Below are 69,051 nucleotides of genomic sequence, written 5' to 3'. Positions count from 1 at the left end.
AAACCTCAGGGAGCAAGATTCATGGCGGGGAGGGGAAGACTTTACATGGTGCAGAGCACTGAAGTACAGAATGGGTGGGAGTACAGAAGAGGAACAGGGTGGCATGCAAGAGAAACATAGAAACATAGGTATTAATAAAGATCAGGAAAAAGGGGAGTAGGAAGAGTAAATAGAGACAACTGGGATAACTGGAAGAAGTGAGGGAGGAGAGAGGAGGAGACCACCCCAATTACCACAAAACAGCAAGAAGGATTGAAGCCTTAGGGGGAAAAAAAGGGAAAGAAGTCTGCAGGGGATGGAAAATAAAGCATCAAGAGAACTTGCAGCATAGTAAATTCAGTGTAGGGATTCAGCATAAAATAGCAAAACCAGAGAGATCGCTGAAGGACAATAGGAGATTGCAGGCTTCTACCAGCTGTCCTGGAAATGATGGCTAAGGGAAAAATCAGAGAGCCCTGCCTGCTATTCTCCCTCTCTACAAACTCTAAAAACTACTACGTGGCGTCTAGTCTCCATGATCCTATCTAAATCGGTCCAGCAAATGAGGGAGGAAGCCCTGGCTGCTCAGCTCTAACACAGGAGCTGTTCCATGCACGGAGTGTGCCCAGCACCACACCAGCCCAGCCCAGGTGCCACCTCTCTGCGGCAGCCTGCAAAGGATCCCCCCTCCCCAAAGAGGAGCTGGAAACATTTTCATTTCCCAATATATATTTTTTTAAATCAAAGCTTTAAATCCAAAAATTGCATATGAAGTGACAGAAAGCAACAACAGATTTGAAAAATGAGACCTCCTCGAAAGTGCCCTGAGCTCCCCCTTCCCTCTAACCTCTTAGTTACCATTTGTCCCAGTCACTGCTTTCTGGTCCTTTCTCCTACCTAACATCTTCTCAGTCTTCACTTCCTATGGAAAAGGGGCCTTTCTTAGAGCATCCACGGTTAAGAGGCTCTTCCCCAGCTGAGAAGCAGAGCATTGCCTCCTGCTCTTCCCCTCCTTGCCTGGAAGGTCAGAGCTTCCCATGGTGGGATACAGAGGGACTCATTTCCCCACCATTAGAAAAGAGAGATGAGGATGGATGCAACCAAAATCCACCAGATGTGCTGGACTGTTTTAAAGAAGATTGATTAAATTGTTTCTTGTGCTCACTGAAGGTAAGGCAGTAGGTTCAGTTGACATAGAAAGAGATAAATGTTAGATATCAGGACAAACTAGCAACTATAAGGATGGCTAAAGATGGGAGAGGTCAGCCAGGAGGGCCAGGGAATCCCCATTCATGAAAATTTTTAAGAATAAATTAAGCAAATATCAGTTTGCTGATCACATCCTGTTTTGTTCTTGCACATTACATGCATAGATGGAGCCTAGAGAAGAGGAATAACAGAGAAATTTAAAGGCTTTGGTCCATGGGCTCATATCAGGGCAAGTAACAGTGCAGCATGGGGCCGGGCTGACCAAATACCACCAGGACGGAGAAGAGGTCTGGGAATGAGCTGGGTGAAGAGGGGTAATAGAAAAAGTTCTGGGTCAGGTTTGAGAGCTGCCAGACACCTTATACAAAAGGGGTTTCTGTACTAACATTTTAAAAAAGTATTAAAGTTCTTAATTTAAAATAAAATCTTGTGTCCCAGTGGAGGAGGGGCAGGGTGAGCCCCAAACACACCACCACAGCCGACATAGCTTTTCCAATGTCTCCTTGCAGTGACACTGCTGGTGCCTGGCTGCTCAGTCTGCTGGGCCTCCAGCATCAGCTCCTCAGGCAGTGATGCTGCACTATCCGTGGACCTGCACATCCTCTGCAGGTCTGATGCATGTGTGAATTATTAAACTGGGAATGAAGTCAGCACCATGTCAAGGACCTCTAAAATCTGCCTTAAAGAAGGTAGACTCCAAGAGAATAGAGGAACAAGGGGAGAACAGGGCTCAGGGGAAGGACTGGATTCCCTGCTGAGATGCTTGCAGGAGACAGAAAATCTGGGTCCTGGCACTATCCCAGAGTAGCACCAGAAGGAAGCATGCACAGGAGCAGACAGAGAACTTTTGGCTCAACACATGAACAGGAGCTGAGCATGCAGAAGCTGCTTCTTCATCCCCTCTCTTTCAGGACATAATCGATTTCCTATCTTTGCTGTAGCACTCACACTGGCTTTTAACTCTCCCATTTCTTCAAGACTTATTTTCTAATCTAAGATGATGGGACCTCTGCTCCACAAATCCCAATGGCAGTTCTCAGAGGATGACATTATAGCCTTCAGGTACCATGATGGTGTTAAGTAACTGGGGCTAAGTAACTGTTAACAGCACAACATTGAGAAGGTTTGCAGATTATTTGGAGGAAAGAACAGAAAAGAGCATCTTTAAAATCCAGGGTACATGCTGGAGCTTCTGAGATGAGAAAGGTTCAGACCAAGGCAAGTGTACAGGACAGAAATACACACTGTAAATCTTCCTAAGCAGCTCAGCCTGTCCTGGTTCCTCGAGGTTTTGCCAAGGTATTTTGTTTGTACTTGTCACATGACTTACATCAAGCATCACATCCTAATCAAGACGGACACCAGTGTCTTCCCAGGCAAAGCTCCCATCCTCCGATTGCAGGAGAGGCTTAGCTGCTCTGTACATGTCACTGCTGCCTGAGCCTCCTCCCTGCTGAAGGGGAAAGGAGGCGAGAGGCTGCCAGGGTCCAGGTGCACTTGAGGTCGGTCATCTCTGGTCATTCTCCTGTTTGCTGTAGAACAGGCAGGCTGCTGAAAGGCACAAACTCACCCAGTGTGTGTTATACTCAGAACTGTTTTTCTACAGCAGTGCACCCAGCACAGATGCTCTGAGGCAGGAGTGGTGTCCACCAGAGAGGGAGGGCTTCTCCCACCCCAGGACACATCTTCACTCAGGCTTACAGGCTCCCAATCCTTCCAGGCTAGGGAATGTGAAATGAGATGGCTGTTACTAAATAGTTTCAGCAACCTTCACCAGCTTTTAAATGTGTTTGGAACTAGAAAAGGCTCAAAATCTGTTCTTTGATCCCAAAACACAGCGATTCCCCCTGCCCACACACCCTGTGAGCTGACCTCTAACTGAAGAGAAGCTCTCATTCTGCACTGCTCAAAGTCTAGTGGGAAATACTTTGCTCATGCTACTACTTGTCCATTCTTGCCCATCTTTTTCTCACTTTTCACAGCCTTTAAGCATTTATCTTTTCACGCCTTTGCCTGCTAAGGATTTCCCTCAAGGCTGATTTTGCTACCTTAGGGTCCTAATGCTGTTTTCTTTTCTCTGGTTTGTTTGGTTTTTTTTGTTGTTGTTGTTGTTGTTCCAGGCATAAATTTCCCCACCTACCTCATGTCCATAAGTTCCATGAGCTGAAGTAAACTGAGTCACTGACCCTTTTCCCACCAGGAGCAAGTAGTGATTCACAAATTATATTCCTCAGAGCTCCCAGCTGGCTGGTGGCCAAGGCACTGCAACAGCTAAGGACCAGCTCCCTCAAGGACAGAAGTAGCTGTCCAAGGCATTATTTAGCACAGGGCTAAGACAGACAACATGGAGACACTCTTCCAAAAGCAGGGACACAGAGGAGCAGCAGGAAACCTCTCTCACAGTGGAGGTGTGAAATGTGTATTGAAACCATCCCTTCAGTAAAGGTATGAATGAAACAGTAATCTCTACAATTCAAAGTTTCTGTCGGATACATGAATCAAAATGGGGAATAGTAACATTAAAAAACGCTTAAGGTTTAGACAAAAATGTGTCTAAGATTTTAGTTCCATCTCCTTACCATATTCCCAATTATTCAGTGAGCAATTCTGCACTCCTGTTTGCAGGAATGATCAGTGCCTTTTTAGAGACATCAGAAGAAAGGACTCTCATGAATTACATATGAAATAGAGGGATCATACTCTGGTTTAAGACATCTTGACTCGCTGGACTTGGATTATATGGGTGTTTTTGGAAGCCCTGTGCAGTATGTCCTGCTCTGCTCCAGCCTTTCCCTTCTGGAGGTAACCAGGTTTACTGCTTCACAGACACCCTTGGCGTTTGGAAACTGCCCACTTGTGATGGATGGAAATAGTGAGGCATCTTCCAGAACTTCCCACTGATTTTAAATGTTTAAGTCAAGAAGCTGGAAGTGAGTAAACATTCCTCTTCCAAAGGCAGCCTGGGGAAGCTCTCAGCAGACAGCATTTTCTGCAAAACAAGCTCGTGGTGTCCCATGGTGTGCACACACAAGGTCTGGTGACCAGGTCAAAAGCATAAGGTTCAGTAATTTATACCTTCTCTATGTTTTTAGCTGCAATGCATCCTAGCCTCTGTTTACCAGCACTCTGCTGGACACCCACGAAACCAGTAGGAGTGTTTTCCTCTCTCAAATGTTGCAATGTTCCTGTAATAGAAAGTGTATTTAAATCACATTTTGAAGGGTGAATCTAAAAGGTCCTCTCTGGTGTTTGAAGAAACCGGGGAACAGAATAGACAGTTACTAGTAGAGCAGCTCTGGAGTAAAACAAGTTTTTGAAGTAGGAAAGCTGCTCTTACACACTCCTGCTGTCAGGCAAAGCATGCGCAAGTGTGTTGGTCATTCTGAAGCCTTGAAAGCAATGCAGTGTCTGGTAAATTCATCAGATGCTGGGAGAACAAGGGTTTGTGGGAGACAGTGTAAGATGGGGAGGGATTTACAGAGAAAAAGCAAATCAATGAAAGTTTGTTCAGACTTGCTTCCCTTTTGATTCATTTTTAGTGAGGCTGCAGGAAAAATTTTAAGATTTTATGCTTGTGTTGCTTTAAGGACAGGAATGCTGGTATTTGATACCTTTGCTGCTAATTACAGTGCAAGCTCCCAGTGTCCTGACAATGCCCTTGTCCCTGACCTGGAGGGGCCTCACTGTCTCAGGGTCAGCTGTAATTTAGTTTCAGGTCAGACCTGGGACTCTCCTGCCAAACTAACTGCACTTTATTTTGAAGTAGAGACCATTTACTATCAAGTCTGAGACCATCAAACTCATTTCGCTAACAAGAAACAGGAACGAAGTGCAGAGCCCCTGAGATGAAGGTCAGTGTTCGACACAAGAGGAGTTCAGCTGCACCATGAAGGAAGGGGCTGTTCTGCCCACCGAACCACACAACCACGGGAGCTCAGATCTTCTGCTCTCCTCAATTAAACAAGTTTACTACAGACAAGCCCAGGGACCAACTAAGCCCTGCTAGGCCCTGAGCAGGCAAACAGCACTGTCAGCCCCCATCTTAGAGCGCTGCTACACAGTTGCTCTATTTCACAGGAGGCTCCAGAGGAGTGTGCTCTTCAGTAAAGTCTTAAGTTGTTTGTGCTGCTCCTACCTCTTTCTCACAAGTTGGCCAGTTGATTTGGGCCAAGAAAACTCTCTTTCACTACCTGAAAACAGAGGGTTTTTTTCCTACCTCAAAACAAAAAAAAAAAAAAGAAAAAGAAGTTTCAAGAACTTCAGACAGAACATGTTGCAGAAAATAACTCAAAGCTGTAAAGGGAAATATTCTTTATCTTCCCTAAGTAATCAGCCCTCTCTAAATCAAGGGAAAGTAGTATTTTTTCAACAGAAAAACAGATTTTGATTCTGATCGTCTTCCCCTTCACCATACTGATGGCCAGAGATTCTACTGTCACGATACCACATGGCATTACCTGAAATTAACTTGTCACTTAATGAGCAGTTCTTTACAATTTTTGTGTTAGTCTGAGCGCCCCCTGCATTTTGCATATTTTCAGAGTCCCTGTTCTTTTGCATTTATGTAGACATAAGACTGGGTTTGCTAAGGGAAAACCCACCCACAGCACGATTTTTTTTTTAACTCTGCACATCACTGCAACAAGAGGCCAACTTAAAAAATCCAGATGAAAAATTAGTCCCAATTGCAAAATAGTAAGAGGTTTTTGACATCAAAGGAAGGTTCCATGTCCAAATGTATAAACACACGAGTGAAGCAGACAAGTATAGACCCAAACATGCTTTTTGGGAACAGTAAAACATATTCAGCTCTAATTGATGGCCAGAGTTGGGGTTGTTGGTAGGATGTGAGAGATCACAGCTATAGCAAGGAACAGGACCTCTAAGGGATGTTCAAATCTTTCTTTCATAGAAGTTGACTAGAAGACTGCAACACACCCTGAGGTATGTTAACACTTGTTCCCTGCCATGCTGGACAGCTGCAAAGCAGTGTGATAGGAAGAATTACCGGCCCCACAAACTCCAGATGAGTTCAAAATACAACATTCCTGTTGTCAGACACCACAGTTCCCTAACTGCCTATACACCCAAACCACTCCTCTAAGCATTGGTGCCTCTGCAAATATGAAACTAGCTTCCAAGAGCTCATCTCCACTGCCAGAGCTCTTTGTGGGACAGATCCCAGCTACCCAAGAGCTAGGTACCTCCTTTGTGACTCCCCGAGAAAACCACGTGTTTCAGGAGCAATGGAATTGCCATACACCAGAACAAGGCTCTGGAGCAGAGCAGATAGCTTCCTTGGCAGCTGGCCTGCAGTGTTGGAGCTCACTCCCAGGAGAGATTAGAGGGAGTGGAAACCTCATTGCGATCACGGCAAAATGCTCAATCTGCTCCTACCACAGATTTCTCACAAGAGTAAAAAAATCCAAAATTATCTCTACAAATAGGAGGCTACAAGAACAGAGAAAAGATAACCCAGTTAATGTCATGCACGCAGCTTTGCTACCAGCTCAGGCAACACTGATCCGCAAAGGACAGGCAGAAGCTCTTAGCAGAGCCTGTTTTACACCTGGAAGATTACTTGGCGAACATCTGGACAGAGAATTGTCTCCCTACTTAAAGTCACCCAAGCCCTAGATCTGCAGTTGCAAAGCTTTCTAGAGAGATTTTTTAAATTTGGAAGTTGAATAGCATGAAATGTATTCTATCCCCCATATGACCTTATCCAAGCTCATTTTCAGGACACAACAGAGGACGGGAGTTACCCTCGGGTTCCCAGCTAATGGAATTTATACCCTGAGGAAGATGAAAATACAAACTACGTGGACTCACTTAGACTTTGTGTCCTTTTGGACTCCCCTGCTACTTCAGGTGTCACTACATCTGCATGACCCCTACAGTGAAGGGAAAAGGAGAAGGTTTTCACTCCTTTCAAGGAAGGCTGAGCTCTGCCCATAGACAAGGTAATTCTCTGTCTACACACAAAGGAGCTGTTTCCCGAGGGCACAGCAAGAGCTCCTTTCGAGACAGCTCCCAAGGCTGGAGCTCCTGCAGGGCACCATGTGGGCTCATCCTCAGCCTAGGAGGCTCCTGGGAACAGGGACACAATGAGCATGGACTGCCCAGTTAACTATATGGAGGTCATCTCCCATCCTCTGCTTCATTGCCACCGAAGTACGACTCTGCAAGGTGGAGCATGAAGCTCTGGGCAGGGCTGTGCGGGTGGCAGCCCAGCCTGGGAACTCCAGAGCAGCAAGGAAGGAGAGGATGCTGGAGTGGAAGTGATTTGAATTAGAACAAACTGGCTGCTGAATAGAAGCTTTTATTCCAGCATGGAGAAGGCTTTGTTAGTCAAGCACATGTGATGCACAAAAGCCTCCACTTGAATTCATTGAGTTTTAATTGGTTCTCAGGTGGGGGAGGAGATGGGTGTTAGGAATTAGGGATTCCTTAAAGAGGCAATATCATTAAATCTTAACGCCTCTTCCCTCTCATCCCCAGCTTTGGCTTAGGAGTCTGGCCTCATTCAATTGTCTCATGTTAGAGAATCAGAAAAACTGAGGGAGAGAAAGGGTGGGAGGGAGAGTCACTAATAAAGCCTAAAGGGAGATCAATGAATGAGGAGTGTTAGGGGCAGGAGGAAGACTGAAAAAAGAAACAGGCTGGTTGGAAGAGGAGGGAGGTCACATGCAGGCAGGGAAGACAGGAGAACCTCAAAGGGATGAGGGAAAGAGAATGATGCTATTTGGGTCTCGGTGCTTTCTTTTCTCCCTGCATTCCTTCTTTTATTGAACACTTAAAACTTCCTTTGGAGATCCTCTATCTTGGGTCTGTAAGCCTGTGCTCCAAAGTAACAATCACCAGAAGGAAGGAAGCAAATCCTGGGATGGGTATGGGGTGCATGGTGCACGTGCATGGGGAATGACAGCAGTGAGAGAAACCTGCTTGGAAGGACCTTGCAAGAGCTGCTGATTGTTTTGCCAGACACAGCACTTCTCAGACAGAAGTTCTGGTACTAAGAGCATGCCACAGACATAGCTGACTCAAGGTCCTTGTGAGTGAAAAAGAAAGGGAGTAATCAGGAGTTAAGGAGATTTCACAGCCAACATTGCAGGAAGTTCAGCACACTGCCTAGTGTACAGAAGGGACCCTCCGTGGCCTGTGAGCCAGACCCTGACAGACAACTGCTATGCTGTGATGTGGAACACACATCTCACAAATGTGTAATGATTTCCATCAGTCCAATACATCATAGGAGAATGAATTAATGTTGATTTAACTACTACACTTGGAATTTAGATAGGTAAGTGAATGACATACCAAATGCACTGCCAGCAAACACCAACTCAAATGCATTTTCTTTTAGGGTTCCTGACAGAAGAACACTGTTTCTATATTTAAGCCAGACAGTTTATCCTGTACAAAGCCATTCACAGGAGATATTCTTTGCAGGAAGCACTGCCTACTGTTTTATTATAATTCTTCATTACAAAATTAGACTGCACGATCTCTGCTTGTAGACACCATGGCACTAAAACAGTGGCACTGCAACCAGTTACTATACAAACTCAAGTAGGAGGTCTCTGACTTATGTTCGGGGACAGTGTGGGATGCTGAAAACAGCATTCCCATGGTGGCTTCTCTCTGAGAGAGTGTCTGAGCCAAGTAACTTACTGTGTTGTGAAATCTGAAGAAAACACAAGATCCTCCACTGACATAGCTCTGATACAGGATAGTTCTCATACACTTAGGTTATTCATGTATTTCAGAACACAGAGGAAAAAAGAGAGATTGGTGAATTCCCCCAATTGAAAGTGTCATAGGATTCAATTTTCTAAACCCCCTACCTGAAAGAGGAGCCTAAGTATCATTTAGAAGTGACACAGCAAATGAAGTCTAATTTGGTCCTTAACTCCAACTAAAAGCAGGTATGGTCTCCACATGGGCAAAGGCATTTGTGAGCAGTGGGCTGCGACAGTGCCTGGCACCAGCTACAGAGAAAGCATTTAACCACACATGGAGAAGAGCTAACACCACTTGCCTTGATTTTTAATACTGCAAAGTCTACACACAGACTCTGCCAAGCTGCCTACTGTCACCACTTGACCAGTGGCAACCCACAAGAGCCCTGCCCTTCAGCAGTAGCAGGGCTTTCCTCCAACAAGGAAGTCTCCTCTGGACAGCTCTCATAGGAAAATACAAACAAAATATCCTATTAGAGAGGTATTATTTTTCCTTTTCAAGAAATGTTTCTTATGTGCTTCAGCTTGTCTCTTCTCAGAGTGTACCTGCATCATGGGTAACAGAGTTATTTCGTTTTTTATCTTAAGGGTTTTAAATAAACCATAGGCATAATTTCAAATTATATCTGACTCATTTGAAGCAACCATCTGCTCTCCATCATCAACAGTAACACGGGTGAGTCCATCTTATTGTGCATAGTTCTAAAACACAATCCCTGCCCTGTTGGAAAGCCACATCACTCTGCACAGGACCAAGCAATTGTACTGTTTTCCTATAACCCTGCATTCCATGCTAGAGATAGAACAACTCCTGTTACTATCTTCCCAGCAGCACAATGCAGGAAAAGGCTGTTGTAGTAAGGATGGGCAAGGTCATGCCTCCAAGACTGTTCCCTATATTTATCCTAGACTTTTGCCCTGGATGCATTTGCCCTCCTCCCAGCAGTTTGCTAGTAACAGCCTTTCCTGTAATTATTTTCTTCTCTTTCAGATATGTTTAGTTTATACTTCAGTGCTGGAGTATCAGTTTTCATGATTTCACCTTGTTTCTCAAGAATCCCCTATTTTGTAGCTTTCAATAGAATCAGACCATTTATGCCTTTGGAAAGAAAAATATTGGGGAAAAAAGGTCTCCCAGTACTCTCAAATACCTCATTGCTCTCCTATGGCTTTCAGTAGAAGCCTTTGGTAGTTGGGATCCTCTTGCAACATATTTCCTAGCAAGTACCATATCCACAACCTCTTGGTATGCGATAGCAGGCACTTCTGAACTGCTTCACTACACAAGCCACAGATTTGTCTGTCACAAACAGTGTCAGTTATCACAGCATCAAATTTGCTGTGTGCAGCAGGTCCCCAAGACTGCCATGAATTGAAAATTGTTTTGCTACCTCTTCTCAGTGCCTGATGGGACAGGTATCTCAGCAATCAGCAGTGGCTTTGGGGCAAAGTGTGACTGACACATCTGTATCAGCTATCCAGTTAATTTTATTCCTGGCCTGTTTTGTTACATTAAGCCTCATGATGCTCACCATATTTCCTCCTTTCCAAGCAGGAGAGATAGCAAAACCATCCTTTCAGTCCAGAAGCAGTTTAGCTATGGCTGCTCCACTGATTGGACTGGCTTCACCTCACAAGTCCTCCTGCAACCAGGAGATTGCCTCTTCCTTTTCGAGTCTAAAATCACAAAATGAAGCCAATCCTAAGCAAAACTTAGCCTTAATAAGGTATCACTGACAATTTCAACAGGACCACAACAGAAATATCCTTGCCCAAGCTACTGGTCAGGCACAAACTTTTACCTTCTGTTATCCTCCGGGAAGGGGTCAATTTGTGTGGCTGCTGACATAGTTTCAAGAATATGAAGGCCACCTACAGCACAGGTCTTTACAAAGCTGGTCAGAATGTTAAAACAGAAACAAGCCCTAACATCCTCCGAAATCACTTGCAAGGACGCTGGGAGCACCCATCCTTTGCTCTGTCAATGGCCACATCTGCATCACGTGCTGAGCCCAAGGGTTTCCTGCAGATTGCAGCTTCTCATGCTGTTTCATTTAAAGCTGCAGCCCCCAGGCAGGCTCCACACACAGGCTCCTGCTCCAGCCCATGCCAGGGCTGTAGTACCTGCAGGACCAGCCATCAGAGCACTCACAGCTTCTCTGGGCCCAAAGGCCACATCCAAGTCTGTGCAGGAGGAGGCCAGAGCTGCACTGGAGCCAGGCACTCTGTGTTACAGACAGAATGAGGCTAGGATGACTAATGAGAGAAGCCAGCACTGCAGAAGCTTTCCAGTCCAGTGCCCTCACAGGTTTCTGTGTGAGATGGTAGCATTTGCACATTTATCAGTGTAATAGTGCACACTTACTCTTCTTTAAATTTGAACAAACCTGCACCTCCATTACTCTGCTGGTCAGTGGACCTTGCTTGGAAAGAGCTTTACAAATGCACATCACTACTGGTAACAGCACACAAGTTCCCACTGGGAACTTCAGGGGAGAGCTCTGCACTTTGGTACATTCACTCATTGTATCTAAACATGTTATTTCTCTGAAAGATACCAGTGCTCCGTCTCCTGTGTTTTGACAGGTAAGTAGATAAGGGGCACTGTGGCATTAAGAAGGTCATTTCCACTGTCCTGCCGCTGTAATTAGCCTGCTAAAGAAAGGGCAGAGGCTGGAAATTGGATTGAGCAAACCAGGCTTTAGCCGCAGGATGAAGGCAGAGCTCCGGGATTGTTATGTTAATCACCTGAGCTCAGCAGTCCCTGCCCTTCAAACCAGCACAAACCCGGTGCAAACCCAGGACTTCTCTGCAAAGCAATCCCAGCCTGGCTCAGGCTTCAGCCTGGTATCTCCCAGGGTATCTCCCTCCACCTGAGATGCATCTCCATCCTCCTTGGATGCAGGAGCCACCCCTGCAGACGGGCCTGGTGGCACCCGGAGAGGATCCTCTGCCTGGCTGCAGCCTCAGCCCCTGGTCATAGAGCTCCTCTGATCCAGAGCGGCAGGACACAACTGCCAGCGGGGTGAGCACTAAACGGGGGTCACAGGTGATGCTGTGAGCTGATGAGCCAGGGCTGCTTTTCACCATCTGAGGATCCAACCCCGGTCCTGCTGGGTCAAAAGCATGTCTGAAAGCACAGATTGCTTACTGCTATTTCACAGATGAAAAATAGCGTTAAGAACAATAGGCCAGATTTGTATTCGGCATAATAATGGCTATAGGTAGCAGGACTGTGGGCATGTGTCAGCCCCTCTGCAACAACAGCACAAGCCCCCCAGGTCCCTGGGCCACTGGCTAGTGCTCCAGTCCAGTGTCTTCAGCACCAGAACTACCCCAGTTTAATCCCTGGAGCAAGTCCCGGGGGTACAGTCCCTGACCTGCCCCTGAACTCTCTCCAGGAATGCAGCCACACTCTGTGCCAGAGCTGTCACCTGCACCAGACAGTGGTGTCACCTCAACAAGAGGTCCTCCAGAAGCAGTGGCGAGCTTGGCCCAAGGTGCCCCACGTGCTGTAGAACATGTTTGTGGCACAGCCAGTGAGAGTTGGTCATTAATTGGTCCAACCCGGCTGCCTGCTGCCTTGTTTTGTCCTCTCCACCTCTCCCCTCCACGGGAAACAAGACTGGGGTTTACCTCACTGCACTTTACTAGCTTGTATCCCTGGGAAGCGTACCATTTTGTCTCCTTTCTGCTCAGAAACTTTGGGCTAACAGCCCTCACCACCACCACCATCCACCTTCTTTTCAAGGCAGCAACCCAGGCTGGCCATTGTCCCCTCCTTGCTGCCCCTATTTTCTTAGGGCAAGCTTATGCTTCTCCCCCACATCGGGACAGCTGGGGCTCTGCGTTACCTCCCTTGTTCTTTGGCACATTTTCTCACTGCATCCCTGAGCTGCTGGGGAGGGGGGAAGGGAGGGGAGGAGGATGGGAGGGCAGTGTCTGGCTCCGCATCCAGCACGCCGGATGGCATGGTTTTGGAGAGGCTTGGCTTAGTGAAGTTATTCAAGCCAACGGCAGCCTGGCAACCGGGCAGCCACAATGGGAGTGCAGGAGGAGGAATGTTTCCACATGCCTGATCAATGGGAGCAAGGGAGACAGCAAAGCAAACAGAAGCTGGGAAAGAGACACAAAGAGAAAGCAGCCTTTTCTCTGCTCGGTTCCTTTCATTTGTCACAGCTCTTTGTGTGGCTGATGACAACGGAGGCCCTTTGGAGACTAGTTTTAGGGAGTTTGGTTTTTCTAATTAAATAACATGCCGTGTCCTTTTTATTCACTTGTCGCCTTCCCACTCGCCAAAAAACCCCCAAGAGCAGCCCCATCAGCTCTTCAGCCTCCTGCTCCATGCACCTCCCAGGAGCCCCAAGCAGCACTTTCGCCCTGGGAAGGTAGAAGGGCACAACCACCCCCTCGCTCCCTCAAGAGCAGCTCTGTGCTGGATGCGCTGCCCTGCCCAAGCACTGCCAGGGCCCTGCATGGGGGCTGCAGCACAGGCCACGAGTGCCCCCCCCTCCCCCGGCTGCTCATTATGGGAATAAAGAGCCCAGCAAAGGACAACTTCTCTAGAGGTGGCATGCTCCTGCAGCAGCTGCTGACAGGACTAATGGGCAACTTTCTATGGGAATGAGGCAGCATTCAAAACAGGGTGAGGGGAGAGTTGCCATGGAAACTGGGGCCATTTCTGCTGAGGAGCTACAATTTCCCTTGAAATGTCCCAGACAGGATTTACCTGGGAGCTGACTGTGGGAAACAAACTCCTGCAATCTGCAAAGCAGATGCCTAGAGAGGAGATGAAGGCAAAGGAGTGGTTTCGGAACAGAGGAACCAGCGTGCTGGTGCTGGGTTGTGTGGTGACAAATAATCCAGCCCTTTTGCATAACCAGTGGTGGGAGCCCAAAGTTGTTTCCTCTAATTACTATGCAAGAGTTCACAGCGATAGGCCTCCTCTTTTGCAGGAGTTTACAGGAAAGGTCCTCCCTGGCTCGAAGGCATCACCAAGTAACAGGAGAGAGAGTCTGAGGGTAAGCTTTCCTGCATTGAGGCCAGAGCAGAGGTTATCCTGTCTCTTTTTTAAAAAGAAGTCTAGCTGGACATATATAGCCCTGAAGAACAGAGAAACCTTCTGGTTGCTGAGGAACAGGAGGCAGGACATCTGCTTCCTCCACACCTCTACTAAAACACATGCTTCCCCCTCCTGTAAACAAGTAGACAGAGCTACAGCAGCTCAGCTCCAGCCCGCTGACCATCATGAGTGCAGGAAAAGGACTAGTGATCCTGCATGTGCCTTAGGAGGAGGGAACCTCTTTAATGAATGTGGCAATGTTTGGGATCTCACCAGGTTTTTGCTCAGAGTTAGTGTCAAGCTGCAACCAAACCATGTAAAGCAGCTCCAGCAGTGTAAGTCAGTGAATGGCATCATGAGCTCAAAGAAATAGAATGAACCTTGGTACTAATCATGGGTATAGCCTTGGTTTAACAGCACAGGAAAATTCCTGCCCACTTCCAACATCCAAAGACACAAATAGCTAAATACAGGCTTTTCAGTCCTCATGGACAGATGTTCCAGACTGTCCAGGTAGACAGCAAGTTCTTCTATCAACACCTCTTTCTATTCCCAGGATTTATACTGAGCTCAGGACCTCTTGTGTCCTCAGTAGTCTTGTGTCTCAGTCAATCAGTGGACCAGATATTTTGGCAGTCAGGATCTGAAGTGATAAGGATAGGATGTGTAGCATTATCCGCTTCCAACATCACTCCACATGAATTGCACTTCATACCCTGCTTCTCTACCCAGCCCTCTCCTTTGGGGGTTCAGGCACATCTGTATTGGCAGGTTAAAGAGGATCCCACAACCATTTTTCGCAAAAGCTGAATTTCAGCAGTGTTGGGATTTCTTCTGCCTCATTCAGGAGGCATCAAGGGGGTGACATGCCTCAGTTTCACTGTTTCCCCCACCTCCTCACAGCATCACATGTGACGCTTTGCTGGGTAATAATGTCCATGAGGTATTCCTTTAACAACGTAATTGCCTCTAAATAATAATAATAATTACAATTACTAAAAAAGAGGATTCTACCCTACCCCTTAACACCAAGTTGTTTGCTGCCATATAATCAGCAAACTTGCTTTTGGGAAGCGTCTCGATTTCCATATCGAGTATATCACTTTTGTCCCAGTCCTGCCTGGCTCTTCCACTGCCCCCAGACATGTGCTAAGTGCCAGTCTGCAGCTGAACAAATAGGAACCTCCCCCCCACAACTGGAGAGAGAAAATTCACTCCACAGACATTACCTGCCCCTTCAAACTCATTCTGGTGTTCCTTGAGCCTTTTTGTAAGGAAGAAGAAATCCGCCTTCACTCCTGCTCAAAGGACTGCTTTCATTAAGGCCGCTACAGATTTGCAATGGCAAGTATTTGACCTGCTTCAAAAATATTCATGAGACTCACATGCATTCAGTAAGGGCAGACAAGGAAAATCCTCAGCTCATGTTCTCCTGAGGTTTCGGGGTGCTGATGGCAATATACATCCTAATTACAGTATATAACATATTGAGAACAAGACCTTGTCAACTCTGGTGATGCTTTATTTGAGTCAAAGAATCTGGAAGTGATTGTGATTATTTCTCAGTAGATCAGAAAAAAGTCTAACCATGTGCAAATACTTTCAAGTAGCTGCCCTTTTCCCTGGCCTCAGTGAGAAGCTTTCAAGACAGGCCACAGGTAACATCTGAACTGTACAAGAAAACTTAAGACACCTCCAGAACCTGGGGTGTGCAGAACAGCAAAATGGGCTGCTCCTATGCAGAAGAAAAAATAAAATTCTCAGGTATGCAGATTGCCAAGACAGTCCATTATGGCATTCATTAAGCTCTGAAACAAAGATTGCTCTTCTTCACAGACAGTACATGGTGTAATGTGTGTGGACAAAACGAGCAGGAAAAGCAGCATTCATTCCTCACAGAATTCAGTTCCAAGCAGTTACTGCAGACTTCCAGAAATGTTGCAAAGCAGTGCAAAACACAATGCAAGTGGCCCCTTGTGAGGAAGAAAAGCAAAGTGTACTCCCTCTTAACATGATCACTGCAAGGCAGAGCAGTTCTCACAGAGCCGGTGCTGCTCTTTCACTCTTGCACCTATTGTGAAGACACCATCCCAATAAGTAGCAGCATTCTACAGCTCCCTGCTCTGCCTCTCTCAACAAGATCCTTCTGTGCTGCCTATGGATTCATCTCAAGATAATGTTCTTTGGTAGAAGGACAATCTGCTGATGGACACATGCAATTAGTAGCCTGCTGACAGGAGCCCTTTTAGCCTGTCTGTGGCCCCTTTTACTCAGGTAAAGCTGGCACAGTGATCCAGCCACTCATCCTTTGTTACAGCTCTATAAAGCAGAGGAAATAATTCAAAAAGTCTTAAAGGGAACCTCAGGGTGGAAAGCGAAAACCTGACAGGTATTCCATAACTGAGGGACAGGCACCATTTTATCACTGTTGAAACAGCTCCCACTACTGAATCAATAAGTGCTTGAGCTTTTTATGATCCTCCTTAGCACAGGTAATACCAGAACAAGGCAAAGAGCTACCTCCTGCAACCATATAAACAAGTAAATCTTAGAGGGGAGAAGGGGTAGGATGGACAGAGACCATTTCTCTCACAAAATGCTGTGTTCATCCCAACTGAAAGGGGATACTTCATCTAATAGCCTTTCTTTCAGTCTTGTTACAATGTGACCCTGATGCAGATAATGCACAGGTGATGCAGAGAGCACACACAAGACACCTGGGATGGTGGTGTTGCCCCACCAACCTGCTGGCCTCCTGAAAGTTATGGACTACACACCATACCCAGCAACCAGATCTCCCAGCACCCTAATTACACAACCTTGCCACAGGGGTCAACCCCTAGGAAAGGAAATTCCTTTAGGCATATCACATCAGATCTTCTTGAGATCCTTCCCACTTATTTAAGATCTCAGTCCCACACATGTGCCACAGCCTTGCATAGTTGTTTTCTGAACAAAACTGGAAGCAAAGTGATTCCAACTCATTTTAGTATGGAGCAAGAAAAACAACTTCACATGGCTACAGGACAGACTGCAAATGTTTACTATAACACCCTCTTCCATCCACCGCCCCGCATCCTGATGAAAATCAGAGAAACCCATGCCTTGGGTACAGCCTGTTCTTGGCCACAGCACATGTGGGTGCCAGAGACAAAGCACAGGGCAGATCCAGCTCTGCTTACTTCACCACTTGAGGCCCTGACCTTGATCATTCACTTGGCAGAGGATGTATGTGGCGTTCAGAGGTTGCTCTCTGCAGTGTTCAGGCTTTTCTCTTTGCTCACAAATATGTTACACGAAACACAGCCCAAAGTTACCACAGGTTTTCATAGCTGTGAAAACCAGACATCGTCTCTATGGAAATCCACCAGTTTCCCTTTAGCCTACCACAGCCCACTCAGATATTCCTACAAACCCAAGAAAAGCGGCTTGTAACCTGTTCTCATTTGCAGACACTTACAGGATTTTCACTACAAATATGGACCTATACACAGTGACTTCCAGCCTGCTGCAGATACACCACATTTCTGTTCCAAAGCATGTAGCAAGAATCCTTACAAGCTGGAGAAGCAGATATTAAGCTGGGTCAACAGGAAAAGATTACAATTGGTCTTTACCTAGGGAAGGAACCTTTGTTCCAGTAAAAAAAAGCTGAGAATTGCAGAGAGCTTAGGCACACTGACTTGTGTAGCCCATCCCTTATTTTGCAGTGATCAGCCAGGCTGTGCAGCCCAAGGGAGAAATCTCTTCTGGCTTGCTCTCTGTCTTAGAAGAGAGGACCAAAGAACACCCATCCGAATGCTACCCATAAACTCCACTGGAATTAAAAAGCCATTCATACAAAGCCATCAGTAACCTCCTATACCCTGCCAAGGTCTATGAGCAGGCACAGAAATGCCCTCCTAATAACTCTGAAAATTCCCTTTCAGAAAGGCTCTGACAGCTGATCTCTGTTACACCATTTAGCACCTGATGAGCAGCAACCAGGGAAGGGGATGCTTACAGTGGCTGCCATGATGTGCATCTCAATACTGGGGCCCTGCCAGAGGCAAAGTCCTGCACAGATCTGGGGGGAGGTGGATTTCATCACTCCGAAATTGTGTCAGTGCAGCAGGTCAGCCCTCTTCTGCATTGTCACTCTGGCCAGCTGTTTACAGACAGTTGGCTTGAACTCCAGGAGCAGCAAAAGTTACTGTCTCATTTCTTCTGTCATCTGTGTTGTCTTAGCTCTAAAAGCCATATGAATCCACAGAGATAAATCCACCCACCTCTGCAATTCCAGAAGTGTTTGCATCCTTCTATCACACTAAAACTGCCATACTAATAGTGCCTAGCAGCAATTCCCCATCCTGCCTCTTGGCCAATGTGAAAATAGCTCTGTTATGCTAGAAGAGTTTGTCAGCTTGTCTCACACCCAGTTCTGGGGATACTGGTGTATCCAAAAGGCATCTCTCAACAGCCCATCATAAAAACAACCACAGGGCTGAGTACCGAAACTGGCCATGGGATGTCTGCCCACAGCTCCAAGGAGCTAATTTGAACCAGGCTAGAGCTGTATGGACTCCATAATTAAGAAAGAATGTACATGTGATTCACATGAAGTCAGTATATTAAGGGGTGAGAATATATTTCAGGTCTAGAGAATTAAACCATTGTAATCAGAGAAGAAAAAAAAAAAGAAGTAAAATTTTTGCATAGACCTTGACTATTCCCTCAGCAGGACAAACCTGATGACTAGTTGTTGTTTACAACGATAAGGTCAGAGGAAAGGCCATTTCCTCTCAACGATTGTCAGAAAGGATTAAAACCTGCATTCAGTCTCGCTTTGAACTAGCAGGTACTCCATTCCCCGATGGTATCAGGATCCATTCAGCTCCGTCTCCGGCAGCCTCCGGGGCATGTCTCCATAATGCCCCCATTGTGGAAGTATGCACAGCACTGCTTCCTGCAGTGACTCCATCTTTATGAAGCTTCACCCTTGTGGTCTGATACCCAGGGCAGGAAGCAATCCTGCAATCACTGTTTAATTAGTCATTTCCCAAATCTGCCTCAGATGAGAGTTGCTGCTGCTTGACAGCTTCTGGAGAGGGCGGCTGGGAGTCAGAAACATCACTACCAGATTGGGAAAGAAAAGTTGCTCGCAGGATTTGAGGCACATTATACTGCAGCTCGACAGGCCACATTCTCCATTTCCACCTTTTTTTTTTCTAAGTAGAAGGATTTGAGCAAATGAAGGGACCATTGCACCTTCTGCAAGTCGAGACAAAAGCTGATTTATAACAAAAGTGGCTTTATTTTTGTTGATTCATTGTTATGGGCTGGGCTTTGGTTGGCTTGGGTTTTGTTTTGTTTCGAGTTTTTTTTCCTTGAGAAATAGCGTCTTTGATACAAAGCACATACTTCAAGAGAGGTCTGTTCCAGGAATTCCAGTTGCATACTTTCCTTTGTGGAAGTAAGTACTGAGCCTGAGAGGTTGGATACATGCAGCTTCGGCTTTTCCAAGTGAGATCACTGGAAGAGGTACTTACCACACAGTCACCAATTTGAAAAGAATGAGAGTTACATAGTATTAAAATATTTGTCTAGATAATGAGTGTTTGTGTGTGGAGGAATGCTAAAGGAAAAAGTATGTTTGTTGAAGTCGAACTGTTTTGAAAAACTATGATTTCTCTGTTTAACAAAACTATTGAGGTATTTAATGTCAAAAATGCCTATTTTGGAATTTTTTATGTACAGGACATAGTTGAGAAAAGCTTTCCAAAATAAAAAAATACATACAATTATATAAAAAGTTAGATGAAGCTATATAAAATAACTTCTTTTTCAGTTTAAAGACACTGAAATCAGAGGAACTCTGATCAAAATAAGACAATGTTTTCAGAGTTAAATTTTGTAAGAAAGCTCAATTTAAAATGTGGTACATTCTGTAATAGTTCTGAAATCTCAACATTTCCCAGTAAAATGAAAACTTCTCTCTTTCTCTAGTCCCATTTTCCTTTGCTGCAACAAAATAATTGTAAAAGTTGTGTATGCAAAAAAATTCCTTGTGGCAGTAGGACAACTCTGCTTTTGGTCAGTGGGTTGTGAAGCAGGAAAAAGCAAATCAGAAGAAGAAAAACCCCAGATCAGCAATCCCACTGAGAAATTTACACAAATTTCAAGAAACTGGAATTCACAGAAGACACTGGAAACTGACTCCAATGGACAGTAGAACTGGCGAGAGAATTATGAATTATTGTTGTTATCATATGAGAAGTTCCCGCGCTCTCCCCAGACCTAGCATGTAACTTCTTATAACCTTGTTCAAATCACATCCTGTAATATGCTGGATCAGTCTCTGTACAGGGCTAATGTACACAGCTTCCAGCAGCTCACAGTGCAGGCAGAAAAAATATCTATTTGCTACAAAAAATGGTGCAAGTAGGTCCTCAGAAGGGTTTACCCCCCCTTCTTTCTCCCACTAAGGCTATAGTAACTTTGGCAACAAAATCGAGAAGATATGGGGATGAGACAATGTCACATGAGCATCCTTTCTCCTCAGCCACTCAAGGAGACAAGTGGCATCTTCTCCATGCTCCTTTCCTCTGATTCCATGACAATACCCCTTTCTGCAGTGATGTTTCTGGGACCACACTATGCTCCTCTGTAATGTGATCTCTCTCTTAAGCTGAGGTTTCTTGCAAAGTCCCAAAACACAATAAGAAAAATTCTTGTTAAGACTGACACGGATGAGGGAAGGGTGCACAAGAGAGCTGTGAGAGAGCTCAGGAGCACCTGTAAGGTTATGGGTTCCATCCCCTCACCTGGGGGAACAAAGGCTCAGCATCCAGCATTGCCATAGCACCAACAGCCATCAATAAATTGCTCTTCTAAGAAAAGAACAGATGTGACAAAGATTGTTCCAGGGTCTGTAGCAGACCACAGCCAAAGCAGAAGAGTCTAAATGTGCTGGGCTGGAATGGCAAGGGAAGTCACAACTGGGTTCAATATAGAGGGAATTATTCTTACACTCAATTCATCAATTTATGGGCAAGCAATTCCACAGGCAACATTGACTTGATTAAACAGAGCCGTAATGACAGTGAGTGTAGGGAAGCATCCAGCCAAGTATGCAAACTAGCCTTCTCAGTCTAGAATAAAAGCTTTCCAACCAATAATTTCATGCTTTTATCTATACGATCATTAATACAGATACTAAACAATGCCAGCTTGACGTGGTGTCAAAGGCTCTGACAACCTCTAATTGATAATAAATAATTCAATTTCTGTCCCAATCCAAAACTGCTGAATCTTGGGACATGTTCCAAATAAATGATTAAAAAGAACTTTGAATGTAATAACTGGGGATATTGCCCAGATGAAATTTACAACAACTATTTAGAGCTACAAAATTTCAATGACACTGACAACTCTTCATGCCTACTAGAAAATGAAATGTTTTTTACCCAGGCGATGGCACAGAGTGCATTTTTTATCAACAGCTTTATGCCAGCAACTCACCCAGGCCAACAGTGCTCCCCACAGCAGTGCAGTCTTTCCCAAAAACACTAAAGAAAATTTGGGAATAGGGTTTTGATGCAGCCATATCTTCATTGTTCTGTACAAGCAGAACTGGATCTTCTTTCTGATACACCTGAGTCTTCCTCTCTCCCTAGACTGCTTACATTACAATTAGCAAAAGTTTCTTAAGAAATTAGCACTCTTAGTTCCTGGAAGGAAACTAGGGCAAGGTGTTTCAGCAGGAAAGTGACTATCAGTGCAATCCTGAAGGGATGAAGGCAGCATCTCAGAGGCACATCAATTGTTCTCAGTAATTCCCAAACTCCAAAGCCAGAAGGATCTCTGAACACTTACTGAAAACACAGGACACACACTTACAGAAACATCCTTACATAACATTTGACTCCTATTTTTCTCCCATATGTATAAATCCTCGCTGAAATCTTACTTTCTGAATCTGTAAACAAGGGATAATATTCACTTTTAATTATTTGGATGCAAATTTCTTTGAATGCAAATTTTTCATTTTCTTAGGAGAAAGGTATATGTAACTGACCTGAAGTAGTGACTGTAAGAACTTTGTAGGTTCACCATAGATTGTAAGTTAAGTTATATAAAAGTGCATATATATGTATATAGACACACGTAAGATACAAAAAGGAGGGCAACTAACAGAATATTTAAATATCACAAAAAACAAGGATACTTTCTTTATGCAATCTCAGTTGCACACACAAACTAGACAAAGATCCCACATGTCTTCAGAGCCTTGGTGAGGTGGTTGTTATTTTCTACGATAATGGAACAGTGGAACCCAAGGACAAAATACTGTAATGTCAGAAATCACTCTGGAAGTTGCTGAGAGAACTGGATTGAGCTCTGTGACCCTGTAACATTTTCACTGCCAGGTCACAGGTACAGAATGTGTGTTCACAAAGTAACTTTTAATACTTTGTGGTTAAGCCATATATCTGTAGGAAGTGTGTTCCTAGCACTTTGTTATACAAAGTTCATTAAAAGGGAGTTTGCAGCAGTTCATTCAGAAATTCCACATGGTCAAGTCCTTTTTGAAAGACCAGAAGCCAGTGGCAATAACAGAGGATTCAAATTAATATCTTGATTTCTCATTGCACACCTGCAGGTTGGAAAGGGCATGGGATGTTACAACAGCTGTGTGCTTCCCCTCTAGAAAACCAGACAACACATCCCTGCTGGCAGCTTTTCTGCTGAACAGAAGGGATAGCATGGGAAGACTCGATCTAACATCTCTAATGTTAAAAGAATTTCTCTACTAAAAAGCCCATAAAAACAAAACAAGAAGGAAAAGCATTTCAGAGCTCCAAGAGGGGCCAGAAATGGGATAAGAGAGAAGTAGAAATACATATGATGTATTAAAAAGATGTCATCACTTCTTTAATGTGTTTTGTCTTGTCAGCTGTTAACATCCATAGCTGCTCCATTTGCAGTGGTACAGAAGATGGGGAAAGGCTGAGCTTGGAGCAGCAGCTGTACTCTGAGGGATGGGTAACTGGATCCAGCCTTCTCAAGCAGACACAGGGCGAGTGCTGCTGAGGTGAACTCAGTTTAATAGGTTGCTACTTACAGGCTTAGACCGATTTACAGGTGTTTGCCCTGAAATATGACCACGTCATCACTGCTAATCCTCTCCCCTTCTGAAATACTCCCACTTCAACAGGTAGCTATTTTTGGAGGAGAAAACCCACATATATACCAAAAAGCAACAGTGCTCTCTAAATCTCCTCCCACAGGAAAGGCAGCCTGACTATCACAAGAGACAAGTTGTCTGGTACAGCACAACACCAAACTCTCAGTTGCCTCTGTCATGGTGGGTGCCAGCCACCTGCAAGTGACAGTAATAACAGGGATGTTACAGGGAGAACGCACACAGACCTCTCATCCTCCTCCCTGGCAGCCTGGTAGAAAACCTCCTGTTGGCAATGCAAAGCCTGGGAAGCATAGCTGGCTGCTCCCACTGTGTCCAGGGGAACAGTGTTTCCATCTTTCTCTGCTGAACACTCCTCTTTTGCTTGCTCTCTCAGGCTTCTGACCTCTTTTCTGCAACTGAGTTTCCATACAGCCTGCAGCCCAGTTTTGGATCCTGACACACTGCTGGAGACACACACTGAGAGATTCAATGGCTAGGGCACTGTGATGCTCTGGACCTGGTGAATCAATTCCTATTCCCTGCACATACTGCCCCAGCACTGTGGTAATGATTTACAGACATACAAGAGGACAGGGTTCACAGTCTAAGTATACTAAACAAAAAATTATCTTGGGATTGAATGTAAATTTACATAAGTAGATAAACTTTTTTCCTTAAGTAATATATCATATAGGTACTGACTGTGTTGCATACATCTGTGTCTTAGCTAAGCTTAGAGACTGCTGGGTACGATTTCTAGAAATCTACCGCTCACAGAAAAATGCAGCTTCAAGGAGCTCAAGGCCATGCCAAGTCTCACATACTGAGCATAAGATCTGGTATGCTTGCTGCTGTTCTTTGCTTCATACCCACAGAACCTGCATTTTAGCTATTTTGAAGCATAGCAACCCTCCCTCTCTGTCACTTTGGGATTTTATGTGGCAGATATTTTGGTTTTGCAGGGCCTGCTGTGGGAGAGGTGCCCCATCCATGAACCACAACCAAAACTGCTGCCAGAAGGAATAGCCTGGTGTTGGGGACCACCTTCCCCAACATGTAGGAGCTGCCAAGTGGGAGATACACAAACCCATCTCAGAGCCCAAACAATGCCAATCAGGATCTCAGTCAACTCAGTGTATTCCATAACTTAAAGAATCAGATGCATAGGCACAGGAGCCCAACTTTTTACCCTGAAAAAATGTCCAGAAAGCTCCTAGAAATTTTCACAGACTTTCTAAGCAGAAACCAAACAGGAAGCCAAAATATACAAGTTAGATACAGGGATAAAACTGGATGAAAGTCCACTGTGAATGTGAGTTTCATATCCGAACTAGCAGGGAAAATGAATCTCTGTGCTGCTGTAAAACAGTCACATATGGAGCTCGCAGCACTGCAGGAACAGTTCTGTCTGGGATTCCCCACTTCTTTTCAGTACTACAGAACAAATACCTCCAGCAAAGCTGATGGTGACTCTAAGTGATGACAGTGCAGGGATCCCACATGCTTCATGTTTCACCTCCATCTCTCTTATTCTTGGCCCTAAAAGTACCATAATATTTTGAGGTATCTAAGTGTGTGCCAAGAGACTGACATTGCCCTTCAGTTTCTGTGGATGCCACCACTCTACAAAAGTTTTCCTTGGGATAGACAATCGCATATGTGCATTTCTACCCTTTCAGTTTTGCCAATGGCTTCCTCTTTCCATTCCCTCCCAGCTTTTTGCAATACATCCTGCTTCTGTTGTTCCTCTGACATGTAAGGAGTTCTCTGTCTATTCTTGCTTTTTTTTTCTCTAGCTCTGCACAGCAGCTACTTGCTAGTTACTCAGAATCCAAATAATTTAGGTCAAAAAGCCCAGTGAATCTGATGTGGTTTGTTTCACACAAAAAGAGTGAAATTGAAAACCACCTTATTCTTCTCAACTGAAATGCTGCATCCCTATTAATTCAGGTGTACAAATAACACTCTCTAATGCTGCATCAAGGGTTCTGCTTTGTGATTAAACCTGCCTCCCTGACCTGTAATTAGAAACTTTGGTTTTGAAAGGCAGTTTGCAGAGAGAAAAGGAGAAAGAAAGAGAGAAAGGAACCAGCTCTCAGACCTAACAATTTTGTTCTTAATAAATTATTCAGTTTTTGAAAGTTGAGCTGGATTTCCATCTGCTAGCATTAAAGACCCAAAGGGAAGAAGAACTGAAGGATTATCACAGCAGAACACAACAGTACAGAGTGGGGGGCTGGAAACCAAAACCCAGATGAGAAGTTCACTGTGTCCTCTGCCTGTCCCTGCCCAGTTCAGCTGCTGCCTGTGGACACCTGGACTTCCAGCTGGTCTCAGAGTAATGCGGAGTGACCCTCCACCAGAGTCCCACTGTGCTAGTCGTGTGTTTGGGACATAACATTAGAAGAAAACCCCCAAAATTCATGAATGTTTCACAAATGTCAGCAGAATCAGGCAATGAACACACAGAATAGTGATGGTCATGAGTACAGAAACAACATAGACACCAGATTGCATGGTCATACACCAGTAATATATAGCCTTTTCAAGACAAGTAATTTAAAGATGAATTATAAATTATTAACTGATTTTTTGCTCCAGGGGCAGTCAGACAGTACAGACCATTGTTCTGTTAGAGATGCTAATCACTGTTAGTTGCAACCCCAAGGTACACCTGCTGTTATAAGGTGAACTTCTCACTTGGAATTGGGGAGATAGTAAATATCTTTTTCTCCTGGAGTCAAAGTAAAATAATTACTATTCCTTCAGCCAAATGTTGACTCATTTTAACATTAAAAAAAACCCAAACAAACAAAACCCAAAAAACCCACCAAACGTGACCCACAAATAAAACTCTTCAATTTCTGAAAAGGATGTCAGTAAGCTTTCCTCTTTCCACAAGCTGGGGACAGAACAAGCTTTTGAGCACTGTGTAACACAGGTGATGAACTGACCCTGGGAGAGGTCTCTGGCCTTGTGTATTTAGCAGCTGTTTCCAGGGCTCTGCTTGACTTCAGATCAGAGAGATTTTGTGATGAATTCCTCTTCTGGTTACACCTATAATCTTTGTGTTGAGGGTGTGACTGACATCAGTCATGTTTTCAGGCTCAAGTTTGCAAGGCCTCACACCAGGGGAATCAAGAGTCTGATAATTTTCTGCACAATTGTTTTTCTCTAGGAACTTTACGAGGTTGATCCGAAGTTCCAGGGCAGTCTTATGAATTGAGACATCAGGTTTAAGGAGACTTATGTGAGAGAGGGGAAACCTGACTTTTACATCTCAAGGACCCTTTGGTCAAAATACCAGATGTCACTGAATTCTCCAATGTTTTATATCTTCTACTGTGTTTTTTGACATGCACAACTTTAACAAAAAGAACAGGCTAAATCTACCAAAATAATAAAATGTCACTGGTGGAAATGTCTTAATTCCAGTTTGCCTAAGTTTGTAAGGTACAGAGCCACTGGGGACCAAAAACTAGGTACGAGGGTGTGGATCCTTGAAACAAAAGAGTCCTTCAAATTCAATAACAACAAGTTTAAGTAATCTTTTGTGTTTGCAGTGTGGTAGAGTCCAAGTTTGTCACAGAGCTGCCAGAACATAAATCTGATACAAACTACTTTGGATTAGATAGTACAGCAGAAAGAGCTTTACTAGGGTATTGTGACAAGTTTTATGAACTTTTTAAAGAAACAGAACTTGGAAATACTAACACTGTTGTTAAGTTATTGTCTTGTGGGCTTGAATACTCAGCACTAAGAAGGGAAGAAGAAAAAAGCTAACAAATTCAGAAAAAAAGCAGTACTTGAAACTTGTATTAAGCTGCATTTTTTTCTCAACTGGAATTTTATGTCAGCTGAGTCCTGTGAGTCTAGCATGCTCTAGCATGCTCTGCCCTCCTTGGGTGCAACTGTGGGCTCTCCTCCCCCCATTTTTACAAATCCTCAGTGAATACTGTGTCGCTTCACTATGCTTGCCTTTCAGGGTCTCTCTCATCTTTTAACACTGGCATGCAATTACATAAGCAAAAAGAGGTAAAAAGAACTAGGAATACATCAACTTCCAGCGACTACCTGTCTCTGCATGGTACCTTCAGGGACAGGGAGTGCCTGGTAGCCCCTGAGATGCACCACCTCTGCACCAGCACAGAGGGGAGCAGCCAGACAGCAGGTCCAGCTCTCTGCAGGGACCACGTTCAGGGTAAGCTACTTGTGTGGCTCTGCTTGGAGCTCTGTCCAACCCTGGGCTCCACGCTGGCTTGCTTGAGTTACTTAGCAGTTTCTCTGGTTTCCAGCAAGTCATACATGGCCAGAACCAGCCCACATGGCTTGAAACCTCCTTTCCCACCTGCTGCCATGGCCCTCTCACTCTCCACAGCCATCAGCAGAGTTGCTCAGGGTGAGGTAGCTGCCTGCCCTTTACTTCTCATTTCTTGTGGGCAGTTCACTATCTACAGCCTTTCCTTTGAAGATTTTGCTCTCCCAGGCAGGGATTTATTCCGTAAGTCTCACAACCTCCCTACACAAATGCCTCATATGCCACCTTCCCAAGCTTCTTAGCTCCCCTGGCAATGTCTGGGGTATGTGCATGCCCTCAAGCAGGCTGTGTATGAGTTTCTGTGATCGCAGCATTTTCCTCTTCAGGAATCCCTCATTCTCTCTTACAATAGCATTTTAATGCCCCATCTACCTCCATTCCCTGAGTAAATGGGTTCTCTAAATGTCACTGTCAGGGTTCCTGTGGACACTTACACTACTGCTCTAGCAGGGCACCCTGAACTGCCTCACATCAGGGTTTCTCTTTCCTTTTAACTTCGGATCTCGATTCTCCTCCAGTTCTGCAGAGGTTGCATACAAGCCCTGTACTTATCTGGTGACAGATCTTTCCGTGTGCTCACATGATAACTTTTGTAGAGCAATAGACAGAGATGAGATAAAGGTATTGGTATGCAAGAGCTATCACCCAGTTGCTTCACACCTACAAGTGCAGTGGTATCTAAATTACTGCTGCTTCCCAATTCTCCTTTTTTGATTTCCCAGTATTTTTACAAATTAGTGGTGTTCTCTCTCACAGTAATAATAGGAAGTCACTGAAATTTTTGTTATTGATCAGATCAATCATTTAGAAGTTATCCTATATCATGAAATCAGAGAGAAACAATGACCAGATGAGCACACAGCCTCACAAGTTCAGCCTTGGACATTATGAAAATCAAAGGGAAACTTTCATCATTCAAACATTGAGCTGAATCACAGTGGAATAACCTTCAGTTGGTCTTGGGAAAAAGAGGGTTTATGTGAGTTTTTCTTGGTGACATCCCAAGTGATTTCCAAATCTCAGAATAAAAGGAAAGATGGATCCGATGGTTTGTATTTTTCCCAGCCTCCAGGCTGAATATGGTACTACACTGAAAAAGAACTCTCAAAAAACCCCAAACAAACAAACAAACAAAAAAAACCCCAAAACCCCAAACCAAAACCAAAACCAAACCAAACCAAGCCAAACCAACAACAAAAAAAAAAAAAAACCAAAAAGGAGGAATTGTTCAGCATTTATTAAACTCCAGTGACTCTGAAGAAAACCTTCCCCATTTCTCAGTACAAATGTTTTTCTAGCCTTCAGAATGCAGAGAGGGTTCTAAAAATCAAGCTGGGTTTCTGAGCATCAACAGAGGTGCCATTTCTACACTGCAGCTTTGAAAATATGATTAAAGCCTGAAGCACAATGCTGTGCTCCATGGGACATATCTGACCCACACGCTGCCTTTTCAACTCTCTGCTTTTTCTAAATCATGTACATTATGAGTGAATAGGAAGAAAATGTGTAAACAAGAACAGAAAAGGTCATTGTGAGTTCATTAATTCTGATCACTTAATAAGCTGTAAATTGAAGTGCATGAATTCCATTCTCTTGAACACCAGGATAAATTTGAAGAATCTCTATTGACTTAATTTATGCTGATATGCATTAGAATAGTTTCTGGCACATTCAGAATCAAAATAATTATTACAGTAACATTCAGGACCAGAAGGCACCCAGTTCCCATTTAGTAACTAAATGAGGGACAGACTTACAAAAGTAAAGAATTCACCAATTAAAAAAATAAATCTTAATTATTTTTAAAGGTGGTGCAGAGGCACGACCATGAGGGTTGTGAAATTTAGGGCTGCAGGAGTGGCCCGAAGAAGCAGAGTGATACTTTGCACCTAACTAATGAAAACACTGTGCTGTGCAAAAGAGCTACTACTGTCCTCTGTAGCCACTTCTCACAGAAGACAAAGGTGAACTGCATATAAGGAGGCAACTATTTGAACAACTTTGTCAGGCCAATAATCAGAGTGGTACTGATACATTTCAGAGCCTTTTGCTTGCAGGTCCTCTCAAAGGTCATGAGGACTCCAGGAGGATATCTTCCTATGCTAAAACAAATATTGTTTTGGAATTCTTTACTCCGTGGTTAGGATGCTGTCCAAGAAATCTTACACTAGCTTTCTTGGAAAATAAAACACTTGGCCACTTCTAAGGACCAAAAGGCATAGTCAGTATCTTCCTGAATACCTTAAGTATCTAAAATAATGACAGATAAAAGCATCATGGTGGAAGAAACAAGCTGAGAAGTCTAAAAAAAAATTTTAAATAAATCACTGGGGCTGCTCGGTTGCAATACCACGAAGTTTCCTCTGTCTTCTGCTGCTGCTGGTTTGTCTGCAAGAAAGTCCCACGAAGGCAGATCTAAAGCGATGCCCTTGAAACATGCGTCTGTGACTTCCTGGGAATGATCCAGCGACGTGTCCAGCGAGCTCCTCCTGCCGGCTGCTCTCCCGGCATCCAGGCTCGTGCTGATAGACCTCAATTTCGCTTTGGCTTTTCAGGAAGCTGAAGGGAGGCAAAGCTAATGACATGTCTTCCTTATTGTCATAGCAATAATGTCTCTCATATCACTGCCCACCCCCTCTAGGAGTCTCAGAAACACAGAGGTCCTGTGATCCATGCCAGGAGCTGGGCAGAGCAGCCACTGCAGAGGAGCTTGGGAAGCCTGAGGAGCAAAGGTGAGCAGGGCTGGAAGCAAGGACAGCAGGGGCCTCCGTTAAAGGGGTACAGAGACACAGTGACCAAGCAAGAAGAGCAGAGTGACCACATATAGCCAGGAGATCAGTGAGCCCACAGGGATGTGCCAGGTCTGAGGCCCAGCCAGGAAGTCATCAGGATCAGTCACAGCCAGGTCCACAGTCAGGCACAAACACCCCTACAGCCCATCCCAAATCAGGACTGAGGACAAGGGCAGCTCTGTGCCATGGCTCCCAATGGAAGTGGGGAGGCCCCAGCTGGCTTCTCCCAGCTCTTTGGCAGACAGCTCTTTTCACAGCACTCTGATCCCAACTTACATTCCACTGTATCATGACAGACCTCAAACACAGGCAGCCAAACCTGTAGGACAGGGGTAGGAGGTTGCAGAATCAGCTGGTGCACTCAGGGCCCTGTCAACACACTGCCCAGCACAGCCAGGGGAGAACATAAAAATTATTCAAAGTGCTGACAAAGGAACCTGGGTACAAATACGCCACAGAGGTTAACAGTGTGCAAGACTGACAATCTGTACTTCAGCTGTTTCAGGGTCTGATAAGGAATTACCTCTGCAGGGCACTGTATGTGTGCTCATGTTTTGCCAGTCTGTTGGGAAACCCTTCTTTCTAGGCTAGAATAAAGAAAACTGCCACTGAGATGTAATGACAAAGCCTTTCCAATTTTTAGCTTATAACTTAAACCAGAAAAAAAGCAAATGTAAACTAATCCTGGCTTCCCATAAAAAAAGCCACCCACACCATATATTTCTCTGTGACATTTCAGTTGCTCAGTTCTTTGGTCAAACTATGTCCCGAAAGAAGAACACAGGCAAGACATACTGGTACCCCATATCCTACCTCCTCACAGGTGATATCTGCCATGGCCCTGCACTGGCAGGTCTTGCAGGTATGTGCATCAGTCCAAACTCCTAACCCTGCCCGCATGGACAGGTGAAACTTCCTGAGGTAACAAAGCCCAAGTGGCAGATAACAACGGTTTTCAAAAAGGAAACTTGTTGAATCAATAAGGAAAGGCTAACCCTTTTGAAAAGGGTGTCCATGATTATCTCATTGAATTACACCAGGAAAAATCAAAGACGGACAGAGAGGGGAAGGGAAAAAGCGTGAGGTGAGCATCCCAAAAGTGTTCCCAGCTGCACTGACACACTGCTCCGATAAATCCAGTCTGCCCTGCAAAGTTTACGTGGATACAGTAGAGAGCAACGGTCTACTGAAAAAAACCCATATTTTATCAATATTGATTAGAAACCCCTCCAAATTATATCAAATATTTTGGAAAAAAGTCACATTTATGAAGAGGAACCCATAATTTTGCTGAGGTGGCCAGGAACATATTGTGTCTCCCTCCATATAGAGCACTGAAAGTATACAGGACTGCTACTAAATGTGGCTTGTCTTCCACGTAATTGTATTCCTGTACTTTATATTTCCAGTGTGAAAACTCTAATGAAACATTTTAAACCAAAGCAGTTTCCTTGGAGCTGCATTCAATTTTCTTTTCCTTCTCTCTCAGCCAAATCTTCCTGCCAGGATGAATTCAGACCTAATGTCTGCTCCTCCCCACCAAGCTTTTGGATATGTGACAATATCCTACTCACTGGGAGCTGTGCCTGCTGGTGCCCATTGTCTTGTGTCCAGTTTGGGAGATGGCTTTTAAGGAAAAGCCCGGAATTAAATTTATGAAGAGTCCAATGATTTACAGGAACGACCAACGCTGTAGCTACTTTGTGCACACATCTACCAAAAACTTGTGAGTCCTTAGTAACTAATTCACAAGACTCCAGCATAGGAATGGTTCAGGGTCCAAGAAAAAGCTTTTGAAAGCTTAAAAAAGAAAACAAATAAACAAAAACAAACTTGAAATGAGGGTCCAATCTAAAAATACTACAAGCCTGTGCATCTGCTAGAGGTGTGGTAGTGGGACTGCCTACCAAGCTGCTGTGCAGAGCCTGTTACATTCCCGACAGGCACCAAAAGGGGTTACACACAGCCCAGACAGAGCTGCTGGCTGGGCTCTGTGGAATGCATCTGTCCCAGCAGTTCGGTGCAGCCTGATCACAGCCACTGCCGAGTACAGCCAAGGCACTACATCATGACACTGAGGTCCCAGTGCAGTGACAGAACACAATGAAGGGTCCGAGAAAGGTGCTGCTCAAAATGGAAATGCCAGGTGCATCGCCCAGGTAAAAGAGGAGTGGGTCTGTGGGACAGGGGACACAGAGCAGCAGCCAGGTGTAGCAAAGTGCAGCTGATTAAGGCCCTGCATAATCCAACAATGGTGCTGATGGTATGGTCAGACACTACCAGAAAGAAATCACATTATATGCCCTATTTACAATCAGTCCAAATCTGTAGAAACATTATATGTATCATCTGTGTCTCACTTTGTGTGATGTCACCTATACTGCCTGCCCTATATCGTTTTGGTATGTGAACAAATACATACCTTGGGAGAAAATAAAACTGCTTTCTCTGTTAAATCTCCTCTGGTAACACCACAAACCAAAAAACCTTTGCAGATATCTATCCAATTCCCACATTAAATCAGTATGTTGCTTGACAAACGTTTTCATTTAAAGACCAAGTACGTGCTAGGAATTCACAACTAGGCTTGAGCCCTTGGTCTACACACTCTTAACTTCTCTTCTTCAGCCCCCTGTCTCCCCTTCCATCAGTGTTCTGCAATTTGCCAGCCTCTTTTACATCTCAGTTATGTGAGGCAGGCAGACTCATGTGCCCACAAACAGAAAAGCTCCTCCACCTCACAATAACTCAGCAGGCTTCTGCAGTTTTCAGAGCCTGCATTACTGTGTGCCCATATCTGCTGTCAAATTACTGCCTGGACACAGGCTCCACAGCTAACTTCAGCCTTACCCCAAACATGAAACTGTCTCTGAGCCCTCAGGAACATTCATCTTCTCATGCAGCTCTTCCTACACAAAGTGGTGTAAACCTGGCTGATGCTTCTAGGAAATAAAGAACAAGCTTACCCCTCCAAAGATGTGTTATGATTTTATGGCCTCTTTCTGCAACCTACTGAGAGTGGATGTGCTCCATATAATGCATTTAAAACACATCAAAACAGATTTGAAGGGTGGACAGTTTTCCTGAGGTTTCTAAAGGAAAATAGAGATGAAAGCCATAAAAAACAACCCTCCACACACAGCAGAGGTTGAGAAGTAAAATTTAAACATAAGTTCATTTTTCCCTTTAGTGTAATTTCTGGCAGTCCCAGGGCTGTTCTAACTTCTAGCTGCTTGTCATGGCTGCAACATCACAGCAGTGAGAAAAAACTCATTTACTCCAACCTTAGCTGCCTTCCCTTAAAACCCTTACCCTGCCCTACTCTATCTGAGGCTGTGAAAAGACAATGATAATAATAGGAAGCTGCTCCTAGAGCTCCTACTAAGGAAACAGTTATTTTCATGTCCTGCCTCATTGCAAATACCTGTACATAGGAAAGATGACATGCACAGAGCACACATAAACCTGTAATCGAGGCAAGTCAAGATGTTATTGACTGTAATTGCTGTTGTCTGTGTCGACCTTCTCCTCGAGGTGTCTCCACCTCCCATTACAATGTCACAGCTAAAGGAGTTCCCTGGTGGTCTGCAAAGAAGCAAAACAGCAAATGGCTAGAGAGAACTGACACTGTTTATATAACATTGAAATTAATTCTAAATCAACGATTCAGAGAAAGTAATGTTGCATAAAAGTAGACTAAAAGAGATTTCACTGACAGACAGTGCTAACAGTAACCTTTCTTCAGTGTTTTGCAGAAAAAGTGAGGCATTCATAGGGTTTTGCAGATTAACTGACAATTTGCCACCAGAATGAAGAAAAGAATCCAGGCTTTTTAATCTATTAGTCAGTTATGTGCATTATTTTAAAGCAGCCCTTAGATTTACTCATTTTAGTGTAGGTTGGGTAAAAAAAAGAGCACTAAAGCAGAAATATGCATGTGTTCTGCATCTTAAACCAAGACTTTCCTCCTGGAATGGCAATAAGGATACCCTGCAGCCCAAGGTTTTCTATGCAGCCATAAAACCTTCATCTTCTTGACTGTGCTGGTAGCCAGGATAACCAATCCATATTCTATACCCAGTGCATGCTGCAGGAGGGAAAGATAACAAAGGCTGTGACAGAACTCCATCAGAGAAGTCCTTTTGGGCCCCATTTCCATTAGCTCATAAAAGGAACAGCCTGGACCCACATGCTGGGCTCTGCTAGGGCTGCTCCAGGCTGCAACTCTTCATTTGCAAGAGAAATGACCCATTCATTTCCCTCTGACCTCTGCAGATACTTCAGACTGCTGACCTCATCTGCCAATGGCTCCCACCACTATGAGCCAGCATCATCAAACAGGTGCTCCCAGATAAAACCCTCCACCTTCCCAGGCAATCTGAACTAACACAGCTCCAAGAATCCCCAATCAAGGCTCTCAGGAGATTATTTGTGCATGGGCTGGGAATGTTCAGCCCTCAACTGATTTATTTCCGGTTCAGAAAAGCAGAGGCCATATATGACAAGGAGGTACAGATGAGGAGGTGTAAATTTCTCTTTGTCAAGTGAAGTTAAAACATATAAGTGCACACTCACATGCTTGTATGAGTGTGCACTTGACAACACAGATTTCTTCCCTGCAACTGCAACTCCTGTCAGCTATACCTCCTATTAGTGTGTGGTGCCTCAAGCACTCTGAAGCCCCTCCAGAAAACTCAGTGACTTGTGACTGGGAGTTCTCACCTCTGCAGTAGGTTTCCAGACTCAGTTTTATGACCAGGGATGAAAGATGACATTGCTACTTCAGCAGAGGAATCCCCGTGCTTGTATTGCATCCCAGGAAAAACATACATCTCTTCAGACACACCCGTCTTCCTTGGCATTCACAGCCTTATTACCAAGAGTATCACAATACATATTGACTTTTGTTCTTAACAGCCCCATTCTAGAGAGATTACTCCATTCCACAGCTAAGGATACAAAGGCATTCGGTGGCTGAACTGGGAATTCAGTGCTGGTTTCAAGTTCAAGTTCAAGTTCAGAGTGCTGCTCACTGGACTAATCTCTGGACACTTTTTCTACTTGGCAGAGAAGTGTGAGTTGTCAGATCTGAAAGAATACTGAGGTCTTCAGACAGAGTCACAGATATATGTATCACAGACTAGTATCTTTGTCAATAAAAGTAGCATAAAAACAAAGCAAGCTAGGTCAGCTCTTCTGTTGGTCTCAAAAGAACACCCAATTATTAGAGTCAGCATAATCATCTTTAGTAACTAAGCTGTTTTGGAAGCTGAATAGTTTGTTCCAAATGCCACATAGACAGCTCTTGCTACTGGCAGAAGAGGACTGTGAATCAGAGCCCGAAGTCTGATGCAAGAGAAATTTGGGCGTCTCAAGCTAATTTCCCCAGCAGAGAACAACCCTGTTAATTTGAGAAAGTCCCCTGCCTGCTTTCTCTCTGAGTAATTAAGAGTGAAATCCTCCTCTCAGTGACCCCAATGCTCTCAGCCTAGGCTGATTTACACATGAAAGGAACCCTCTGAGGGGCTTTCTCCCTTTCACATTCACAACCAGGCAGGACCTATAAATAAAACCTTTCTGAAAACAGGAGCTTTCAAAAAGGTCTGTGTATGTGCACAAATGTGTATGAGAGAAAGGGAATGGCTGTGTGCACTCGAGGATGTGTGTTTGCATGCGTATGTGAGGCGTGGGTAAGAAGAATGTGCATTCACACACCAGCCCTCATGCAAACAAGTGTACTCAGAAAAGCATCTGCATGGATATGGGAGCGTGCACAGGTGCTGGGGGCACTTACAGGAGCCAGAAGGCATATCCAGGCTGGTTTCCAGCTAGCACAATCCCAGGGGTTTGCCCCAGTCAGCTGAGTCATTCTAGAGTTACACATGGAAAAGCGAGAGCAGATTCAGACCCAATTGTGCATGAGACCATGCTTGTGATGCACTTTCCCTCCACAAAGCAGTAAAGTACTTAGAGGACAAACACCAGTGGTTTACACTGCTTTGGCTTTAACGAGGGAGGTAGCATAGACTCAGGTCTCAGGGTGTGTGTTCCTATGATTTTGACAGAAGGTGGGGTTTTTAAACGGCCACATATTCTCAGCTGCTTGGGAGAGAGAGTAGTGTTGCATTTTCCAGGGCTGTCATTGCTCAAAAGTAATTTTTAGTTTTCTGGAACATTAAACCCCTCAAAGTTTGAAAAACAAACAGCGAGACAGATGACCCGAAAATGAAGGTCAGGAAATCAAAAGGACTATGACTGCCTTTACAGTAGTTATAAACACAAAAATGCCTAGATATGTATTTGAACTATCCCTCCCCTACTGTCCTGTTCATCCATGTGGCTACAAAGTCAGGATCTCTCCCCTTCCATGAGGCCTGCGGAGGACTCTACATAACTTCCAGGAAACTTGGCAGTTACTGTGACCCTGCCCTAATACAAAACAGGTGACAAGGAGCTCAGAGCCAAGCCAGGACAGACCATAGGAATTCACAAAGCAAGTTCTGCTCTGTGGGTCTTTGCCCCTGTAAGAGGTGGCTTTTTAAGACCTGGCTAAATGATAATTTCACAACTGCAAATTATTCTACTCCACTACTCCTGACCAGCTGAATCATTTGCTTTACTGAAACTGTGCCTGTGCCATATGCTAATGCTAGCAATCGGGATGTAGGTATGTTAGAACCACTGCAGCTGCTCCACTGCTTGGTGGAAGACTCCAGGGTGTGAGAGGGGGGCAGGAGCGGTGCTGCACCCTTCTGACTTCATCGCTGCTAATCGCAGCTCTTGGATCTCTCTCTCTCTCCACCCCTCCCCCCCCGCCCGCCAATTCTTATGCAAACATTTAGAAGAAGTAGGCAGAAAAAAAGGCACAAATCAGGAGACATAAAGAGTGCGAAGCCTCACAGGAGCGCACAAAGCACAAAATGTCTCTTCTGCTCATTCAAAAGACTTCCCAGCTCCTTGCACTAGGCAGGAGTGTGTGAGCACGGATTCAGAGCTCCCCTCCCACTGAGATCGGAGCTAAAGCCCTCCCCCAGTTCCCAGGGTCTTCAAATGAAGATTTGCATAGTTGTTCCAGATCATTCCTGAGAGAAGGGACAATGGCTCTCTCAACGTCCTCTTCCCCCCATCCTTCCCTCCCAAAGCTGATAAAGCCCTGGTGAAAAGGGGAACAAAGGATTTACAGATGTCAGAATATTGATTTCTGCCATTCCAGGACTACAGGGAGAAGATGAAGAAAACTTTTGCCCCCAGAAACTCTCTGAAGTTTGAGACACAGACGCTATCTCTGCAGCACGAATTCCGCGTTTGTTACGACAGTATCCGATGGAGACAATATTGCTATTCGAGAAGGATGAGCAGGGCCCTGAAAACGCGAAAATGCTGGGGGATGAGATTACAGCCTCCAATCCCAGAGAGCGCATTTTGTTGTTCCCAGACCTGAACGGAGAGGCACTTCCAGTGAAAGCAGTTTGCCACCAGGCGGGCCGGGCCGGCATTGCTCTGAGCGCCGGAGATACAGCCCTCCCATCTCATCGTGACTCATGCTGGTATCCGTGCCCTCTCTCTGCCACCCACCACTGCAGCTGGGAAAAGTAACAGAAAGAAAGGTGAGAGACGAGTCTTTGGCAAGTGACCTTTGATTCTAAATCAGAGTGGAATGGAGGTTCTTAAAACTCACTACATTTAGGACCATTACCTGAAAGCCAAAGCTTTCTGCTCCCACAAGCATTTCTGTGCACAGTCCATATAAACCCGAGCTTGCTTTTGCACAACAAACATTCTTTTTCACCGTAGTGTGTCAACTTCCCCTCTACTGAACTCCACCTCTACCAGCTTGCTGCAATCATTCAAATTGTGCTAAACAGAACAGCGACATGATCCAAAGTGTCACATGTCACTGCTGCACACCCAGCAGGAGAGGAGTACTGGGCAGCCAAGTCAGGTTACAGGAGTTCTGGCCTGACCTCCACCTGTCCCACCACTACTCTGAAACACCCTTCTCTTGGTAACTGGATACTACCACTTTATAGACTTTTTTTTTTTTTTTTTTTTCAGAGATAACTTTGTAGCATTTCTGCACTCAGAAAATTCCTGGGATGCTGGATCTTTTGTAAAAATGTACCTGTTGAAAATTCCTCAAAATGCTGGATTTAGGCCTGGATTTTTAAAGGTGATCAGCTATTTTCTAAATCAAGCTCTAGGCCCTCAGGTCAGCTTGGGGAAAACCCACCTGAAGCCCTTTCTGCAAGGCACAATAGTGAGTACAAGAGGGGTTTCCCATGCCATGGGTCAGTAATTCAGACAGAGCTCCAGAGCCAGAGTTGACTGTTCACTCATTTTCCACACACCTTTGTAAAAACACATGCTGTCAGGAGGACTGCAGTCATCACAGTGATAATAACCATCACATATTGCACAGTTAAACACATTTCATACAACTACATCAAAACATTATTCACAGTACTCTTAAAATATCTAGGTTTCTTTCAATACCTGCCTGTCTTCCCTCAACTAAAAGAAATTATTCTTCTGGAATATTTTGTGTCTTCCAGCAGTCACTCCTAATTTACATTTAAAGATGTGAATCAGACCCACTAGACTCCTGATACACCTCATACAGAGATTAATCACAGCTGTTGGAATTATAAAGACTAAGACAGACTCATTTTAAATCAGTCTATCGCAGACTATAATGAACCTCCTACCATGCTCAGGTTCAGGACAGACTCAAACCCCATTTTCAGTTGCTCTCCATTAGCCCCTTGGAGCTCCATGGGTAGGACAAGGTGCACTTGGGACAGTTATGCTAAGAGTTGCCACTACTGCCTTCTCCAAAGAGCATTTTCCAGACTGTTGGAGGAGTAAGGGTGTCAGAGAGAACTAGGGAGAAGCAAACCTTGGCTGCTCTCACCTCCTGCTGAACACTTGTATGTTGTGTTTTGAGGCTGCTGCAGCAGCAGCACATCTCACAAATTTGTTTTATTTTAGAGAGAATTTTTCCTCATCCTAGACAGATGTTTTCTTGTTTTGCTGATTCTTTGTTTTCTCTCATAGTAAACATTAGTGTCTGTTGCTTACTTAAAGTTCTTTTTGCTACAAACAAGAGTAGTTTTGCTTATGTAGCTCCCACTACAAATTTGCTTTAGGATACAGAACTTAATCTTGGTTTCATCACTGAAATATTGTACAAAATAATTCTCGGATCTTCTGTTCCCCCCGAAAAACACATGCAAATTACTTTTAAATTAAAAGTCTGATATATTAGATGTCCCATAAGCCCGAATCCAAAGGATGAAGGTGTGGAAAGGCAAAATCTACCTCCAGTGTGGATTTAGCAAAGCAGGTGTGTGTGCACATGGCAAGCCCCAGTGGTTTGAGGGCTGTTTTGTACAAAATGAATCATGTCCATGATGACAGAACAGTTCTGCAGATACACACAGTACCACCTGGGAATAACTTCTTTCAGTATGGAAGCAAAGCTGTCCTTAAAATTATTTATTAAATAAAATAATATTAAAACAAATTACTGGAAGAGCTAATTGTAATTAAAAAATAAAATAAGAGAAGAACAGAGAAACCAAAGCACTTTTAACAGTTTACAGTGCCCAGATACAGTAAACAACTGTAGCAGTATTTTCATGCCAAAGTGTGTTTCACAACAGCCTTCCAAGGTTCTGGCTATCTTACCGTTCCTTTATGCCATATAGTAAATTGGACACAAGCCCTGCTCTAGGTGAAAAAGGGTAAAGAAATCCTGCTCCCCAGTAGCAAACACAGCTTCCCACCATCTAACAGCCATGCCACACTGCATGCCTTGGTCTTGGCAAAAGAGAAGTGACCAATTCCATGGGACCAAGGTGTGCACATTACCAACAAACCTCCTCCTTCCAACAACAACTGAACCTTATTTGGAGTAAAACACAATTCCTTCATGTCATTCTTCTCAGACCAGCCCCTACCACTGTCCTTCACAACAGCTAAGTTTCTTTGCTTTTCTGCTGTTACAGTTTCTACATCCACCATGGGAACCCTCATCATTGCTTGATGCTTTAAGTGCTGAAAAATGTACTCTATACCTACACAGCTTCTGCTAAAAGTCAAACAGCTAACCATAAGGCTCCAATAAAGAACTAAAAGAGAACCTAGATATTTGTTATTTTTTTCCTGGAAATCTTGTCTTCATTCAAGTGATGTTAATTTTTCAATAGAATCATCCCAGGAATACATGTAATTAAAAACACATTCGTGGTAACAGAACTGCCCCACTTGAGGGGCCCCTTGATCCCCTCATGCCTGGGACATCCCCACAGCTCTCCCTGTCTTCACATCCCCAGGACTTCTCACTCTTTTAACTACTTATCACTCTCTACTTGACAGGAGGTTGTAGGCAGGTGAGGATCAGCCTCTTCTCCCAGGCACTAGGAACAGGACAAGAGGAAATAGCCTCCAGCTGCACCAGGGGAGGTTTAGCTTGGGCACCAGGAGTCGTTTCTCCACAGAAAGTGTGATCAGACATTGGAATGGGCTACCCAGGGAGGTGGTGGAATCACCATCCCTGGAGGTGTTTAAGAAAAAGCTGGACGTGGCACTAAGTGCCATGGTCTGGTTGACACGGTGATATTCCGTCATAGGACGGATACGACGCTCTCAGAGGTCACCACCCACCTAAGCGAGTCTGTGTCTCTGTCACCGCCCCCCGCACAAGCTCCACAAACCCCGACCGGCCTCGCTCCGCCCTCAACACCAAGAAGGCGCCGGCCCGCCCCTCAGGACACCCGCGCGTGACGTCACTGCCCCGCCCCTCCCGCCCAGGCCGGCGCGTGCGCGCGGGAGGCCCTGTTCAAGGTCAGCGCGGCCGCTGCCGCCGTCGGTTCCGCCCAGCGCGGTTCCGGTTCCGGTGTGCGGACGGGGAGGACATGGCGGCGCTCGGACGGGTGTCCCGCCTGCTGCTCGGCGCCGCTGCCCCGCGCTCCCCCCCGGCGCGCGGCATGGCGGCCGCGGCACACGAGGGCGGCGGAGGTAACGGGGCTCTGCGGGGCGGGGGCGGAGCCAGGGCGCGCGGCGCTGCCCTTGACAGCCGGTGCCCTTCGCTGGGGGAACGGGGCATAGCAGGCGCTTGGTGTGAGCCCCCGCCGGGGCACCGGGGCTTAAACCGTGAGCCCGGATCCCTGTTACAGACGGGGAGGAGACACGCGCTTGAGCGTGGGACACAGCGTTCATTAGCGCCTCGTTAATGCGCTAATTGTATTTAACGTGCTATCAGGTCAGTAATGCTAATGAAAATGGTGATTGTTGTTCTAATTGCTGTCCCGCTGCCCCCGCCCAGCCCGGATGTGGAAGACGTTGACCTTCGTGGTGGCGCTGCCCGGCGTGGCCGTGTGCATGCTGAACTCCTACCTGAACGCACAGCACGGGGAGCACGAGAGGCCCGAGTTTGTGCCCTACACCCACCTTAGGATCAGGACCAAGGTACTTCCACCTGCAATGTTTAGGAGCCCTCGTTTCCTCCATGGCTGCAGAGCTTCCTCTGAGATTGTCACAGCATTTCTTTTTCGTTTGCTACATTGGCTGTGATATCAACTCATGGCTGTTTTTGAGGCAGTAAAAGTTTGTCACAGCTCTGATGAAGTACCCGTGGTATTCACAGGCCTTCCCACCCCAAAGTGATCCTCCCAATGTCTTGCTGAAAAGTTTTCAGTCCTAAAGCTGCTGTACTTAAACTAATACAGATCTAAAAGCTAGCAGTGGAGATGCTAAATACTCAAACTTGGGGTCCTCATAATACAGCTTAAAGTTGATCTTTAAGTAAGAGCAAAGACTGTGCTGTTTATAGACTGTGACTCCCAGCCAGCTAAGGGAGACAGTTTTCCAACTCTTGCTTCCTGTGTCCTGGGAGCCAGCTTGCTTAATTCACCAGCCTGTTGAGCTGTGTGATCATAAAATTATTTAGGTTTGAAAATACTTCCAAGATGGAATCTAGCCTGTGACTCATCTCCACCCTGTCAACCACATCATGGCCCTAAGTGCTACCTCTAGTCTATACCTAAACACCTCCAGGGATGGTGAGCCCAGCAGCCTGGGCAATGTATCCCAACGTTTAACAACCCCTTCTGTGATGAAATTCCTCCTGATGTCCAGCCTAAACCTTCCCTGGCACAGCTTGAGGCTATTTCCTCTTGTTCTGTCACTAATGGCCTGGGAGAATTGATGTTTGAGTCTGTATTGCTCTTGGTTTCTGATGCTTGAGGGATTGTTCAGGAGCTGCCACTGGCTTATTTTCTTTCTTCTTTCAACAGCGTTTCCCCTGGGGTGATGGGAATAAAACTCTGTTTCACAATCCCCACACTAACCCTCTTCCAACTGGTTATGAAGATTAAAACCAAGATCCTGACCACAGCCAGAACTTTGGCTCTCCCCATCTTGAACGAGAAAGTTGAGTGGGATCCATCATTTCATGGGGTCATAGTTTCAGAAACTGCATTTCTTCTGTGATGAAGCTGAGTGGTGGTGGTCTCCATGTGTATTTGTGATGGGGTCCTTTAAATAAACAACTCTGGACATGAATTTCGGATTTGACTTTGTTTGTTAACCTGAATTCTTAGAAGTTTTTTAGTTCAGTGTTTGCATAAAGCATTAAGATTTCCCAGAGGACACAGTGTATGAGCAAAGGGGGTTGACTGCCTGAATGTTAACATATGTTCCTGTGTCTGATAACACAAACAACGGGAATGCACTTGGCATAGGACATGAATCAATTTCATATTCTTCATGCCTGGTTTAGCTGATGACTCTAAACTCACAGCCAGAACAGATATGTGGATTAAAATTCAATATATACTGAAGCACATTCTCCATCATCAGCTTTTACAGTATTTATTAACAGTCATGAAGGTGGTCTTCTCTTGGTTCTTCTGGCAGACGGAGTGGCAGCAAAGATGTTGAGCTAAGCTCTGCCTTTACACTGTTCACCTTAAGCTCTGAAATTTTCAGGTACATCAGCACATATCTTGCTCACCACTCTGCTTTCCATAAAGCTGCAGTCTGCACCAAAGTCTCTCACACAGGTTTTGCAGAAGAAAACACAATTTTGGCTCTACTGCTTATGTCTGTATAATGTGTACTGTGTCATGCAGAAGCTGCTTAAAGTAGAAGGGATTAATGAGCCAACAGCCTGGGCCTGTGCCAGTACAACCTTAATTTTCAAGTTTTTGCTCGCTACAAGTCAACCATTTCCCAGTTCTTTCTATAACTTCTGTATTTTTTGGACGGTATGAAACTGAGCTCTCTCTCAGCTATCATTAATTTGGTTCTTCCCAAAAGGTAGAATGCAGCAGCTGCTTTGGCATCTTGCTGTTGAAAGGAGTGGTGGATAGCAAGAGAGAATCTCATAGTGGGTACTGCAGGATGTCCTTCCCCATGTTTCCATATGATTTTTTTCATCTGCTTACCAGTAAAAGATTGCTGAGAAAAGTTTTGCTGTGTTGAAAGTACAAGGCACTGATGGGCACAGTTGTTTTAAAGCTGACAAAATCACATTACATGTAGCCCTACATGAAGATCACAGAAGAGCAAACTGGTTTTGTGTGTTATTCCTTAAAAAAGAAAACCTACATAATTGTCTTCAGAATGCTATTTATAGATCATTCCCTTAGATCACTGTTTTCATTTATATCTGAGTGACACAGCACTTTGCCAACAGCTTGTTTCTTCAGTGCTATGTTTACCCCCTGTGCTGACACTAGGAGCTCTCTGCACCTGAGAACAGGAGTGCGGCTCACCTGAATATGTGACTGACATAGGAACAACAGCCTCAGGCTGCAGCAGTTCCTGATGCTTTGCACAAGGCCCACAGAACTGTGGGGGTCTGTGAGGGGGCTGTGGTGCAGGCAGGCCAACTATAATGTTTGAGAACTGCACCTTTTTTAGGCTTTTTAAAAAGTAAAACCTTTAAATAATTAGTAGAAATTAAAAGCAGAGAGTGAAGCTTTCTTTTTTCCTCACTCTAATTCTAGAATTAGGAAGCTGACCGATCTTTTGTCCCCAGGCCGTAATATCTTTTACTCTTTCACCTGTGTTGGTGTTAAGTAGGGGAGCAAGCTTTGCGCCATCCCTGTCTGAGGATCAAACCACATGAATGTGTAAAGCTAAAGGAGAGAGAATTCAAGTTTGTGGTTGCGTCAGTACCTCAGAAAAGGTTGAAGTAACCTCTGCATTAAAAGTCTTCTCTTCAGCTTCTGAGCAGGCCAGCTCTGTCACTCCTAGAGGTCACAATCAGACTCTACTGCACAGTTACCTACTTGAACAAAATATAACCTGGTTGTATTTATTTTAGCCAAGCTGTTGCAGGTCCAGTAGTGCTTTTAAACCATCTCTCTTGCTGACACAGAACAGTGCTTAAGCCCTTCAGCTTTCAGGATCACATGAAACCAACTTCACCAAAATTCAGCAGCATAGAGATGACACAAAGTATATCAACTCCCTCCATATTCTTCTTAAACACTTTCAAGTGTTATATAAATAAGCAAAAGAAATCAGCCACAAAGAAACTATCTCAGCCCACTCCAACCCATTCCCCCATTACATTCAGTAGGAAGTTAGTTCACATGGATTTTTAAGCCATTAGATGCTGAACCACCAACAACTTTCACTGGAAAGGAGGCAGCAGTTAGCACATGATCCAGTCTTTTTTTTCCTTTTAACTGTTTGTTTTCACAAGCAGAGAACATTTCTCACTTCCTATAAGGGAGTTAACAAAGGTCTTCTCCAGGTGGCATCCACGGTACACCTGGTGATGGTGCTTAGTCCAAAGGCTTGTATTAGTGACTCCACCCGTACAGCCAACATCAAGAGGAGTTTTCAGTTTTTCCTTTACTCGGGCCCATGAACTCCAGGCCCTCAATGGGTATGTCCTTCTCCTTGATTGCTTTCTGAAAAGAGGAAAAAAGAAAACCAAATAATTCAACTTGACGCTTCGTTATAGGGCTACATGATGTAATCTTTGGTACAAAACACAGAATCACAGGATCAATTAGGTTGTAAAACACCTCTGAGATCATTGAGTCCGACCTATGACCCAACAGCATCACGTCAACCAGACCATGGCCATGCCCAGTCTTTCCTTAAATGCCTTCAGGGACACTGACTCCACCACCTCCCTGGGCAGCCCATTCCAATGTCTGATCACCCCTTCTGTGAAAAAATTCCTCCTGATGTTCTACCTAAACCTCCCTGGTGCAGCTTAAGTCTATAACCTCTTGTCCTATCGCTTGTTGCCTGAATAGAAATTATCTAAAAAGAAATGACCTAGAAAAAGTAGTCTTAAAGCTGGTTTGAATAAAGCTTCAGTGTTAATGAAGGACGTACTGAGAACTCACTGAACTATAGTCCGGATCGTACAACAGAAACGTGCTGCAGCCTCTACAGAAGCAGCCTTAAGAACTTACGTACAATAAAATTAGGAGACACCTGTAAAATATTCCATGTCATGACCGACAAAGGGCGAGATAAACCCAGAGCTGCGTGTCGGGGTCACTGGTGAAGGCTGAGGCTGCTCCTGGGGTACCAGCACGCCGGTAAGAAGGGTCAGAGCGGGGGAAGGACGCTCGGGCAGGGAGCGAAGGGGGCCCGGGGCCCCGGGGCCGGACGCACCTGCACGCAAAGTTGGTAGCGCTTGAAGAGCTGCCCGCAGGGGTCGCCGGCGCTGTCGCCCTTGAGGAACTTCTCGGCGAACCAGCGGTTGAAACACTGGTCGTACTCGCGCTTCAGCTCCGTGCACGCCTCGCCCACGCTGTTCATCGCGACGGCCGCGCCGGGACGGGCCGGCCGCGCCGCCGAGTGACGCGCGTCCGGCGCGCGGGTGACGCCACGCGCGGATATGTGAGGTCACGCGGCGGTGGCGCAATGCGAGCGCTGTCCCTCGAGCGGTGGCTCCGCGCCTGGCGGGCCCTTCCGCGACGCCCCTCACGCCCGGCGAGGTGGCACAGCGGGCACCGGCCGCAGGTACCGCCGCGGAGCCGGTTTGCCCCTCGCGAGGCAGGACAGTAGAAACAGGATAAAACAAGGGTTAATTTTCCACGAAAGTAACAGGAACCAGCGGGTCCCTACCAGTAGGTTGGATTTGATGACCTTAAAGGTCTTTTCCACCCTTAACGATTTTAGGATTTTTTGGTAAACTCTGGGTTTGACGTATAATAAGTTATTTCTTAAAAGAAAGTAGCACTATTAAACTTGTTAATTTCTGACTTTTTTGTCCATATTGGTGCTTTTGTGCAGCAGAAAGTGTCGGTGGAAGTGCTGGACCACTTGGAGCACCTGGCCCTGGTGGATTTCCGGGATTCGGAGGCCGTGGAGCGGCTGCAGAAAGCTGTCCAGTTTGCTGATCAGCTTCGTGAAGTAAACACCGACGGCGTGGAACCGATGGATTCAGTGCTGGAGGACAGGTGGTGTATCACAGCAGTCTCCTTTTATCTGTTAATGCATCAAGCTGTTAGCTTTTGTGACCTTTTTTCCCTGGGAATCATGATGCATGTGGCCACTTTGCTCAGAATGTCTTACTGTGCTTTTGTGGGGGATAAAGTTGTCACTGGGACATGATTTTTATGTGTGAGCAAAGTGAAGGTGAACTTCAGTTCTTTAATCTGTGTTAATTGTCACCCTGCTCCCCAAATACCTGCTAGTGGCATTCTTGGGTGCTTCAAAATGTTCCAGTACTTGTCGAAGTGTTTATTTAAGAGACCAAAACCAGGTTTAGACATAAGCCACCCTTCCTACCTCATATTTACAGAATAGCTGAAAGACAGCCAGTAACCTTTGTCCTTCAGATGTCTGTATCTTAGAGAAGATGATGTGACAGAAGGCAACTGCACCAAAGACCTGCTGGAAAATGCCAGAGAGAAAGTAGAGGAGTACTTTGTAGCTCCACCAGGTATTGACTTTCTTACAAAAATCTCTTAATCTCACCTGAATTAACCTGAAGAATATAACCTGCCATAGCTGCATTTACTTTCAGAAATACTAGTTAATAATAGGGAGTACTAAAATAAATTGCTGTAGCCATCTATGTAAAATAATGTGCAATTTATTGGTCCAGAAGCAGTACAGAGGCTGACCTGATTCTGAAGTTCTGCACATGTTGTGAAATTCCTTAGAGGAAGTCAGACAGGACTTACTTTCCTGACTTTCTCAGGATATTTAAGCTGCCTGTACATGGAGTAAACTGGAGAAGCACTTCTGTGCCAGAGTGTCCTGCCCACAAGGTAACTTACAGCTGGTCCCACACAACTTGTTTTTTGTTTTCTCTCAGGTAACATCCCTTTACCAAAGCTGGAAGAATGAGACACTTTTCTGCAGGGCTTTTAGTGACAGCCCAGAGCCCAAATGCCCTTTCAGTATTTTATTTGGGAAAGCAAAGTTTTGTGCAGTCACAGCTGAAACACCCTGGCACACCTTTTGGTCAAAAGAGCACTTGCAAGACAGAAGAATGAAGATGTTAAAGTCTAGTAGTGCTGCTGAAATATTCAATGTCTGTGCAGCTGGAAGGCAGCATGGCAGATGACCTTGGTGCTTTTATTTGGCAAAGTGAATTTGCTGTCTGGAGGTGAGAACAAACCCTTGTCCCACTCTGTGCAATTACTTCATTATTTGTTTAAGCATCCATAATATAGTCACATATATGCATAAAACATGTAATTACTATGATACCTGAATTCTTTCAGTGGTATTAAAATAAAGCCTTTGTTTAACACCACTAATCCAATCCTCTGCAAAGCTGTAACACTGTATTATTGCTTTAGTGTCAGACTTGTCAAGATTCAGACCCTGCAAATGCTGAAGTTTTACCAATATACAAGCTCAGCCTAAAAGAAATTTATAATGTGTATATAAATCATAACAAGGAAAGACTATCAATCAATCAATATGATTGATACCACAATCATATTAGCAGATAATTCCCGCTTTGAGAAGTTCCCCCTTGTTCTATCCATTTTGGCCTCCTCCTTTGACCACCAGAGAGAATGAGGACGATATTATTTACATAGAAGAAGGAAGAGGAATTTGAAAGTGAACTGCATGGCTGCAGGAGCTTTTAACCCAAAATAGCATCAAGTAACTATTTAAAGGCACCAGCTAAACCAACAATTTGGACAAGATGATTCCACATTCCCAATGCAGCACAGGCCAAACTTAAAACTGCCAGTTCAGTGCTGCTCCCACACACTCCAGGGAGAGAACAGACTGCCTGATGCTTGTTCCCTGCAGCCCAAACTGCATTTGAAGTGGAAAACACACATTTCCTTAATGAAGGGGTTTGATGCAACTACACGAGTAAGGGCATTGCAACCTTGACTCAGACACCTGCAACCACCAAAACAGAAAAGCTCACAGACGGCGGATGAGCTGCCTGTGGGGCAGGACGAGTCAGTGTCTTAGTGGGTCTAATGTGGTGGTGCTCAGCCCCACGGGATGGTGCTGAACCCCACTGGGCCCTGGCTGCACTTTGAGAGAGGGAGAGACACCCCTCATGTGCTGGTTCACCTGCATTCACTGCAGGACTCAGTAAATGGATCCAGTTTCTCTGGAGACCATGGAGATAACCTCACTTAAACCTGCTAACGTTTTTCCACCACCACAAATCTGTACATATAAAATTGGATTGGAAGCCCTTGCATATAAATCCCAGGTTTACAAAGAAAATTTCAATGTGGGGTTGCTTCACTTTTGTGGAAAGAAAAAGAAAATGGAAATTGTTTTATTGCTAATAATGGTTATTTTATGTTTTGGTATTAACTAGGAGCCCCAGTAAAAATCTTTATTAATACAGTGATACATTGTGCAAGACAGACTAAAAAAACAGCTCACGCGAAAAGTGCTTACAGTCTAACCTCCATCTGTGAGAGGAATCTCATATGCCTTATCCATTACCCAGATTTCTTAAGCACCTCCTCTACCCCAGCTATCATCTCCTGTGTTTGTTCTGCATTTCCCTGCAGCTCTGTCCTGAGGGAAACTGTAGTTTTATATTCTTGATTAACAAGTAGGACTCTAATGTCTCTCTGTAAAGCCATGTATCTCAGGCTTTAATGTTTCTCATTAATGACATGTATCTCACCCACACTGACGTTTCCTGCAGTCGTCATTGCAATTGTTCCTTCAGCAAACCATTTCTTAATAAATGCAGAGAAACTTGCCTGCAGCTACCAAACACAACCACCTCCTCAGAGATTCATGGGTATTTCTGAAGTTCAGTGTAAGCACTTGGAAGATTGTTAAATGGTTCCATTCTGTCAGCACAAAACTGTCCAATACTCAAAGAACTACTGCAAATGCTGCAGATACTGAACACAGTTCTGTAAATTAATTACTTACTGTGGCCGCAAGACCATTCAAAATTTCTTCAGATTTCTAGCACACAAAGTTGTGAACTGTATCTCTCCTAATTGGAATGCTAAAATCTGGGAGTCAGGAGTTACTCCTGAGATATTCTAGAGTGACAAAAGTATTACATTATCCAGTTTCAATATTTCTGGGGGCAGTATATTCTTCTGAGCGTTGCAGTGGGGATACTGCAACACGCATATATCAAACCAGGAGTCCCGTGGAAAGGAAATATATATGGACAGACAGATTCTTGCTAGATGTTTCAGAGATGTTTATTTCTCCAGCTGCATGGCCGGGGCTCTGCTGAGGAACTGCTCCAGTCACGGGACCAAGGGTCCCTCTGCCCGCGCAGGGAACACAAACCAACCAGTGGGAACGAGGCTGAGCAGGGGCAGGGAAACCCCGTGTCTGTGCCCTCAGGGCCCCTCTCCCAGGGCTCCATGGCAGGGGAGGGACCCCAACACCTCACCCGTTTTATTTTAATAAAAGGAGAATGAAAACAACTGGATAAACATAACAAGAACAGTTTCAAAACAAAGCAAGCCGCCCTCCTGAGTCTTTAAATGTCCAGTCAGATTCTGTGGAACATCTTAGGGCTGACAGAAGGGAGACAGGACTCTCTGAGCATGCTTTGTGGGGAAACTGAGGCAGGAGAGGGTTTAACTTCTTCCCTCCCCCTTTTCATCCCCCACTCGGCATTGGAAAGGGATTTTTGGGGAAACAATTGGCAAAAGCATGGTTTTGTGAGGGAAACCATGGATGAAAAAACGGATTGGGAATACACTGGGGGTAATAGGACATAGGGTAAAAGGGAAAGGTGGGATTAGGAAAGGGAGACTGTAGGGGGGGTTTACAAGGGAGATATTGTCTAACATGACTACGATTTTTAGCATATATACTGCCTTTTACAGGAACACCATCAGGCCCAGTGACCTGCGATGCTTGTAACCCTTTTCTACCTCGTATAATTTTGAATTCCACTACCTCTCCATCTCCCAAGCTTGGGATGCATTTTTCAGGGTTATTCTTTTTAATAGCAGTTCTATGCACGAATATGTCTTGCTGGTTGTCACACCTTGTTATAAAACCATAATTTTGCTTAACATTATACCATTTTACTATCCCTAAGGTCTTAGTTACTATGATCTTTTCCTTTTTCCGAGTGGCTGCTGTTTTCTGTCTCGCTGCGTCTTTGCTCTCTCCTTCAGTCGCTCCTGTGTTGGAATTGTCGGAGCTGCTGGGCCGGGCCGGGCCGCGCCGCTCAGTTCTCCGTGCGTCGCCTCCTCTGGTCGCAGCTTCGCTGCCGCTGCCAGGCGCTGTACCCACGTCTCGGCTGGGCCCCCGAGCGACAACCCCCCCGCGCTCCGCTCCAGCGCGCGTCTCGGCTGGGCGCGGCTCCGTTCTACCGCCACCGCCGCCAGCCGCCGCCCGCGCGCCGCCCCTCTCGGTCGGGCATTCACAGGGCTCGCTCCACCACGCGCTGTGCTGGGCCGTGCGGGTCCCGCCGGGTCCCGCCGCTCCCGCCGCACCTCGCTCCGCCACCGACACTGCGGCTCGCGTGGCTCCACCCGCACGCGGGAACTGCCTCGCTGCTGCTCGCAGAACACTCGGTGCACGTGGCCTGGGCCGCACGGTCCCTGCGCCAGGCTTCCCTTCGCCAAGACACAGCTGACATTGCTCAACAGTCTCAGTAATTAAATAATATTCACGAAAATATTCTTCCATCGGCATATATTTTGACTCCAGTATTAACTGTGTCCAAACGGTTTTCCAAAAGCCCTTCGTAAGAATTAAATCCCAAGAAACACAGAAAAAGTTCTTAAACAACCATGCCAGGAAGTGTTTCAGTTCTTTTTGAGCTTGAATCAAGCTAAAATTTACAAATCGTTGTTCAAGAATCATTTTAAGTTTAAGATAAATGTCCATATGCGGCTCTGAGTGCCAAGAGTCTTCCCACGGTTCCTCCATAGTTTAGATATGGAATAGCAAAGCAAAACCAAGAAGAGGAATCCAAAGTTTCCAGGGTTTACTCACACAAATCAGTCGCTTAGGGATCGGGGATCGTTCTGCTCTCAATTCTCCACCATTATGTTGCAGTGGGGATACTGCAACACGCATATACCAAACCAGGAGTCCCGTGGAAAGGAAATATATATGGACAGACAGATTCTTGATAGCTGTTCCAGAGAGATGTTTATTTCTCCAGCCACATGGCCGGGGCTCTGCCGAGGAACTGTTCCAGTCACGGGACCAAGGGTCCTTCTGCCCGCGCAGGGAACACAAACCAACCAATGGGAACGAGGCTGAGCAGGGGCAGGGAAACCCCATGTCTGTGCCCTCAGGGCCCCTCTGCCAGGGCTACACGGCGGGGGAGGGACCCCAACATCTGAGGCTGCCTTAGAGTTTGCGAAAGCAAAGGGTTGCTTGCAGTTATGTTACTTTTGCTCTGAATGAGATTGAGCAGGTAACTACACTGTATGAATATGAAAAATATATACATTTCAAGTGAGGTAAATGCTCTTGAGGTGTTTTGGTTTTATTTTTTTTTTTAATTTCTACAAGGAAATCTGAGTCCTACCAAGCAGTATTTGAAAATTTATTTTAAGTCATCCTGTGCTGTTTGCTATAGACATGGTTCAGAGTCCTATTATTAACAGATCACCAGCTGTGGAAGACTCCAACAGCAATGTTCTATCTGCTGACAAGAGTGTAAGTAGAAAGTGCCCCAGGGAGAGTGAAACTAAGAAAACAGACCACTGGGGACCTACCAAAACATCTTGCTTCATTTAAACAAAAAAAGAAACCAAAACAAAACCAACCCAACCAACTAACCAAAATAACCCCCAAACCAAACACAAACAAAAAAAGGCAAGAGTTGCAGAAATAGTGAGGTCTGCAAAAGATGGTGTAAATGTCTGATAGATTTGTTTCACTAAAGGAATAAAGTTTGCAGCTGACTTGATCATACCCAGTGTCATAGGTTAGCAAGCATAGTCCCGGAAGGGACGTCCTTGCTAAGGGGTGCTTACAGTTTCCTCTGGGAACTGATAGAACCTATCAGCTGGCCAGTTTGAATATGGACAATTCTCTAAGCCACTTAAAGTTGTGATCACCTCTGTGATCCACATTTAAGAATAGGCAAACTCCCCCTCCAAGCTCTCTCTCGTTTCCGGTGCTGGGACAGGTGGCTGCGGGCCCCGTGTGGGGGCCAGCGGGCCCGGCCAGGCCCTGCTTGGGCCAGGCCGGGCCACGGCCATCCTGGAGTCAATGGACCTGTTCCAGCCATGGAACCCCCCCACTGCCTTGCCGTGGGCAGCTGGAGCGGCTCGACTCTCCCCCCTCTCCACTGCGATAAGAAAAATTCAACATTCCAGCTGCAAAGCTGCAAGGCCGAGGTGAGATTAACCCTTTTATTGCTGTGAAGAGCTGAAAACCTGAGGGAAGAGAGAGGAGATGCTTAAAGCTGAAATTCTGTTGTGAAGCTATGATATATCAGAGTATCCTGTTGTAATTTCATGAAGATATGGGGGGTGGAGTGTTCAACTCGTAAGCAAAAGCACCTGCGCTGAGATAGGCAGATGCTGATGCAGCTGTAATTGCATGAGAAGTTTGGACAGGGAGAGATGAACCAGATGAGGACTTTTGCTCCAAACGGGAAAGGAGAAAACCTCAGTCCCTAGAGATACTCCCAGAGATAGTCCTAAAGATGAAGATGATGAAGACCCTTTGCTCCCAGGGAAGGAGAAGGGCCTCTGCTTTTGTTTCTGAACGGCTCAACCTTAAAATTGTACCCCAAAAAACTTCAAGAGTGGACCCTCGAAGGCAGTTGCGGGAAAAGCTGCAAGTCGGGGGAAAGGACTCACACGCAGGTAGAGAGACTCCTCTTCCTAAATGGACTGAACAATATTTGGAAGTGGGCGGCTGTCTCGTTGTGATAATGTTTTCATAGCATGAGCAAGGAGAGACTTCTCTTTCTAAATGGACTGAACAAGGTTATTATGGAAGTGGTAAACAGACTGAACATCTTAAGGGTTGTCTTTGAACATTGTCAGTGGGAGAAGGGAGGAAGGTGGGGGGAGGAGGAGAGTTCTGAAGGTGGTATAATTTTTTTCCTCTTTTAGGTCTGTTAATAAACTTCTTTATATTCTTTCAAGTTTGGTGCCTGTTTTGCATTTCTCCTAATTCTTATCTCACAGCAGATAAACAGTAATGAGTATTTTGGACCAAACCACTACACTAAATTGGTGTTTCTGCCCGGTTACAAACCGAACCCGCGACACCCAGTAAATATGGGTCAGAGATTTCGATCAGAGGTCACTGAATTGAAAACACACAACTGAAAACAGACAAGTGAACAGGACAGATGATCAAGTGTCATTTACAAGCTATGGAACTCCTTCCTTCAGCATGGGTGGGCTTCACTCTCAGTAAAGGGCATATTACTGAAACAGCTACCCCAGGTAATATCCCAGTATTCTTTCAGTAATATCACATACTATTGAAAGGGCTATTCCCAACAAGAGCTTGTTTCAAAGAGAAACAAAGTCTGTTGCAGAGATAATTGGTTAACGTCAGCATTTCTGTGATCCAGGCTGGGGCAAGTAATAAAGTGGCTTTTGGGGCCCATATATCAACTATGGAAAGGTGTTTTACAGGAGCTGGTGGACATATTACAATGCCTTGGAGACTGAGCATACTTTAAGGAACAAGTTTTTTACCTAGGATCACCTGCTGATGCCACACAGAATCACAGAAATAGATTGGAAAAGACCTCTGAGATCATCGAGTCCAACACCACCATGTCAACCAGACCACGGCACTCAGTGTCATGTCCAGTCTTTCCTTAAACACCTCCAGGGACAGTGACTCCACCACCTCCCTGGGCAGCCCCTTCCAGTGTCTAATCACCCTTTCTGTGAAGAAATTCCTCCTAATGTCCAACCTAACCCTCCCCTGGCGCAGCAGACGAGTAGCACGGGAGCCAGGACTGAAGCTTTGCATACACAGCCCAAATCTACGTGATCATCCCAAAACATGCGCCCTGTGCTCCCGTTACCTCCCCGCATCCCGCCGGTCGCTAAGGGAATGGACGCGGCGCGAGGCATCCCGGGCCGCAAGACAACGCTGCAGTAAAGGCCTGCCGGGCGCCGCGCCGCAGCCAATGGGCGCTCGGCGGCCGGCAGCGGTGGCCAATGGGCGCTCGGGGGGCGGTGACGATAGCCAATGGCTGGCGGCCGGCGCGCAGGGGGCGGGGTTGAGGCGCTGCGAGGCGCGCACGGACCAGAGCGCAGCGCCGTTCGCTCCGCACCGCGCCGGTCCCGCAGCGCCCGAACGGTGAGGGACGGGGCGCGCACGGCTCCGAGAGAGACTCAACCATTCCGGAACCCGGGGACCCCGCGTGTCCTGGCGGCTCCCCCGTGCCTGGGCTCTACCCCGGCCGCCGCCTCCGATTTTTCCGCATCCCCGGCAGCTGCCGGCGGGACCCTGCAGCCACGCGGGGCTCCGAGCCCTTGGCCGCGCGTGCCGGGCTTTCTTCGCCTCCCTCAGAGGAGGGAAGGGCCGTCGGGGCCGGGCGATGGAGCGCCCGCGCTCTCTCGCGGAGCTCCCGGCCGGAGCGGGACTGGGGAGGGCGGAGATTGCGGCGGTGCTTGTGTCGCTGCCGGCCGGAGAGCGAGTGCTTAACATGAGCCGGCGTTTGAGCCGCCGCTGCTCGGGCTGTGCCCGTGCCCAGCACACTCGGCCGACGCTCCCCGGCCACGGCGGTGGTACCGCGCGGCGCTCGAGAGCGCGCTGGGAATGAGCTTTGGGGCTGCTTGGCAGGTGGTTCTGGCAGGCGCTCCTGCAACTTTGAATTTCCTTCTTCTTTTCTCCAAGCAGGCAATCATGAGTGATCGAAAGGCAGTGATCAAAAATGCGGACATGTCAGAGGAAATGCAGCAAGACTCCGTAGAATGTGCTACTCAGGCCTTGGAGAAATACAACATTGAGAAGGACATCGCTGCTCACATAAAGAAGGTAGATGTTGGCTTGTAATGTACTCATGATATCTCTATGCGCATGAAAAATCAATTGGGGAGAAGGCTGCTAGGCAAGTAGCTCCAGAGAAACGAGTTCTAGAGGCACTAGATAATCAACTTAGACTTTCTCTCTTTCTTTTCCTTTCCCCACCCTTTATGTGGACCTTTCTAGGTCCTTCTGCTTTTCTCTTGTAGTGCCTTACACCTTCTCTGCCACTGTCCCATTGTCCACGTGAGGACAGAGTGGCAGCTGACTTTCCCTGTGACTGATGAGCTGGTAACAAGACATAGGCTCTGTGCAGCCTATTTAAAGAGTGGTGGTTTGCCAACCATGTAATAAGTGCGTTTGGTTTTTTCCCTTTCCCACCACATGTAAGACAAGCTGTTCATGCTAACGCTGAACAGATGGTTCATAGCTTACAGTTCGTCACATTTTCTCTCTTCACTCCTACTGAGAGCCTGACTGAGCTGCAAGTAACTGAAGGGTTTGGTTGAGCAGAACAGAAACTCCCATGTCCTCACAAAAATATCTTCAGATGACAGCTCTTAGGTACTGGAGTATAAATCTACTGACTGCATGGGTTTGCTCACTGTAGACCTGTAAACAGGAGTTTATTTATAAGTTGTAGCAGGCTCCTGACAACAGTGTGTCACAGCATCATCTGATGACCAGGTGTCAAGGTTGTGGCAGAGAATTTGCCATTAAGTGTCCTTTCAACATCCTTATTGCAAAAAACAGCTAATGAAGTCAAAATACCAGTTTTGTTGGAGATTCTGAACAAGCAGTGAAGTTCTTAGAAGTTATGGTTTGAGATCATGGCATGACTTTAGGGGAAAAGCTACTTCCCCAACCATATGTTTTAAGCTTATTCCTGCTCTTCTTGGAAGCACTTTTTTTTTTAATATGACTAAGCAGCAAATGAGTTATAAAGTGACAGATGATCCTTGTACTTAAGAACATATGCTGCTCCTTAATTGCCTTCTTACCAAAGTGATACTTGTTAACAAGTGACAAATCATTGCCAAAAACCCCCCCCAACTGTTAGACAATATTAGTATAATTACCATGAAAATGCTGAGTTTCTAATTCTCTCTTCTGTAGGAATTTGACAAGAAATACAATCCCACTTGGCACTGCATCGTGGGAAGGAACTTTGGCAGCTACGTGACTCATGAGACCAAGCACTTCATCTACTTCTACCTCGGCCAAGTTGCTATTCTTCTTTTCAAGTCTGGCTAGAACCGTGGACTGTTACTGAAACTTGCACCTGGGTACAGGACTGCACACTGACTCCCACCTTCAGCCTTCCTGATCTTCAGGTCTTTTGTTGTATCGTTAATAGTCAGGGATTTTGCTGTAGCAGCTGGTATTTTCATTGTGGCTATAGAAAGAAGCAAAAATGTCTTCCTTGTATTTATTTTCTTTCAAAAGACGGCTTCTTTGCTAATAAAACTGTTGGAACAAGTTTATCCCTTTGCCCTCTTGCATTACTCTCTTTATTACCTTGTGAATGACGGATGAACATCCCCAACTCTATTCCCAAATCCATCCTTTCTTAGCAAACCTTCTTACAAGACTGATTTAAGTGGAAAAAAGTTGATGCAGAGCCCTTTTATTTCATAAGACTTTCCATTTGCCTTTGAAAGAAGTAGAGGAGTCATGGGAAAAAATCCCTAAACTCCACATGACAAAGATAATAACAGCTTCATAGAAGTCCATAGTTACTTCATAAATCCAAGTTACTTTTCGCAAGTATAATATCCTCCTTAAAGCTTAGTAAAAAGAAAGGCATCGTATTTGAAGACTAATCTGTCTATTTCTGTATCCACACCCACTGCCAACTTGCTTCACTTGTTAGCATTGCTCAGTTTTGGCCATGTCTTTTACATTGCACTTGAAGGGAAATGCAAGTGTAAGAAACACCACTGGAGTCACTCCACAGGTTTCTTGGTGGGGATAGGTAACTTGTGTTCTTCTGAGTTTGGCTGGTGAGCAAGTATCTGCTGCACAAGTTCTTGGAACTCCTCTTGATGCCATTAAAATTCCACAGCTTTCATAACCTTCATGAAAATTATACTTTTGGTGTTTTGCTACACAGACTCACAGTTTGAAACCTGAGTGAATGGCAACAATGCCAAAGTTTAAATTCTCATAATCCACTTTGAAAAAGCCTACATCTTCTATCATTGCCTTCAGCTCCTCCTGAAAAATAAGTGCCATAATTATTAACAACCTGAAGGCCTGTAAACCAGCTGGCCACAAGATTATGCTGGAATTGTGTTTTGTGTGTTAATGAATTCGGGGAAATACTACCTTACCTGAGGGGGGAACTGTCGGATGCTCTCCACAAGATACTGGTAAGACTTCCAGTCACCAGCAATAACCTCACCCAGGACAGGGATAACCTGGAAACTGTAGAGATCATAGAGCCTGCAGAGAGAGACAACAAATACAGATCAATAGAAACAAATTTTAAACCCTCTCCAACATGAGCTGGTCTCTCTGCCACTATGCTATGCAGTCTGTAGCTGATTTTAAAAGTGCACCAAGATGTAGCCTCAAAGTGTCTCCATGTCTTATTCTGAGTACAAATAAGAGAGCCTTGTGACACAGCACAAAGTGTCACCATGTTCCTACCTGGAAAGAAGAGGGTTGCTGACATGACTGAATTCAAGGCAGAGAAATCTTCCTCCTGGTTTCAGCACACGATAGGCCTCTTGAAGTGCCTGAGACAAAGCAGATGAGATAAGTTTGTTTCTATAGAACAGCACCTGCCTATTATCATGCCATGTGATATTATCATGCAGCTCTGATGAACTGAGGGGAATTAAGAGTATCCTGACCGGCAATCTACAATATTTAATGTAGAGAAGGATCTCAAGACAAGTAAAAAAAAAAAAAAAAAAACCAAACATGACACAAACCCAAAGCACAAATACTCTTGCTGCTACATAAATAGACTTTTACAAGGCTTTGTGTCAAAACTGTGATGTCAGGTTTGCAATTTTTCTTTTCTTTCCCTACTCCCATCTGATGAAAGTTTGTTGGCAGAGCTCTTCTAATTACATACCAAACAGAAAAGGGAGAAGGTGACTCACCTACAAGAAACTGAAAATGAAAAAAGGGCATGATAGGTTTTTTTTAATCAAAAGAAAGGATTTTACTGTGAGGCACACCCAAAGGTTCAAAGAAGGAATGATACTGGGTTTCGGATGAGCAATGTGCAAGAACAGGAAGAAGGAGAAGGAAGAAGAAAATCTTTGGCTACTTTGAAAATTCCATCCTGCATTGAAATAGAATACCTAACAAGAATCTGGACAAAATTCTGTTTAAAACTGTATATTCTTTCATACAAGAGCAGAGCAGAGTTGTATTCCAGAACCTCTGAAGGCTGTACATCTGCTTGACTTCAACTGTCCTGTTCCTACAGGATAAAATATAAACACTACACAGGAGCTCTGCTACCAGACTGCTGTATGCATGAAGGCAAAGAGCCTTTGCTTTGGAAGGGTGCAGACAAAGCACCAGGAGAAGCCATCCACATTAAGTTCAAATGCATATGGTTCAAGGTGGTTTGGATCCAAATGCTACACCTTCCACAGGAGCTCTGCCAAGTTTGTAACACACTCCTCCAAAACAGACAACTAGCATATCCAGTCAGGTGTCACCCCCACAGCCAGTCCTTCTCAAAGGACAGAGATGGTTTATAGGGTAAGACTTATCTTAATTAAAACCATACTTGTTCTTTATAGTGAGCTCTGCCACCAGCCAGTGTAAAGACACTGAGCAGAAGTGGGCTGAACAGGTTAGTTCACCAGCAGTGGGGGCAGCAGCCTCCTTCCCACTCTGCTCTGGCAGTTCTGTTGACTCAGGCAGGGAAACAGAAGGGGACAGGAAGCATTGGACCCACTGTCAGTGGGATATAGATCAGGTGCTTCAGGAAGATTTGAGATATACACACTACTGCACTGTGCATGTGTATATCCAGCCATGCCATAGGTCAGGAGAAGGTGGGGAATGACTGTAGCATCCAGCCCTTTGCCTTAGGAAGAGACTGTGTGGCTTGCCAAGCTGTAAGGATTGGGCGCAACTGGTATAAATCTACATTTTTATGGCAAAGGTGGGGCAGTTGATTGCATTCTCTATTCAAAGAAGTTGCATACTACATGCCACTTATTTTAAATGTTTCAGGAGTAGACTAGGACCTTCCTTTATCCAAAGGAGTTCCTACTTTGCTTCCTTTGTAGAATAAAAAATCATAAGGACCATATGTCAGGATACATTCTAGTAACTTACCAAATCAATACGAGTTACATTTCGGATTCCAAAGGCAATTGTGTAAACATCAAACTTATCATTATCAAAGGGCAACTCTTCGGCATTCCCAAGTACCCAGGACAAGCCTGTAGTGAAAGACAAGTCCCAGAATTGAACTCAGACTGCTCCAGAAAGGCTAGAACTTACCCATTCTAGAAGGAATTCATTAGTTTTAAAGTGATATTTAAACCAAATGTTTCCATTTTGCACTTTTGTTGGAGCAAAGACACCTTGACCTATACTCACAAATCTTTCAAGACAGAATAGTTAATTCTGCAGATCAGCCAAAACACTGTTCCACATAAACACATAGTATGTATGTGCCAGAAAGATTTTACCCAAAACTTGCATTATAGTGGAAAGCATTGTTGGCTGCCATTTGTTTGTGGCAAAGTTGTAAAAAGAAAATCTCTGCTCAAAGTGTAACTATAGACAACTACTAATGTTTTGCCATGCAACACTGACCAAACACTTAATACATTTTGCTAGAAAGCTTCCGAAGTCTGAGGAACATGAAAAGCCACACTCCCTCCATAAGGACTATCAGTATGTGATGCAGTTGCAGCTGTGTTGCTTCCCAGTCTCCAAAGGATCAAGACCATGTCTATCTGTGGGACATGGATGTCCAGGTTACTGATAAGCCCACCACTCATATAGACAAAATGCACAATCACTGACTGTGTAACTCATGTTCCTTCTCCCCATGCACAGTTCCCACTCTTGGTGAATGTACACAGGGAAACAGCGAAAAAAAACTCTGCCACTTAAAATTTCTTGCTATCAGGAATGTTACTGCCACGGTACAATGCATTACTTACCTTCAGAGTAGCCAAGATGCTGTGCTTTCTGCTTCCCAACTTTTAACATTTCTCTGTTGATGTCACAGACCACCACTTGGGAATCTCCTAGTGAGTTAAATTTGTCTTTCTGGTAACTCTCAAAAATTTCCTGCCATGACAAATTCTGACGGTGCTTGAGCTTCCTCTGGAGCTGGCGTTCTCGTACAGAGCGAACATAGTTAATGAATCGAAAGGCAATATCACCTGCAATTGTTTAAAAGGAAAGAAACACATTTTGGAATGTTTTCTGACTCCAGGAAGTTGAAACATAAGGCTTTGAACATCCAACTGAGTTAATATTTCTTTTCAGTCATATATATTTATAAAAACACCCCCTCAGACATGCTGCACAGACACAGAAAGAGTGTGTGTACATGTATATAAGGGAACTTATTAAAATCAGAGTCCATGACTTTCTACAAATTCACACAGTGTTCCACAACATATCATTGCAGTACTATAACACTCTCAGACCCTTAAAGCAAGATATTAAAAAACACTAAAATAATAGCTCTCAACCCTTCTCTCGGAAAGTCAAGTAGAGTCAAGTAGATGCTTCACTAGTTTTAAAGACAGGGAGCTAAGGGGGGGGGGGGGGGGAACCCCAACAGGCAACATAATTCTGAGCAGACTCAAACAGCTGAAAAACAGTGTGGCATTGTCATGTGGAACTCACCAAAATTATTTACCTGTTCCCCCAGCAACATCTAGGAGAAGTGTTCCTGGGGAAGGGTTCATTTTATGCATGAGGATATCTTTCCATACCCGATGAATTCCTAAAGTCATTGAATCATTCATGACATCATATTTCTTGGCCACACTTTCAAAGACCTGGTAAACTGCAAAGAAAGGACATGGGAATGAGATGCAATTTACTTAAAAATGCTCATGTCGAAGTAAAATGTATCCTTCATTGCCTTGCAGAAGTCTGTCGCTACGTGGAGCTGAAAAATACCACACGAAAACTCATTACAAAATAATATGACTGAATCCTACTGAACCTGTTGCCTGACAAAGGTCTCTGGAGAAACACAGCCTTCCCGAGCTGAAGGGAGTAACAGTGATATTGACTCCCGGTAATGCCTCAAACAAGGGCCCAGCCCCAAACAACGTCCCTAGCACCCTGGAGAACGATCACCGGCTGCCCGGGAGCCCAGCTCGGCTCTAGGCCCAGCCTCCCCTCTCCCGCCCCCGCCGCCGCCCTCACTTTTCTCCCTCCTCTCCTCCTCCGTCACGGTCTGGAAGCCGAAGTGCATCTCCGGCCCCGCAGCCAAACCGCGGCGCGCCCGCAATCTCCCGGCGGGCCGGGAGAGCAGCGCCCAGCAGCGGCACCGCCACAGCCGCACCGCCGCCATCTTCGGGGCACCGGCGGGGCGGGGGCGGCGCGGGCCAGCGCAGGGCGGGAGCCGCGCTCCGGCGAGTGTCTGCTCCTACCGGGGACGTACCGGGGAGCGGCGCGTTCTCCGCAGCCCCACGGGACGCCAGTTCTGCCGGACACGGTCACCGAACCCCCCTCGGTCCCACCGCTGCTTACGGCACGACGGAACCTGTGCTGCGAGGACTAACATGACAGGGAAAAAAAACCCCAAAACCCAAACCGAACACAATCCTCACGGTGTACTTGACTAATTTTGTAAATCGTTTTCTTTAACTTTTCTTTATTTTCTTTAACTTTATTTAGTTTTTCTTTAGATTTCTAATTTTGGACTTTCCTTCACTTAAAGTGAAGCCTCGTGGGGAGCAGGAGGGAGAGTTTGTGGCTTCTGATGAATTGCAAGGAGTGAAAGGTGCCTTGATTCCTGTCAAGAGCATTAGGACACATTAGAAACCTTTTCTACCCTTCCCCCCCCCCTCCCCCCGGCCTGCTTATCACTTTTTTTTGAATCATTCAGGAGTTCTGCCAACTTGTAGATACAAAGAAGCTACTTAACCTATTCTCAGGAGAGATGACATCATGCTGTTAAGATCAGCCCAGGGACTGCATTCCCAGGGCATGAGCTGGGGTCCCTCACCAGGATCTTCCTGCCATATTGAGACTTTTAGCACCGTCATCAGACCACACCATGATTTTCCCCTATTTTTCTCATATAATATTTTTTAATTCTATGTTCCTTGCAGCAGGATGCCCTCCAAAGCATCATATTTGATTTTGTTGGGTATTTTTCTCAGCCTCAGCTGTAGTGACAGATGATCTTTGCCTACCAGAGCAGTGACTGGGAGAGTCCCTCTCACACTGTAGTCACAGACACTGCACAGACACCAGTGACCAGCTGCATGCACAGAGTCACAGAATGGGGGAGGCTGGAAGGGACCACTGTGGGTCATATGGTCCAACCTCCCTGCTCCAGCAGGGTCATCCCAGAGCACATGGCACAGGATTGTGTCCAGACGGTTCTGGAATATCTCCACTGAGGGAGATTCCACAACCTCTTTGGGCAACCTGTTCCAGTGCACAGTCACCTGCAAAGTGAAGTTCTTCCTCGTGCTCAGGTGGAACTTCCTGTGCATCAGTTTCTGCTCGTTGTCTGCCTCTTGTCCTATTTCTCAGCACCACCGAGAAGAACTTGGTCCACCCTCTCACACCTACCCTTTAGGTATTTATATACATTAATAAGGTCCCCTTCCTCAGGCTTCCCTCATAAGAGAGATGCTCTGGTCCCTCAATCATCCTTGTTGCCCTCCACTGGACCCGCTCCAGGTGCTCCATGTCTCTCTTGTGCTGAGGAGCCCAGAATTGGACACAGCACTCCAGATACACCTGACAAGGGCTGAGGAGAGGGGCAGGATCATCTCCCTGACCTTCTGGCAATGCTCTTCCTAATGCTCCCCAGGATTCCATTGGCTTTCTTGGCCCCCAAGGCAGACTACTGGCTCTGTGCCCCAGAGCTGGCTCAGGGACAGCTTGTTGTCCACCAGGACCCCAAGTTCCATCTCCACAGTGCTGCTTTCCAGCCAGTCAGCCCCCAACCTGTACCGGTGCTTGGGGTTATTCCTTCCCCTCCCTCCTTCCTGCGTTCAAGCAGCTCTGCCGTGAAGCAAGAAAGAAAGCGACAGGGAAGGGCTGAGCACGGCCTGAGGGCCACCAGTCCTGGCCTGCCCTGCGCTGGCCCGGCGGGGCTCCGGGGTTGCGCCAAGGCCGTGCTGCCCCGCCGCGCATCACCGCGGCCGCCGGTCGCTGTGGTAACGGCCGCAAGGCATGCCGGGCTGAAAGAAATTGCTGCGGCAAAACCCTGCAAGAGCGCCGAACCGGGGCCAATAAGATCTCGGGGTGATGGTGGCCATGACCAATGGCTGGCCGCCGGGGCTGAGGGGGCGGGGCTGGGGGCGCTCGGGGGCGCCGGCGGCCCGCGCGGGTCGGTTAAACAGCCGCGGCGCCGGAGCCGAGTGTGTGGATCCTTCCGCACGTCGCGCACCCTCAGCGGCTCTGCATCCGCACCGCGCCGATACCGCGGCGCCCGCTCGACGGTGAGGGTAAGGTGTTGATGGCCTTGAACGTTGGGCAGGGACAGCTGCCGAGAGGGGCTGGGTCCGTTTCGGGTACTGGGACGTCTGGGACTGGGTAGCCCCGTGCCTGGGCTCTACCCCGGCCGCCGCCTCCGATTTTTCCGCATCCCCGGCAGCTGCCGGCGGGACCCTGCAGCCACGCGGGGCTCCGAGCCCTTGGCCGCGCGTGCCGGGCTTTCTTCGCCTCCCTCAGAGGAGGGAAGGGCCGTCGGGGCCGGGCGATGGAGCGCCCGCGCTCTCTCGCGGAGCTCCCGGCCGGAGCGGGACTGGGGAGGGCGGAGATTGCGGCGGTGCTTGTGTCGCTGCCGGCCGGAGAGCGAGTGCTTAACATGAGCCGGCGTTTGAGCCGCCGCTGCTCGGGCTGTGCCCGTGCCCAGCACACTCGGCCGACGCTCCCCGGCCACGGCGGTGGCACCGCGCGGCGCCCGAGAGCGCGCTGGGAATGAGCTTTGGGGCTGCTTGGCAGGTGGTTCTGGCAGGCGCTCCTGCAACTTTGAATTTCCTTCTTCTTTTCTCCAAGCAGGCAATCATGAGTGATCGAAAGGCAGTGATCAAAAATGCGGACATGTCAGAGGAAATGCAGCAAGATGCTGTGGAATGTGCTACTCAGGCCTTGGAGAAATACAACATTGAGAAGGACATCGCTGCTCACATAAAGAAGGTAGATGTTGGCTTGTAATGTACTCATGATATCTCTATGCGCATGAAAAATCAATTGGGGAGAACGCTGCTAGTCAAGTAGCTCTAGAAAAACAAGTTCTAGAGGCACTAGATAATCAAGTTGGACTTTCTCTTTAGGCTGGTGTCCATGTGTTCCTTTCCCCACCCTTTATGTGGACCTTTCTAGGTCCTGCTTTTTTCTTGCAGTACGTTCAGTTTAAGCCCTTTTTTGCCACTGTCCCATTGTCCACGTGAGGACAGAGTGGCAGCTGACTTTCCCTGTGACTGATGAGCTGTTACAAAACACAGGGACTCTGTTGAGCTCTCCTGTGGCTTTTGTCTGACAGGAACCCTGTTCTCCTTGGTTTCAATTGTATTTAACTTAATCTTAAGGATCTCTTTACAGTTCTTGCCAGCTGGATCAAAAATAGCAGGGAAAAGCAGTTTTCTGCAATTCTCTGTAATCACACCTCTTCTTATGTAGTGATACAAGCACAAAAGAAAAAAAATTCTGGTGGCACTGATTATCTGTTGTTTGCAACATCTGTGTCGTCCTTTATGTAGGATTAACAATACATCAGAAAGATCTAGTTCAGATTATATTTCCTGCTTTGTCAGATTGGGAGAACGGAGAAATCAAAGTGCGTTAGTAGAAGTTATACTGATCTGAGTGGAAGAGCTGTTGAAATGTTAAGGCCACTTGGACTGAAACTGTCTAGATTTAACTGCTTGGCATGAGGAGCTAAAGTGATAAAGCTTTAGGCCACAAGCTGAGAATTTTCACATAGATACATTAACTTTTACCTAGCACTGTGAAAAAGGGCCTCAAGACCTAGTTCAGGCTGAAAAATAAGGAAGCTATAACTGTCAGCAGAAGCCACAGTAAGAGATAATAAAGACTGTCCAGAGACAATGAAAAGACCCAATAAAGAACAAGAAGTCCCCAGACCCTAATGTTCTTATTGGTCTGAACCGTGAATGGTGGGGAGCTGAGATTGGGAGGGTATAATTGCGTGGCAATTTCTTCGTTGAGGTCCTTCTGAAGGTACCCAGCTCGAGCTGTTCTACCGCTGTACCACTCAAAGCCTGAGGCTCTGCTCCAGGACACCTGGGGTGGAGATAACTTTAAAATACAGGATACTTGGGGTGGAGAAGCTTCTCTACCATGAGAAGTAATTCAGCTATGCAGAATGATTGCCTCTGCTAAAGAAATACTTGTTTGCTATGACCACAATACAGAAAGGCTTTTTTCTCCAGATGCAGAAAGTACCTAAGAAAGTTAAAAAGAAAGTTTAATACTTTTCAGATATTCTTTGCAGCAACTACTGAGAAATTATAGAGGATTTGTTTGAAAATATGTAAAACACAACTACTGAGATGTGTTGATCATACTGGTGTTACAGAACATGTGGCAGAGAATTTTCTGTTTAGCAGCTGTGCTGCTGATAAACAATGAAGTCTAAATTACGGCTCTGTGGGTACAAAACTAATGGTGAATCTTTTACTTGAGGATTGTATATTCAGTCATGTTATGAATTATGGGGATTAAAGACTGCTTTCAACAAAAGTAATGTTTTAAACCTGCTACTGCTTAGTTGGGAAGCACTGTGGGGTTTTTGTGTGTCTGACTAAGCAGCAGGTGAACAATAAGATGTAAATAAGATAATTCTAGTACTTAAGAGCATCTGTTCTTCCTCTGACTGCCTTGCTCAGAAAGTGAATACCTATTAGAAGAGTTCTTAATTTGTAGTGATCTGTTTTGCAGGAGTTTGACAAGAAATACAATCCCACTTGGCACTGCATCGTGGGAAGGAACTTTGGCAGCTACGTGACTCATGAGACCAAGCACTTCATCTACTTCTACCTCGGCCAAGTTGCTATTCTTCTTTTCAAGTCTGGCTAGAACCATGGACTGTTACTGAAACTTGCATCCAGTTACAGGACTCTCTGACTAGTTACTGCAGCCTTCCTGAGGACACAGGCCTTGATCTTCAAGGGCAATGGCAGGGATTATGTTGTAACAGATGACATTACATTGTGGATATAAAAAGGAAAAGTACCAAAAACGTCTTCCGTGTATTTATTTTTTTTTCAGAAGGCTCATCCTTTGCTACTAGAGCTGTTGGAGCAGTTTTGCTTTTGAGAGTTTTATAGCCATCTACTGTATTTCCCGATTACTGCTAGTGCTATGCAAGTACTGACAGTGTTTAGTTCTCTATGTTCCAAACTTCTCTTACTCCTCTGATTTTACTTTTATAAAATAATTTTCCCCCTCTTGTTTTGCTGGATGTGCTGTCCCAAAACCTGAGCTGTTTCTTTTTCTGTTGTCTCTGGAGAAATGTGCTGGAGAATAAAAGCTGAGTTCTACCCCAGCCAGGTTGTTATTTCTGGCTGATTTGTAATGTTGTGGTGATGGTGGATGACTCAGTCCAAGTGAGCTGTGGGGAGTGCTGTCTCAGGGCATATGCTGCCTAAAGGGGTATGCCGGGCTCGAGGTGTTCCTGTCGTAGCCGATGACTATGAGTTCCCACTGTGCCTGGGGGTCCCCTGGGATCAGCTCCATCCGGATCTGGCCATGGCTGCAGGCAACTCGTCACCATTACCAGGCATCAGTCGTGGTCCTGGAGATGGAGCAGAGCCACCCCCCCTGCGGGCCGACACCGAAGAGCAACAGCTGCACTCTGCCTGGCCTAGGCTGGTACAGGGGAGGGGGAGCCCCAGAGCCGTGAGACGGGCTGCCGGCCGGAGAGCGGGTGCTTAACGTGCATTTGAGCCACCTCTGCTTGGGCTGTGCCCAGGGCTGTGCCAGTGCCTGGCACACCTGGCCACTGCTGCCCAACCACATTGTGTGGTGCTGAGGGCGTGCTGGGAATGGTGATACCTGTGGGGCTGCTTAGCAGGTGATTCTGGCAGGGGGCTGCTCCTGCAACTAAACCCTCTTCATTCCTTGATACAGACATCCATGTATGATCAAGCAGCTATGGTAGCGGATACAGATGTGTCCAAAGAGATGCAGCAGCAGTCTCTGCAATGTCCATTTGGGCTGTGGAGAAATCATAGCCATTATAAAGATGGTAAATGTTTGATTGTAATATCCTTTCATTGAACACTATCCACACCAGACATCAAGCGGGATAGGTGCTACAACGCTTCAGAAAAGTGAAATACCATGTTCACAAGATACTTTGGACTTTTCCTGGGGCCTGGTGTTACCTGTTAAAGAAATCTCTTCTGAACTCTGGAATACCTGAATGCTGAGCTAAATACGTAAGTCAGTAACCCAAAGCAGCACCAAGGAGCACTGTGGTTAGACAGGCTTGTCCTCTGTCAGGGACAAGTAGGAGCTACAGCAGCCCTTGGCCTGGGTTGAAGGCCATCTGTCTATCCCATGCCCTACTCCTGGTGATTTGCTGCAGGCAAGGAAAATATGTGGAGCCTTGAAGACAAGCCCAGTCTCCTCTGTGTTTTTCCACTAACCACAGACTCTGCTGATAGCAGACTCTCCGATAGTTTTTTGAGAAAAAACTCAGAAACTCTTCCCAGTGTGGGCTCAAAGCTCCTTGACGAACTGGAGAGCACCCAGCCAGGCTCTTGCTCTTGTACAGCAAACAGTGTTTCTAGGAAGCTTTTAGCCTAATCGCCTCCCTGTTCATTGCAGCGTCCACAGCATTAGAATTGCTTCAGGCAGAGTTAGGCAGCAGCCGATCTCCCTGGTATCCCCGGCCACCGTGGCTGCAGCGGCCGCAGAGCCGGCGGCGTTCCCGTCACCATGGAAACGGGAGCGGGCGCGCGGCACGCCGGGCTGGGGGAGCGCCCCGCCCATCTTCCCGCGCCGCAGCCAATGAGCTCCCGGCGAACTCCTGGCGGTGACCAATGGCTGGCGGTCGGCCCGCAGGGGGTGTGGTCGAGGCGCTCCGGAGCAATGGCGGCGGAGCGAGAGGGGCCGGATCCGTGGGGCGGGGATGGCGGAGCGCGGCTGGGGCGTGAGAGGAGCTGCGGGTCCTTCCACAACCACGCCCTTCCCGCACCCGGCACACCCGGCCGACGCTGCCCGGCCACGGCGGTGGT

General features: G+C 45.9%; 5 protein-coding genes and 1 pseudogene across 8 annotated transcripts; 4 read left to right on the top strand and 2 right to left on the bottom strand.

Annotated features, from left to right (window-relative positions):
- Positions 1-41,138: 41,138 nt before the first annotated feature.
- LOC121676888 (cytochrome c oxidase subunit 6A1, mitochondrial) lies at positions 41,139-42,832 on the top strand. The gene is made up of 3 exons (XM_042053918.1): positions 41,139-41,287; positions 41,595-41,737; positions 42,565-42,832. The coding sequence occupies exons 1-3, from the start codon at positions 41,185-41,187 to the stop codon at positions 42,643-42,645; spliced, it is 327 nt and encodes a 108-aa protein (XP_041909852.1). The 5' UTR covers positions 41,139-41,184; the 3' UTR covers positions 42,646-42,832.
- A 1,730-nt stretch (positions 42,833-44,562) lies between these two features.
- Positions 44,563-46,126, bottom strand: TRIAP1 (TP53 regulated inhibitor of apoptosis 1). Its single transcript, XM_042053919.1, has 2 exons — positions 45,917-46,126; positions 44,563-45,195 (listed from the first exon to the last, which is right to left on the bottom strand). Exons 1-2 carry the CDS (start codon positions 46,061-46,063, stop codon positions 45,112-45,114), a joined length of 231 nt encoding a protein of 76 aa, XP_041909853.1. The 5' UTR covers positions 46,064-46,126; the 3' UTR covers positions 44,563-45,111.
- A 9-nt stretch (positions 46,127-46,135) lies between these two features.
- On the top strand, positions 46,136-48,018 carry GATC (glutamyl-tRNA amidotransferase subunit C). The gene is made up of 4 exons (XM_042053917.1): positions 46,136-46,267; positions 46,541-46,707; positions 47,089-47,192; positions 47,571-48,018. Exons 1-4 carry the CDS (start codon positions 46,169-46,171, stop codon positions 47,600-47,602), a joined length of 402 nt encoding a protein of 133 aa, XP_041909851.1. The 5' UTR covers positions 46,136-46,168; the 3' UTR covers positions 47,603-48,018.
- A 6,819-nt stretch (positions 48,019-54,837) lies between these two features.
- Positions 54,838-57,132, top strand: LOC121676891 (annotated as a pseudogene). Its single transcript, XR_006020647.1, has 3 exons — positions 54,838-54,979; positions 55,520-55,660; positions 56,765-57,132. The product of XR_006020647.1 is annotated as a dynein light chain 1, cytoplasmic-like (transcript).
- Positions 57,133-57,262: 130 nt separating this feature from the next.
- On the bottom strand, positions 57,263-62,282 carry COQ5 (coenzyme Q5, methyltransferase). 2 transcript variants are annotated; one of them, XM_042053921.1, is made up of 7 exons: positions 62,265-62,282; positions 61,509-61,658; positions 60,799-61,023; positions 59,960-60,066; positions 58,301-58,389; positions 57,982-58,093; positions 57,263-57,865 (listed from the first exon to the last, which is right to left on the bottom strand). In XM_042053921.1, exons 2-7 carry the CDS (start codon positions 61,615-61,617, stop codon positions 57,764-57,766), a joined length of 744 nt encoding a protein of 247 aa, XP_041909855.1. In that variant the 5' UTR covers positions 61,618-61,658; positions 62,265-62,282; the 3' UTR covers positions 57,263-57,763. The 2 variants fall into 2 exon arrangements, with proteins under 2 accessions (XP_041909855.1, XP_041909854.1); XM_042053920.1 differs by lacking the exon at positions 62,265-62,282 and adding an exon at positions 62,027-62,207.
- Positions 62,283-64,135: 1,853 nt separating this feature from the next.
- On the top strand, positions 64,136-67,355 carry LOC121676892 (dynein light chain 1, cytoplasmic). Of its 2 annotated transcripts, none has more exons than XM_042053922.1 (3): positions 64,136-64,290; positions 64,847-64,984; positions 66,749-67,355. In XM_042053922.1, the coding sequence occupies exons 2-3, from the start codon at positions 64,853-64,855 to the stop codon at positions 66,884-66,886; spliced, it is 270 nt and encodes an 89-aa protein (XP_041909856.1). In that variant the 5' UTR covers positions 64,136-64,290; positions 64,847-64,852; the 3' UTR covers positions 66,887-67,355. The 2 variants fall into 2 exon arrangements, with proteins under 2 accessions (XP_041909856.1, XP_041909857.1); XM_042053923.1 differs by having other exon boundaries at positions 64,154-64,290; positions 64,844-64,984.
- The last annotated feature ends 1,696 nt before the right edge of the window (positions 67,356-69,051 follow it).

Source organism: Corvus kubaryi, unplaced genomic scaffold, assembly GCF_017639235.1.
Source record: "Corvus kubaryi isolate FWS band 111438036 unplaced genomic scaffold, C.kubaryi_AGA036_p1.0 split1-37173, whole genome shotgun sequence".
NCBI lineage: Eukaryota > Metazoa > Chordata > Aves > Passeriformes > Corvidae > Corvus > Corvus kubaryi.
The sequence above is the reverse complement of the archived record's forward strand: the minus strand, read 5'-3'. Positions and strand labels throughout refer to the sequence as shown.

What these genes read in the sequence shown, in the direction of transcription:
- LOC121676888 (XM_042053918.1), top strand. Translation starts at nt 41,185, where the DNA reads ATGGCGGCGCTCGGACGGGTGTCCCGCCTGCTGCTCGGCGCCGCTGCC. An exon ending in GGCACACGAGGGCGGCGGAG is followed by an intron (nt 41,288 to 41,594) that starts GTAACGGGGCTC and finishes GCCCCCGCCCAG; the next exon opens with CCCGGATGTGGAAGACGTTG. An exon ending in ACCTTAGGATCAGGACCAAG is followed by an intron (nt 41,738 to 42,564) that starts GTACTTCCACCT and finishes TTCTTTCAACAG; the next exon opens with CGTTTCCCCTGGGGTGATGG.
- TRIAP1 (XM_042053919.1), bottom strand. Translation starts at nt 46,063, where the DNA reads ATGAACAGCGTGGGCGAGGCGTGCACGGAGCTGAAGCGCGAGTACGAC. An exon ending in GCTACCAACTTTGCGTGCAG is followed by an intron (nt 45,196 to 45,916) that starts GTGCGTCCGGCC and finishes TCCTCTTTTCAG; the next exon opens with AAAGCAATCAAGGAGAAGGA.
- GATC (XM_042053917.1), top strand. Translation starts at nt 46,169, where the DNA reads ATGCGAGCGCTGTCCCTCGAGCGGTGGCTCCGCGCCTGGCGGGCCCTT. An exon ending in ACAGCGGGCACCGGCCGCAG is followed by an intron (nt 46,268 to 46,540) that starts GTACCGCCGCGG and finishes GCTTTTGTGCAG; the next exon opens with CAGAAAGTGTCGGTGGAAGT. An exon ending in GATTCAGTGCTGGAGGACAG is followed by an intron (nt 46,708 to 47,088) that starts GTGGTGTATCAC and finishes TTTGTCCTTCAG; the next exon opens with ATGTCTGTATCTTAGAGAAG.
- COQ5 (XM_042053920.1), bottom strand. Translation starts at nt 62,174, where the DNA reads ATGGCGGCGGTGCGGCTGTGGCGGTGCCGCTGCTGGGCGCTGCTCTCC. An exon ending in AGATGTTGCTGGGGGAACAG is followed by an intron (nt 61,024 to 61,508) that starts GTAAATAATTTT and finishes AAACAATTGCAG; the next exon opens with GTGATATTGCCTTTCGATTC. An exon ending in TCCGACAGTTCCCCCCTCAG is followed by an intron (nt 57,866 to 57,981) that starts GTAAGGTAGTAT and finishes CTTATTTTTCAG; the next exon opens with GAGGAGCTGAAGGCAATGAT.
- LOC121676892 (XM_042053922.1), top strand. Translation starts at nt 64,853, where the DNA reads ATGAGTGATCGAAAGGCAGTGATCAAAAATGCGGACATGTCAGAGGAA. An exon ending in TCGCTGCTCACATAAAGAAG is followed by an intron (nt 64,985 to 66,748) that starts GTAGATGTTGGC and finishes TCTGTTTTGCAG; the next exon opens with GAGTTTGACAAGAAATACAA.